At 48.6% G+C, this 72,089-nt stretch overlaps 1 long non-coding RNA gene across 1 annotated transcript; it reads left to right on the top strand.

Moving 5' to 3' along the window:
• The first annotated feature begins 38,784 nt into the window (after positions 1-38,784).
• LOC123333446 lies at positions 38,785-50,675 on the top strand. The gene is made up of 3 exons (XR_006550863.2): positions 38,785-38,923; positions 39,276-39,374; positions 49,995-50,675. It is a non-coding gene; the product is annotated as an uncharacterized LOC123333446 (long non-coding RNA).
• Positions 50,676-72,089: the final 21,414 nt, after the last annotated feature.

Raw genomic sequence — 72,089 nt, 5'->3', positions numbered from 1 at the left:
CTATACTAGAAAGCCACAATAATCAAAATAGTATGATACTGGCACAGAAACAGATACTAAATCAATGGAACCAGACAGGTAGCCCAGAGGTACAGTCACAAGCTTATGGTCAATTAATCTATAACAAAGGAGGCAAGAATACACAATGGAGGAAAGACAATCTCTTCAGTAAGTGGTTTTGGAAAAACTGAACAGCTATATATAAAAGAACGAAACTAGAATACTCTCTAACACCATATACAAAAATAAACCTAGAATGGATTAAAACCCTAAAATATAAGACCAGATACTATAAAATCCCTAGAGGAAAACATAGGCAGAACAGTCTTTGAAATAAATCTCAGCAAGATCATTTTGGATCCATCTCTTAGAGTAATGAAAACAAAAGGAAAAATAAACAACTGTGACCTAATTAAACTTAAAAGCTTTTGCACAGCAAAGGAAACCATAAACAAAATGAAAAGACAACCTATGGAATGGGAGAAAATATTTGCAAATGATGTGACTGACAATGGCTCAATTTTCCAAATATTTAGGCAGCTTATATAGCTCAATATCAAAACAAACAAACAATTCAATCAAGAAATGGAAAGATCTAAATACACATTTTTCTAAAGAAGACATTCAGATGGCCAACAGGCACATAAAAAGATGCTCAACATCACTAATTATTAGAGAAATGCAAAGCAAAACTAATGAGGTACTACCTCGCATTGGTCAGAATGACCATCATCAAAAAGTCTACAATACTAAACGCTGGACAGGGTGTGGAGACAAGGAAACCCTCCGACACTGTTGGTAGGAATGTAAATGGATGAAACCACACTATGGAGAACAGTGTGGAGGCTCCTTATAAAACTAAAAGTGGAAGTACCATACGATCCAGCAGTCCCACTCCTGTGCATATATCCAGAAAAGACGAAAACTGTAATTGGAAAAGACACACATACCCCAGTGTTTATAGCAGCAATATTTACAACAGCCAGGACACGGAAGTCACCTACGCCCCTCAGCACATGAGTAGATAAAGAATATGTGAGGTATATATTGATACAGATAATGGAAAATTTCTCAGCCATACAAAGAATGGAATAATGCCATTTGCAACAACCTGGATGGATCTAGAGATAATCATACCAAATGAGGTAACTCAGAGAAAGACAAATATTCCATGGTATCACATATGTGGGTCTAAAAAAATGATACCAATAAGCTTATTTACAAAACAAAAACAGACTCCCAAACATACAAAACAAACTTATCGTTACCGAAGAGGAACGAGGGGAGGGATAAATTAGGAGTTTGGGATTAACAGACGCACACTGCTATACATAAGACAGATAACCAATGAGGTTCTATTGTATAGCACAGGGAATGATATTCAATGCCTTGTGATAACCTATAATGGAAATGAGTCTGAAAAAGAATAGCTAGTGATAAAGAACCTGCCTGCCAATGCAGGAGACACAAGAGACATAGGTTCTATCCCTGGGTTAGGAAGATACCCTGGAGGAGGAAATGGTAACCCACTCCAGTATTCTTACCTGGAAAATTCCATGAGCAGAGGAGCCTGACGGGCTACAGTCCATGGGATGGCAAGGAGTCAGACACGACTTAGTGACTGAACGTGTGTGTGTGTGTGTGTGTGTATTTGAATCACTTTTCTGTGCACCAAAAACTACATAACATGTAAATCAACTATACTTCAGTTTAAAAAAAATGGCAATAGTTAAATGATATTCCATCAAATCTTTTAATAACTAAAAATAAAAATGCAAAGCACTATAGCTAGAAGGTCAAATGATCGTATTAAAATGGAATTTTGAAACAATCACTCTGCCTCCTGGGTGGACTGCAGGGGAGAAGGGTGAGGTCAGGAAGACTAGTTAGGATGTGATTGATATAATCCAAGAGAGAGCTAATGTTGGCTTGGACTAGGATGGATGCACTGGAGATGGTGGGAAATGTCAAGATTGTGTTCTGACTGTGTTCTGAAGGCAGAGCCAAAATTTGTTAATGGATTGGTTTTGTAGTGTGGGAGAAAGAGCCAAGGGTGACCCTAAGGCCTGCCATCCAAGCTATAGGGATGGAGTTGCCATTTACTGCAGTTACAACAAAGCTTCTTCTTCTGCCCCCTTTTCCACTCCTCTGCAGTATCTGAGAGCTCAGAATGTTCTCAGAAGCTGAGCTGGGCTGGAGGCCACGTGTGAAAGGAGAAGAGAAGAGTCATATACTATCCACTGTAACCCTCAGGTTGGAGTGGGGATGACAGGGCATGTGTGCCTTTCAAGGTTCATGTCAGATCAAAAAAAAAATCACCCTTATGGCTTCTTCCAGCTTCCAGAGCCCCATCTCCAAGAGTTGTTTTCCAGTTAGGAAGTAATTGAGAAATAATTGCTAATATTTCACAGAGATGGCAGAAGCCTCAGTCCCAGCCTCTGGTGAAACAAATTAGAGATGAACACGAGGTTCAGCAGTGGAGAACAGCCCTGCTTCTCATTAGCAATTACAAGTAAGATTATGGGGAAAGTGTTTCTGTCATGAGGGTGGTGTTTGCCTGGAAAAAATTAAACTCACTATAGGGGCCAAGTGGAGCCCCTGGACCAGAATTCAGGAATCTGGGCCTAGATAAGGCTCTAGCGTCGACTCGCCCCATGTCACAGGGCAGATTTGCGACAACATGTCTGAGCCTCAGTTTCTCAGTCAATTAAGTGGAAAGAAGTGCAGAACTCAACTCTGGAGCTGGATGAGTCACTTCTCCTCCCAGTGAGATGCTGGGCCCAGTTCAGTCTCACAGAGCTGGATGGTGAAGAGGTGCAGAGAGAGCTGAGAGCACCAGCTTAGAGATCTACACATCACTGGGCCTTCCCCAGCCTGGCCTGACTCCTGCATCCTGTCTCCATCCCAAGTAACAGAGGCCAACTCTTATTAAGCGATGGGCACTGTTCTGAATTTTCTATCTGTGTCCATTCATTTAATCCCATAACAACCCTGAGAGGTAGGTACTATTATTATCCCCATTTTACAGAGGAAAGGCATGAAGAGACCAACTGATTGCAAGGCACTGATTGTAAGACCAACTTTGGCCAAGGCCAAAGAGCAAGCAAGCTGCAGAGCCAGGACAGTGGGCCCAGTCTGATTTAAAACCAGGTGAGAAATGGGGTATTTATTCCCTGCTGTATCAGTAAACAAGGGTTTCACAGTCATCAGCAATTCTGGCCCTTCAAAAGTGAACTCCTGAGCCATAAGGGCACTCAGGAAGGAGAAGATCTAGCAGCCATCAGGACTGCAGCCACTCCCCACTGTGAGCACTGAGGAACCCAGCTCGTGAAAAATGCAGGATCCTGTCCCCGGATAGCTGAAATACTATGAAAGGACTGATTTGTGGGCCCAGACACTTGCATCTTCCCATACATAGACAAGTGCTAAATTCTTTAATTTAAGATATCTGGTTTTCTATAATCTTTTGATATTTAGACTACCTGCCCTTTGTTGCAAAACTTCTATATAACCTGGCTCCTCCCCTCTTCATCTCCTTAGAGCATTTCTGTCAGGGTTAGTTGAGGTGCTGTCTCCCACGCTTAAGTCCTAAAAATTTCCACCAAATAAAACATAACTCTTAACTTTCACGTTTTGACTTTATGTTTTGACTGTTTTTTTAAGTTGACACTAGGCCCCTAATCACCCTGGCATCCTGTCATTCAAGCCTTGCAAGTCTCTTTGACTCTGCCCCAGACTTCCAAAACTTCCATTTTTGCAATTAGCCCATAAAAGGATCCCAGACCCTGAAGTCCCACAGACTTGGGGTGTGAATTCTAAATACCACTGGTGGCTGCATGACTCTGAGCCTGTTTTGCTTGTGTGTGTTTTTAAATTGATTATAGATTTGGCACAGATTTGCTCTAAGGAAGAAGCAGGCTTGAGTATAAGATACCAGGCACTGTCTGAAGGTCAGTTCCTCTCCCCATCTCTGCACCCCATCTCTGGCCGGGAGCTAAGGGAAATACTCTCTCCCTCCAGGCTTCTCTGACCTTTTCCTGACCCAGCACAAAGGCCCCATCTGCTAAGAAGCCCTCCTATTCCCATCCCTTTCACCTATGTATAGGTCTCCATCCTGGGCCTCTGCAGCTCCAAGTGTTGCCACCTGCATGGCCCTCCTTTCCACCTGGAAACACGGACCATGGTTACTTGGTCCTTGGGGGTTCTCCCTTCACTGTTGCCATTAAAAGTGGTGTTTGAGGAAGACCAGATTCTTCAGGCTGGCATTCAAGGCCCTCTCTACTCCTGCACTCTGCAAATGCTGACCTCATTTTGGTAATCTCCCCGGGCTCCATTTTCCCTGCACACACAAGAGCCTTTGTCCAAACTGTGCTCCCCCCAGCCCCCACCCAGGGACCAGGAGAATGGGGTGGATTCTGAAATACAGGATATTCTGGCCAGAGCTGCTCTGGGGACAGGCCATGAAAGAGAGTCCTGAGGCCAAGGCAGAGGGGTCAGGTTACTGGAGAGATAATCTGATTATATCTAGTCAAGGGAGGAGGGGGATGGGGGTGGGGGGAGAGCCTTGAGCCTAGAAAAGTGGAGAAAGAGACAACCAGGATGCTGAAGTCAGAAGTAGGAGCAGATAAACAAGAGGATAGAACAAAACGCAGAGGGAATAAACAGTCCCAGGTTCCAGCCCCAGCTCCACCACTTACCTCCACCTGCCAACTGGGTGACCGCATCCAGTTCACCTAACCTCGCTAAGGCCTAGTGTCTTATTCTAAAGTCAGGCCAACCTGTCTGATGACCCAGGTTTGCTGGGGTGATTCCTGGAGAAACCATAGGGAAAGGAGACCAGGGGCTCTCCTAAGTTTCCTTGTCCCCCTCTCCATGCACAGAGCCCTTCAAAGCAGCCCCACTCCACCCTGGGGGCTAGCAAGTACCCCCACAGCAGCGCTGGCAGCTGGCCTGTCAACCTGAGCGAGAATCTGCCCCCAGGGAGGCTCCTAATTTAATCAGCTTCACAAATCAGCTCGATGGGCTTAATTGATCTTTTTCACTCCTAATATTGTCGCTGTCACTTTCTGAGCTGTGCCTCCTCCAGCCACCCCATGCATCGTGCTCAGCCAGCTGGAGAGGCAGAGGAAACACGGAGAAAACAGCCAGGAGGCCCATGGAAGGGAGCTGGCGCATGGGAAGGTGAGAAGGTTGGGGTAGTGGGGAGGGTCAGGACAGACACCCCGAGCCAGACCTCATGGACCGCACAGCACCCACAGTGGCCACGGTGGGAGTGCAGAGTGGAAGGGCTCCTAGTGAGTCATCAACCAAAGCCTCAGGAAAGCCACTCTGAACCTCAGTTTCCTCATCTGTACAGACCACAGCAAAGCTCTGCCCTTCACAATTTGTTCATTCGGTAGGTTCTTGTGGAAACCTCCATATCCCAGGCACGTGCTGGGTGTAAGGAAGGAGGACAAGCCAAAATGAACCTGTTCCGGCCCTTGTGGGGTGCTCCAGGCAGGCAGACTTCCTCTGGGTGACTCCCGCCGTGGAGCACATAGACTAGTGGGGGCAACTGATGTCGATCAAATAGCACGTGAACCAATGTCAACTTGCCACAGTAGGATAAATGCTGGAAGAGGAGGTCTGTGGTGCCTTGGAGGCGGATAAGCGTGGGGAGGGGGTGCGGCGCAGGGGGGTGCAGGGGGCACTCGCTGAGGAAGCAGCACTTGAGATCTAAAGGATGAAGTAGGGTGATCTCAATGGAGACGTAGGAGGAACATTCCAGGAAAAAGCCCTGTGTCTTTGACTGAAAGCTGAACGCACTTACAGCTGAGCGCTGTGGCTAGAGGAAGAGAGCGAGTGTTGTGGGCAAGATGAGGGTAGACCAGGAGCTCCTAAGCAGGGGCTTCCCTAGAGGTTGACAACGCCATTAGGAAAACATTTTGCGTTGTGAGGGGACCACAGAACACACACGTGTGCACACATGTATGTTACCTGCATACATCAATTTTTTTTAATTGGTGAAACAAAGTTTCTTTTACCACAATAAATGTGATCCATTCTGAGAGTTTCTGTTCTATTTCTGTCCTCCTATTCTACTTCTTTGACTTAAGAAAACACAGGTCACCAATCACTGCATGGATTTCCCAGCTCCCTAATGGGCCATGGCTAAGAGACACTGCTTTGCAGAGGGCCTTGGGGGCTGTGTTAGGGGCTGTATCTTTACCCCACAAGCAATGGGAAGCCCCAGTTCTCTTTTTCAGGGGAATCTAATGAGACTTGCATTTTGGAAAGTTCTCCCTGGGTGCTCCATGGGAGTCAATTGGAAGGGGCAGGAGTGGAGGCAGGGGAACCAGAGAGGAGGCTGCTAATAGCCAAGTGAGAGATGGTGTGGCTTGCATTTGACAGTTTTCCAAAGCAGATAGGTTAAGTATGAAAAATTTTGAGCCATTTAAAGACATGTTCTATGGGGCTTCCCTGGTGGTGTAGTGGTTAAGAATCCACCTTGCAATGCAGGGAACGCCGGTTCAGTCCCTGTTCCGGGAAGATTCCACCTGCGTCAGGGCAACTAAGCCCGTGCACAACTGCTGAGCCTGCACCCTGAAGCCCATGCTCCAGGATAAGAGAAGCCACCACAGTGAGAAATCCTTCCACCGCAACTAGAGAGTAGCCCCTGCTTGCTGCAGCTAAAGAAAAGCCCACCCAGCAATGAAGCCCCAGCACAACCAAAAATGCATATTTGTTTAATGTTCTATGAAAATTTGCACAATGAAACAGCAAGACCTCCAAATCTAGATCCAGGCAGCCTGGGTACAGATGCCTGTTGCATCACTTTCTAGTTATACCATCTTGGGGGAATACTTTGCCCAGTAGGTCTCAGTTTACTAACTGTAAAATGGATCTTAAGAGTCCCTGCCAGCTAGAGCCACTGCCAAGTGTGGATATAACGGTGAGTGTGTGTGTTATGTTAATCACTTCGGTCATGTCTGTGCGACCCCATAGACTACAGCCCGCCAGGCTCCTCTGTCCTTGAGATTTTCCAGGCAAGGATACTGGAGTGGGTTGCCACTGCCTTCTCCATAATGGTGTATAGCCTCAAATGCCTGACCTGTAGCAAGAACTAAGTCAGTTATAAATATGAAAAGAAAAGCTTGAACTTATTCATCCGTATGTATTCAGTCCCCACTCAGTGTCAGGCAGAGGGGACATGGTAGGGGATAAAATCATACAGCCTGTGCCCTGTGGGAACTCCTGGTCCAAGAGGAATTTCTAGAACCATGACGTTTATCAGAGTTGAAACCGATTTTGAACCTGTGACTGAGGGGCCAAGTTTACCTGGTCACACTCTCTCACTCACAGGTGAGCAAACCAAGGCCCAGGTCTGTGAAGGCTCATTTATAAACAGGCTAGACCTTCGGACAAACATTTATCTGGCACCTGGTAGCTGAGCCCAGTTCACTCTGCAGGACTTTTGCCCATCCTGGTCTATCTGGCACACCTATGGTGGCATCTCTTAAATATACCACTCCCCCCTCATCCCCTCTCCCTCAGAGGGGCAGATTTATGGACAGGCCAGAGCAACTGCAGGCTACACAGCCAGGAGCTCGTGCAACCAGCCAGGCTGTCTATTTCCTGCAAGCCAAACTCAAGCAAGCAGATGGGGAGGTGGCCGGGAACTCCTTGCTCGTGAGCATCACCATCTCCCCTTATACCTCCACTAAATAGGTCTAGGCAGGTGGGTACAGGTCTGTACTTCCCACCGTGGGCTGGGCTCTGAGCACCTGCCAGGCATGCAGAGAGAAGGAACGTCTTCACCACAGCACCCTCTCTGTAGCCAAGACTCACTGGCCCTGATTTCTGAGCCATGTGGCCGCTGCCCATCAGGGGTCTCTGTCTGAGAGCCTGCCAGGTCTGCATCCAACTTCCTCCACTCTTTGGCCCACTGCCTGGGACCGAGGGAGAGACTTTCAAGTGTGTGTAGCTGGTTCTCTTTCCCAACACCACTGTCTTCACTCTTCCACATCCATGAATTAATGTCCCTTCTGGTCTGTGCTTCCCTGGCCTCTGGCCTGTCTCTCTAAGTCTGGGCAGATCTCTGAGACTCTGGCTGTCTCAGGATGTTTGTCACTGCCTCTGGCTTGCATCTCTGTGGATGTTGCAGAACATTGCTCTCGGCTGTCCATACTGCCTCTCATTGCATCTTGGATTGACCGCATCTTTCTTTTTCGTGCTTTCTTGTCTCTGTGTTTATCTCTTTCTTTGTGTGGCTGAGTGAGTCTCTCTGTCACCCACCTGGGGCAGGGGAGTGGGAGGTGCCTCTCTCCAGGTCTCAAAGCACCTGCCTTGAAGTCAAGGGCTGTCTTTGGAATGAGCCAATCAGACTGTAAAAGTCACTTCCTTACCCGCCCACCTGGCCCTCCAACCCCTACTGACACCCACCTAGACAGACTTGTTTCCCTAAGATTTGTACCAGCAAAATGCCTGGGAGACCCTGGCTCTGCTAGGCAAGTCTCCCCACTCCACACTTCTCATAGTCAACATGCTAATTCTACTGCTCGCAACCAGCCCTCAGATGCTACTCCTGTACAACTCAGCCGCGTGACCTCGGGTGAGTTACTTAACCTCTCTGTGTCATACCCCCCAGAGGTTCCCTACAGCATCATGCTGGCCTCCCAACTGACCTCTCCTGTAGAGGATAATTAAGAATTACCCTTGGAAGACTTCCTCATGAAAGGAAGAAAACCTAAATTTGCCAGTGTGCGATCTCCTCCCCGCCTCCAAGAGGAATCTCTGCACTGGGACAGCAGCCACACCCTCTGTATCAGGAGCGGGATCAACCACTTTACCTGGAGAAGAGCCGGGCTGTCTTTAGCTCTTTGCTAAACAAGAGAGAAAGAGCCTTGTTCTTTAAGAGGCTGCTGCTCCATGAAAAATAAGACTAAAGGCAGCCACAGATAGCACACTGGCAGTGGGGAAATCTTATTTGATCACCCCGATGCCATGCCTTTCCGAGGGCAGGAGCAAAATGGGAGTGGCCATATCTGATGGTTTGTGTCTGCAGAAGGAGGAACAAGCCAGTTGGTAATAGACCTCTGCTTGTTTACAGGCATCCCCACTGAAGAGGCTGTGGGCAGTGATGCACGTGGTCTGCATGGGCAGGCTTTCTGCATGAGGGAGCCTGGGCTACTCAGTCAGCAGAGATGCAGCGAGCCTTTGCAGACTCCATGCTCTGGACCGGGGGCTACACTGAAGCCATAGACAGACGCCCTGCCCCCACCTATGGCGGGAAAAGCTTTAGAACACCCAATCTTTTTGGTACCAGGGAGGGACTAGTTTTGTGAAGGACAATTTCTCCATGGACTGGGAAGGGAGGGATGGTCTGGGGATAATTCAAGCATGTTACACTTATTGTGCACTTTATTTCTGCTGTGATTACATCAGCTCCACCTCAGATTATCAGGCCTTAGATTCTGGAGGTTGGGGACCCCTACTTTAGAGCACAGCCTGATACCAGACACTGGACATGATACTTAATTAGTGCTCACACCTCTGACGAATGAGTGCTTGTATTAGCCCCTATTTTACAGATGGGGAAAGGGAGGCACAGCAAGGGTAAGAAACTGGCCCAGAGCCACCCAGTCAACCAGCTGGACTTGAATCCAGGCAGCCTAGGTTCAAGTCTGTGCTCTCGCCTACTGCGTAGCGTATTTAGCCTGGAAGGTATGACGGAAAAGTGAGCCAGGAAACTCACTGTGTGGGGTGCATGCACCTGTCAGGGGATAAAGGAAGGACCCGGCTATCCTCACATTTTGGTTCTCTTAATACAATTTCTTGATTATTAATCTACAATTAATAGATTTAAGGGACTAGATCTGATAGACAGGGTGCCTGATGAACTATGGACAGAGGTTCATGACATTGTACAGGAGACAGGGATCAAGACCATCCCCATGGAAAAGAAATGCAAAAAAACAAAATGGCTGTCTGCAGAGGCCTTACAAATAGCTGTGAAAAGAAGAGAAGTGAAAAGCAAAGGAGAAAAGGAAAAATATAAACATCTGAATGCAGAGTTCCAAAGAATAGCAAGGAAAGATAAGAAAGCCTTCCTCAGCAATCAATGCAAAGAAATAGAAGAAAACAACAGACTGGGAAAGACTAGAGATCTCTTCAAGAAAATTAGAGATACCAAGGGAACATTTCATGCAAAGATGGGCTAGATAAAGGACAGAAATGGTATGGACCTAACAGAAGCAGAAGATATTAAGAAGAGGTGGCAAGAATACACAGGAGAATTGTACAAAAAAGATCTTCACAACCCAGATAATCACGATGGTGTGATCACTCACCTAGAGCCAGACATCCTAGAATGTGAAGTCAAGTGGGCCTTAGAAAGCATCACTACGAACAAAGCTAGTGGAGGTGATGGAATTCCAGTTGAGCTATTTCAAATCCTGAAAGATGATGCTGTGAAAGTGATGCACTCAATATGACAGCAAATTTGGAAAACTCAGCAGTGGCCACAGGACTGGAAAACGTCAGTTTTCATTCTAATCCCAAAGAAAGGCAATGCCAAAGAATGCCCAAACTACCGCACAATTGCACTCATCTCACACGCTAGTAAAGTAATGCTCAAAATTCTCCAAGCCAGGCTTCAACAATACATGAACCGTGAACTTCCAGATGTTCAAGCTGGTTTTAGAAAAGGCAGAGGAATCAGAGATCAAATTGCCAACATCTGCTGGATCATTGAAAAAGCAAGAGAGGTCCAGAAAAACATCTATTTCTGCTTTATTGACTATGCCAAAGCCTTTGACTGTGTGGATCACAATAAACTGTGGAAAATTCTGAAAGAGATGGGAATACCAGACCACCTGACCTGCCTCTTGAGAAACCTATATGCAGGTCAGGAAGCAACATTAGAACTGGACATGGAACAACAGACTGGTTCCAAATAGGAAAAGGAGTACGTCAAGGCTGTATATTGTCACCCTGCTTATTTAACTTATATGCAGAGTATATCATGAGAAACGCTGGGCTGGAAGAAGCACAAGCTGAAATCAAGATTGCTGGGAGAAATATCAATAACCTCAGATATGCAGATGACACCACCCTTATGGCAGAAAGTGAAGAGGAACTAAAATGCCTCTTGATGAAAGTGAAAGAGGAGAGTGAAAAAGTTGGCTTAAAGCTCAACATTCAGAAAACGAAGATCATGGCATCTGGTCCCATCACTTCATGGGAAATAGATGGGGAAACAGTGGAAACAGTGTCAGACTTTATTTTGGGGGGCTCCAAAATCACTGCAGATGGTGACTGCAGCCATGAAATTAAAAGACGCTTACTCCTTGGAAGGAAAGTTATGACCAACCTAAATAGCATATTCAAAAGCAGAAACATTACTTTGCCAACAAAGGTCCATCTAGTCAAGGCTATGGTTTTTCCAGTGGTCCTGTATGGATGTGAGAGTTGGACTGTGAAGAAAGCTGAGCGCCGAAGAATTGATGCTTTTGAACTGTGGTGTTGGAGAAGACTCTTGAGAGTCCCTTGGACTGCAAGGAGATCCAACCAGTCCATCCAAAAGGAGATCAGTCCTGGGTGTTCATTGGAAGGACTGATGCTAAAGCTGAAACTGAATACAATTTCTTAAAATGTCAAAGCAGGGTGACCAAAACTGTGGATAGTTTTAAATGTTTACATTTCACAAATTAACACTTTTAGCCCGCAAAGTACAATCTGATAAAAATTAGACTCTTTTCAAAATAGTCACGTTATTTACAAAATAATGTGATTTTATAGTGTAGTACAAGCAATGTGGGCTGGTCATGGGGCAGAAGATGTAAGTTTTGTATGACCACTTTCCTTTGAGTATTGCTTTGAGGCTACTAGTCTGATGACTTTAAGGAAAAACATTATAAGTCTAATCTGAGAAGAATCAGCCCAATTTTGCTAGCTTTGAAGATGGAGGAAAGAAGCCATGAGTGAAGGAATGGATTTCTGCTCTACAAAACTGTCAGACAATGAATGTGTTATTTTAAAGGGTGGGGGAAGAGGCTAATCAGTAGACACTTCATGAACCTGAGATCCTCCTACCCTTTCTCTCCCATTCCCTTGGAAGGTATGATGAAGTAACTACAAGGAATAGAAGCCATGTAGGGAAAAGGTGTAATCAATTCTCTTAAGAAGAGGGATTGGGAACCAATCAAGGATGGCTTCTCAGAGGAGATGACCACTGAGCAGGGGTTCTGCAGGATGAATAGGAGTTTGTCAAGCATCTAAAGGGGTGAAGAGCATTTCAGTCAGAGGAAATGACTCTGAAAAGGCTCAGAATTAGTGAACAGTCTGTACATGGACACCATACATGGTTCAGGGTTACCTATATTAAAGTACAGAGAAAATTGTGGGTGGTGGGGAAGATTGAGCAGGACCTGAGGAAAAAAGTCCTTCTCTGCAGGAAATGGAAAGAAAGTGAAGAGTCCAGAGTTCACTTCCTTGGAAGAAGTTTCAAGTACCTTGAAGATGTTTAGCCTAAAGAGGGAAGACTTGGGGGTAGGCAAGAATATAATAACATCTGCCAGACAATCTTCCCGTGTTTGTGAAGTCTTCAATTTCCACCCCAGAGTGCAGGACTTAGGACACATGTGGAAATTAGAAAGTGATCAATACAGTTTAGAAATAAAGATGACAAGCAAAGATGTCCAAGAATGGAATGGGACAGTAAAGTGGTAATAAGTTTCCCAGCACTGGAGGTATTTAAGCAGAAGCCAAAGGGCCATCTGGCAGAAATGCTGACTGGAGATTCAAAATCAGGTAAGAGCCGGACTATTTAATTTCTGAATTTTCTTCCAGCCCTGACAATCTCAGATACTATTTTGTCTTGTATTAGAATAGATTCAAGATGTTGCCTTTGGGAGGAAAATAGTAATCAAAATGTAAATACCATGGGAATAATAGATTTGGCCTAATTATCAGCGATTACTCAGAATTTGTCATTATTTCCCTACAATATATCCCAAAGTTCCAGAAAACAAATCAAAGAAAGTACCAGGGCCGATGCCATTAATAGAAGCAAAACACTTCAAGACCGAGAATTTAATTTACTGGGTGAGTTCTTGAGGCACGTTTTTGTTGATGAATATTTATAAAAGTGGGTTAGGCTGGACCTGGTAATGATTGCAAAAATTTTTAATGCTGTCCCCCTCATTAATTTACTTTTAATGAATGACTTGGTAAAGCGTAACCATTTGTACGTAATGATTTCATTAACAGCTATGGCATATGCAACCGTTTTTTCACACGTTTGAATGTCACTTGAATAAAATGATACCTTAAATTATACAGTATAATAAAGTATGTTTGTTGAAACCTGACAGGCTTCTGCCTCTTTGTACTCAGGGTCCAAGAATCCGTTGCATTTGGAATAGCAACAGTTTTACAGAACTGGAGTGATGGGTCTCTTCTTCCATATCTGAGGCTTTTCTCAATACTAGACTCTGGGCTTCCGCCCTAAAAAAAAAAAAAAGAAAAACAACTTGTACATGAAAAGTTGGAGCCAGAGAAGGCAGTGAGCCCTTCAGAGCCCCCAACAGTCCCACTGTCCTCACCTCAGCCTGTAGAATTTGCTTAATACCCCCCTCCCTTGGAACAGATACCCAGCCAGATTATCCCATAAAAACAGCATCTGTGGGCAGAACCCAGCTAGGGGTAGCGCCAGGCCAGGGGCGGGGCAATGAGAGGGGCGTGGTCAGGAGAGGGGCGTGGTCTTGTGGAGTGGAGTCTGGGCTATTGCCTGTTGGGGCAAAGGCCTCAGAACAGAGCTGACTGGCTCTCATATACTTCCTCTAGAACTTTGCAGCGTTGGTCATAAGGGTATGCCTGCATACCTCCTTAAGCTTTGTTGAAGCCAGTTTAGGAGACCAGAGAGGCCCCGTCCTATTTTAAATGGGTACCCTTGATAATTCCTTAGCTTAGTCTCATGTCTGTTTCCACAGAGTGCTTATCCAATTTGTAAGTATATTATTTATCTGTTTATTTATTTAGAACAGGGACCATGCCGCTGAGTTCACCATTGACTCCCCACCCCTAGAACGTTAACAAGTTATCAGAAAATATTTCTTGGTGGGGGGCAGGGAGCCGGGGGGGGGGCGGTGGGGGCAGAAAAGAAGAGAGTAGAAGAGGAAGGAAGGAAGGAGGGAGGAAGGGAGAAAGACTAATTGAATTAGATTAGAAGCATAAAGCAAAGTAAGCCACTGGCCAAAAAAAAGACATGTTGAGATCAATGCCATGGGCTGTGTGAGCCGCTGTTTCTCTTCCTGCCACCCACCACCCCTCCCTGGCAGGCCTCAGGCACCTTGCTCCAGGTCTCATCAGCCTTGCTCCCCACGATTATTTATTCCCTCCTCTCATGAAAGTAGTCCCGGAAATGAATAAGGTGTTTGGACAGCAATGAAAACAATACTCTTCTGCAGGTGTACCATGGTATGTGGTTTTCAAAGTGTCTTCCTATCTTTGATCTCAAATTCTTGCCAGTCCAGTCTATCTCACAAGGCAGTTTCATTATTACCGCCCCCCACCCTTTTTTTTTCCAGAGAGAATGGTTTCCGTGGAATTCAATGCTGGCTCAAGGTCACAGAGCCAGGAAATGGCTGAGCTAAGAAGACTTCACCTCAGGTCCTGGGTTATGTGGTTGAGCAGCTTTTAATGTTTCTCAGAAGCTTAATAGGTTACCTTTCCCAAGGGTGTTTGTATTTTAAAAGGGAATTAAAAAGAGAAGAAAATGTATAATCCAAATGAATGAATTGCGAATAGCAAAACGTCCCATACATAAGCATGTGTACAGGAAAGACTGGCACTGGGGCCAGAGGGAAGAGGTGGTCCTAGAAGATTCTTGACACACCAGCTATCAGGATCAAACAGATCTGGGTTCAAATCTCTTCCATTCCATCCACTAACCCAGTGGTCTGGTGCCAGTGGTTTCCATTTTCAGAGTCTCTTTCCTAATCTGTGAAGTGGGGATGATAATCCACCTCAAAAGGGTGACATGAGACTGGCATGCAGAGAAGTTGGCACATAGTGGGAGATATGCAAAGATTAGCAGCCTTACATGCAGCATCAGAGGAGTGGGGCCCAACACAGTTGGCCTCCACAGGAATCAGGGTGCTGGATGGAGCTGGCCCTCACCCCCCAGCTCCACAGGGAAGAGATGGGGAAGATAGGAGATGGGGAGCCCAGAGCGTCTGCTCCAGACCCATCTCGGTGCCTAGTGCTGGGCTGGGCTCACCAGACCCGATGCTAATTGCTCAGCCATTAGGAACAAGCTGGGGCTTTCTGCTTTATAGGAAGGGCCAGGGTCCCTACAGCTACGCTGCAGCCCTCATCTTTTCCGTGTCTTCCCCCACCTCCTCCGAGAAGATTTATGGAAAGATTAAGGGGCCTTTTTTTTCAATATCTATTAATATTCATGGCAGTCTTCACAGCCATCTGCTTTTAACGATTTTGTTTGCAAAGACCTGAGATTAAAATATGGCCTGCTAGTGCTCTGAAGCATCTGAACTGAAGGCGATAAAACAAAGGCCTTTTCAGGAGCTCCAAGCTGGCCTGTCAGTCTACCTGCAGCGGGGGAGACTAATGACTAGAGGGAGGGAGGGGCGGCCGACGGGCACTCAGACCTGGCTGAGATTGGATCCAGGGCCAGTGCTCCCCCTCAGGCCTGGCAGGGTTCACTACAGGGCGGGGCAGGGGGTGAGGGATGAAGAGCCCCATCTCCCTTCTGCACAGGGCCCTGAGAAGGAGGGGGCTTAGCTAAGGCAGGAGAAAGATGATGGCTAGAGCATCCAGGAGACTCAGGGCTTTGAGGACTCTTAAACCCTAGGATCAGCACCCTGTGCGGGGGGCGGGGTGGGGGTCAGCGCTGTCCACACTAGGAATGTCCACGGGTCCAGAGAGGGCTAAGGGAGCCCCTCGCTGTGATGCTTTGTCCCAGACCCATCGGAGCCACACTGTACCTCCTCTATATATGGGCAAGCAAAGCCCATGTCTCTGTCTGGACTTCAGAGTCAGGCACTTCAGTCTAACTCAGTCTTGCGTGGAAACTCTATTTGCCTACTAATATGGGGTGCCCATGGCCAAGCTGGTGTCCTTCTCTTGGCTTCCTCCTGGAGAGGAGTTTCCATGAGGTGACTGCCGGGAGGTGGCCTGGTGACAAGGTGGGGGACCAGCAGTGGGACCCAGGCCAGAATGCGTGGCAATGAAAACTGTGCCCTGCACAACTCCTGGGAGCGGTTTTCCCAGCCTCTGCAGGGGCCCTGAGCAGGCCTCCAGGACCCCATCCTGAGCAGCCCTAGGGCTTTCTGCTCTGTATGTCAAAGCTCCACTCACAGCTCACTGGATTGAAGGTGCCTGCTGCTTAGGGATGTTTGAGAACCAGAAGAATTCAAGTCACCTCTGTCATTAGACAGGCACTTCTCCTCTCTGGCTCGTACAGTTCTGAGCTCCATGCTTCCAAAACACCCCCAGCGAGGCCAAGTCCTGGTTCCTGGGCATGCAGGAAGACAGAGATGATGGGTTTCCATATGCCTGCTCAGCCCCCTCCCCATGCCAACAGGTCACCTCCTAATCTAACCCCCAACCTTCCAGTCCCAGGCTCCCACCCTCTGGGCATGGAAAGTCACCATCTTTGGCCACCACCTGTCTCTGTGAGCCAAGACCTGCCCCACAAGTGCCAGGAAGCACCCCTGCTGCTCCTCAGAGGTGAGGAGCTCTTCACAACAGGACTTCCCCAGGGACCACATCAGGCCCCAGGGAACAGGGTCTGTTCTCCTTCTCACAGGTCTGGGAAATCCTCCTTGCATTCCCACTCCTGGCCAGCCTGCTTATGGTTCTAAAGGAGACCAGCCTTCCTAAAACACCACGGATTCCACCTGCCCTGGCCCCGGTGGCCTCCCGATGGGAGTGCTGCCTTCTGCCAGCCCTCAAGGCCAGAGTGAGGGAGAGGTGGCTGCTGGAGAGAAACAAGGGTACCCCCTCCTCTGAGCCCCACTCAGTCTAGGACGTAGCAAGTTGAGGTGGGCACCACTTCCAGCATTGGGAAAGAAGGAGAGCAAAGAGTTGTGAAGAGAAAACCAGAGGTGACAGATGGGACTCCTCTAGAACCATCCAGAGGTGAGCCTTGGCTTGAGAGTGGCCAGTGCTGGTCTAGCTGCTCCTGATGGCCCACTGCCTGTACCTCCCTGGGCCCTGGAGACAACCGTGAGACTTTCTGGACCTCCCTACTTCCACTGAGGCCACTTGGGATGGGTCTCTGTTTCTAGAAGCTCAAGAAAACCAAGATGCTGCTGCTGCTGCTGCTGCTGCTAAGTCGCTTCAGTCGTGTCCGACTCTCTGCGACCCCATAGACGGCAGCCCACCAGGCTCCCCCGTCCCTGGGATTCTCCTGGCAAGAACACTGGAGTGGGTTGCCATTTCCTTCTCCAATGCATGAAAGTGAAAAGTGAAAGTGAAGTCGCTCAGTCCTGTCCTACTCTTATCGACCCCGTGGACTGCAGCCTACCAGGCTCCTCCATCCATGGGATTTTCCAGGCAAGAGTACTGGAGTGGGAAGAAAACCAAGATAGAGGCTTCCAAATATCCACTCCAAGGCCCTTGTTTCTCTGTGACTGTGAGACCCACCCTCTGCCCACCCTAAGCCTCCCTTTGGGCTCGGGCTATGCCCCTTCCCCACCAAAAGACTAGCCAGTCCTCACTGCCACCTCCCCAAACAGAAGGCCGCCCTCCTCCCTGCCTGGTGCCTGGAGATGCCAGCATCTCTTCTGAGACAATGTCTGTCCTTCAGGGCCCCCTACTCTCCCAGGGGAGCCGGGGTCAGGAGCAAGCAGGATGCCAGCTTCCTGGTCTGTCTTTCTGTGTGTGCGTGCTAAGTGGCTTCAGCCGTGTCTGATTCTGTGTGACCCTATGGACTGTAGCCTGCCAGGCTCCTCTGTCCATGGGATTCTCCAGGCAAGAATACCAGAGTGGGTTACCATTACCTTCTCCAGAGGGTCTTCCCAACCCAGGAATCAAACCCATGTCTATTAAGTCTCCAGCACTGGCGGCAGGTTCTTCACCACTAGGGCCACCTGGGAAGCCCTTGTTTCTCTCTGACTCAGGTTTAAATCCCCCGAGGCTCCTGGCATTGGGCTTAACACTCACTAGGCTTTCCTTCAGAAATGTTTCCTCTTTTTGCCTTGAAATGAGTCTGCTGCTCCTAGTGTGCAGCTCTCTAGTGCTCCGAAGTGTTGGTTTACCCTCGAGAAGATGCTAGGATAGTATCACCAGATGGGTCCTTGGAGAAGATGTTCAACTCTCCCATTTTATAGATGCAGAGACTAAGGCCAAACCAGAGGCCAGGTCACCCGACCCCACCCCTCAGGGCCATGACCAGTCCATCCCTCTGCCCCCAAGGTGCCCCCTCCAGACCACACAGGAGCACACATCACAGAGCAGGGCCCTTGGAGGTCTATTTGGCAGTTTCTGCTATAGTCACTGGAGAAGGCAATGGCACCCCACTCCAGTACTCTTGCCTGGAAAATCCCATGGACGGAGGAGCCTGGTAGGCTGCAGACCATGGGGTCGTGACGAGTCGGACATGACTGAGCGACTTCACTTTCACTTTTCCCTTTCATGCATTGGAGAAGGAAATGGCAACCCACTCCAGTGTTCTTGCCTGGAGAATCCCAGGGACGGGGGAGCCTGGTGGGCTGCGTCTATGGGGTCGCACAGCGTCGGACACGACTGAAGCGACTTAGCAGCAGCAGCAGCAGCAGCAGCCGTAGTCACATCTCTGCCAGCCCACTGCCAGGTAATTAAGGAGTCAAGAGCCACTGCAGAGATTTGGAATTGGACCTAACATCATTTGATTTGATTTGAGAGACAAATAAAAGATTGTGTTTGTGTGTGTGTGTGTGTGTGTGTGTGTGTGTAACTAAGCATGTGAGCAGGTGTGTTCACGTGTGACTGTATATGAGTGAGGGTTTGCATGTGAGCGTGTGGAAGTGCATGTGTGTGTGGTGGGAGGCTGAATTGTTAGCCCTGTCACAGCCTCCTCTCGGTGCCCCTACCCTCAAGCCCACCCTGGCAGGCCCACCTGCATCCTGCTTGTCCCCGGCCTTCACCTGTTCTGACGACATGACTCAGCTGCAGCCTCAGCTTCTACAGGGAAACCCACCCCTTGAGAATGAAACACAGAGTCTGTCACCATCAGGACCTGACTACCTTTCCAGAATATTCTCCCACCCAAGCCTAACACTACCCTCCAGTCACACCAAACGTGCAGCATTCAAGGGACATACATGCCCCACCATACCTCCAAATCTCTTTCCGTGTTGTCTTCTGTGCCCGGGCTGTGTTCTCCCTCTTTTCTTCCAAGCTGCAAGGCCCCACACTCAAATATCACCTCCTCCATGAAGCCTCCCCTAAATGCCAGGCCACTCCCCCACAGGCGGAGTCAGCCACTCTTCATGACCCTAAAAGACCCTTAACCGCACTTGGGGGACACTTTACCTGTGTTACTGCATAGAGTTCTCACCGGGCCCTGAACAGGATGTCCTATTCTTATCCCTAGCTTATAGGTGAGGACGCTGCAGCACAGAGAGGTTGCATGACTTGCCTGGGGTCACCCAGCTCTAACACGAGAGTACCAGGATTCTAACCAGCTGGTCCAGCCCCAGAGCCTGAGCTCTTACACCCTCCACCACACTGTCCCCACTCACCCACCTCACTCAGGACGTCAGCAGCGTGGCGTGAGCACAAAGAGAGGACGGACTATGGTCCGCCGGCCTGTCTTCCCTGCTGCCCAGAACAGAGCTCTTGCACACCTGCTTCCCAGCGCCTGGTGCAGAGCCCACCTGGCACAGTGTGGGGTGTGGGAGGGCTCCGAACAATCAGATGAAGGAAGGAACACTTGCCTGTGTGTGTGTGTGAGACATGTGTACAGGAGGGTGTGCGTGGACAGGCGGCTGTGAAAGAGTGTGGATGTGAGGCTGCGAATGGGGGTGAGTTTGAGGGCTGTGTCATGGGGATTGAGTATGAATATTTGGGATGGTGCTATGGGGGATGTGTGGAGTGTGCTCTGCGTTAGTGTGTATGAGGGTGGAGGGGATGGGGTGCTTGTGTGTGCATGTGAAAGAGAGAGAGGGAGGGCTGTGTGAGCGGCCATGAGAGCAGCGTGGACAGCGCGGGCGGCCTGTGAAGAAGCCTGGGCCCCGGCCATCCTCAGACAACCTCCAGACCCCGCACGGGTGGGTGGAGGCCCGCCGCGCCTGCATGAATAGTTAAAGCCCTTAAACTGTGCCGCTTCATCATTGATATTTTTACAAAGTTGTCACAGAGAAATATCATTTTTCTTCCTCCTTTATTTCATTTTCTTTGGGATATAGTAATTAACAAAAGCCGTTAGATGCCAGCATAACTGTTTCTTTTGAAGTTTCTACATGGCTGTCACCCAGAAGATAAAGGCAGATTATTCAATCTTGACATTATAATTGTGGATGCCAGATAAAAGTCTGGATTAGACACTTCACAGCCCCACTCAGAAGGGAGAGTGAGATCACGGGCGGCAGGAGGGGCACCCCAGCAGAGGCGGCGGGGCGGCTTGCCACGTGGCTGGCTTCTTTTCATCTTAAGTTGGACGGTACCCAAATCACACTGTGTCAGGTGGGACGGGAGCATATTCAACACAGAGGTGCAACAATCCAGAAGTTGGGGGCAGAGCCTGGGGTAGCCTTGCCTGGCAGGATGCTTCTCGCCTGCCAGCCTGGACACCCAGCTCCTGGAAGGCGGGGCTGGGGTCATCTCAGGGAGGGTGTCTCCAGCCCTGGCACTCGGTGTGGAACATGGCAGGCACGGGACATGCAGCTCCTGATGGAAGGACTCCCAGGTTCTAGTCCTGACTCGCATAGCCTCCCCGTGGCTCTGGAGAAGGCAGGAGAAGCAAGGGTGTGGGAAAGTCATCTGCCTGCTGAGAGCCCACCCGAGGCCCTCACAGGTCACCCAAGAGCAGTGCCACCTCATTGCCTGGAGGGGGCGTCAACTAGGGAGAAAGGCTGGGCAGGGCAGAGCCCAGAGGCCCCAGAATGGAGAGGGAGGCTCTTCAGTGGAGGCACAAGGGCCAGTATCCAGATGCCCATACTTAAGACTGAACGCTTCTGAAGTACAGGGACCAATGTTGTGTGATTTTCTCCATCAATCCCAAACCAAGTCACAACCTTGGAATTCAGCTTCTCCAAACTGGGGTTCTCCATACTTGGTCCAGTTCACAGACAAGTCATCACTGTGTTAAGTAACGATAATGATACGGAAAGACCCTGATGCTGGGAAAGATAGAAGGCAGGAGGAGAAGGGGACGACAGAGGATGAGATGGTTGGATGGCATCGCCTTCTCAACAGACATGAGTTTGAGCAAGTTCCGGGAGATAGTGAAGGACAAGGAAGCCTCACGTGCTGTAGTCCTTGGGGTTGCAAAGAATCAGACATGACTGAGTGACTGAACAACCAAAACAACAAACAATAATAATAATATATTTTTTTAATGTATCAGTCAGGGTCCAGCCAAGAACCTATCAACCACTCTAGGTATTTAAAGCCGAGGGAATTTAACTCAAGACTGGTTACAGGAGATGAAGAATCAACAGGAGAGCAGGCCTGGAGGAAAGAAGGTGGGAGCTGGGTGATCAGAGCCCAGCAGCTGCGATGACCTGGCCAACCTGAAACCCTGATGGGTCAGAGACAGGAGCACTGCCAGAGATGATGCCCAAGGCAGAGATGGGCAGGGAGACACCCTGGCTGCTCCCTCTCTCCTGCCCTCTCCCCTTCCCATCACCAACCAGAGCTTCTCATTGACTCAACACAACCCACCCAGGAGCCTGGAAGGGCCAGACCCCCAGGATACAGAGCAAAACAGAAGAAAGGCAAGGAGGGGATCTGAGGGCAAGCGAACCAAGGGCCAGTACCCGGGCCAACATTCTTAAATCTTGAGCTGGATTTCCAGCTTCTCATGAAAAAGAACAATTTTAGGTATGCACTCCCAGATGCAGCAAACATCCAGGGGCATTAGAGGCTGTCCCCTTCAGAAGGAGCATCCTTCTGTCCCCTTCAGAGGAGCATCTTCTTCTCCAGTTTTTCACCATTCCCACCAGGCCTGCCTTATTTGTTCATAGTACCTGGAGGTTCTTCCCTTCGCAACTCCCATACTAAATCAGTGTTCCCATTTCTCAGAGAGAGAAACTGAGGCCCAACCAAAGGGAAGCAACTTACCCAAGGTTACATAGTGGATCCAGAGCAGAGGCAAAACCAGAACTTAGATGCCCTGGATAACATTTCCTAAGCGCTGGATTGATGAGCAAGGAGCGGAAAGCACTTGTGAAGCGACCATGTATGTCAGTGGGGAAACAAGTGGTCCTTTACTGGACCAATGAAACAGTGGCACAGGTGTCCATGGTCCCCTGGTCAGTGAACTTTGTCAGGAGGACTGCAGGAGAGATGCCAGTGAGGATGACCAAGACAGGACCTGGGCAGCCGAGGCTGCTCTGAACCCAGCTCTGCCACCCAACTGGTATATGACCTCAGTGAAGTCGTTCTTGGAGCACTAACAGTGAGGAGGAAGGACCACACGCCCTCCTGGAGCCTTCCCCACTCCATCAGGCTGGGACGCGATTTCCTGGACACAGGTGGGAGGAAAGCATCCTGCTAGAGAAGCCAGCAGAGTGCAGGAGGGCCCTTAAAAAGGAAGGTCGAGGGAGACACTGGGAAACATAAATCTGCCGGCACAGCTCTCTCAGAAAGGGCTTTAATTAATTGCTTTTATACGACATAAGAGCAACTCATTACCGAACAGCTTTGATTTGTAACACCTGCATTATAGATGATTTTTAAATTAACATTTCCCCAATAAAAGTTGTCAGTAGAGAGCTGAGGGTGCCCAGAGAAGTATAAAAGGATAATAATATGAAAATACAAATAAACACCAGCCCAGCCTAACAAAGAGGGCGGCTTAATCAATTTTACAATTAATTAAGGCTGCCTGGGGTAGCTGGAGCCCGGGAGGAGCTTGGAGGTACTGGGTTGAAGTGCAGACATCAAATACTAGGAAGAGGGGAAAGGTTTGAGGCTTAAGAGAGAGACACATGGAGAATGAAAGATGCTGCCAGGTCTCCCCTTAAGGGGAGAGAAACACTCCTCCTGAGCATTCTTTCTCCCTTTGTTCTCCTAGATTTATCATCTATTCCTTCAGTAAGTATTTATAGAGCCCCTATTACCTGTTCCAGGCTGAGTGATGAGTCCAGGCAAAGACACCAAGGTGAGAGAGTGCTCGTGTCTCCTTGGAGAAGCTCAGAGCCCATAGGTCTGATCCAGAGTCCAGGGCACAGCAGTTGAGCAAACTGGAAAGGTAGGCAAAGGCAAGACTATAGAGGCCTCTGGAAAATATCAATTACATTTGGATTTGTTTTCAGATGCCCTTTGAAGAGTTTCAGGTATAAGAGACAGGCTAAGATTTCCATCTTAGGTAGATGCCAGTGAATACTGCGTTAGAAGGGTGGAGGGAGTAAAAACAAGTCACCCAAAATAAGTCACACAGAAAAAGACAAGCACTGTGTGATGCCACTTACATGTGGAACCTACAACATACGGCAAACCAGTGAACGTAACAAAAAGGCAGCAGACTCACAGATAGAGAGGAAGATGAGTAGTTATCAGTGGGGAGAGGGAAGCATGGAGGGGCAAAATAGGCGTGGGGGAATGAGGAGTACAGACTATTAGGTATAAAATAAGCTACAAGGATCTTTTGTACTTCAGCCACCTGATGCTAAGAGCCAACTCATTAGAAAAGACCCTGATGCTGGGCAAGATTGAGGGCAGGAGGAGAAGGGGACAACAGAGGACGAGATGGTTGGATGGCATCACCGACTCAATGGACGTGAGTTTGAGTAAGCTCTGGGAGATGGTAAAGGACAGGGAAGCCTGGCGTGCTGCAGTCCACGGGATCGCAAAGAGTCAGACACAACTGAGCGACTGAGCAACAACAACAATCTATTGTACACAACAAGGAATATAGTCAATATTTTATAATAACTGTAGATGGAGTATAACCTTTAAAAACTATGAATCACTATATTGTACACCTGTAACTCTTGAGAGTTCCTTGGACTGCAAGGAGATTAAACCAGTTAATCCTAGAGGAAATCAGTCCTGAATATTCACTGGAAGGACTGATGCTGAAGCTGAAGCTCCAATACTTGGCCACCTGATGCAAAGAGCCAACTCGTTGGAAAAGACCCTGAGACTGGGAAAGATTGAGGACAGAAGATCCTGCACCTGAAAGCCAGAGGAATCCTTCTAAAATGAAAGCCCATCACATATACTACTGTCCAAAAAGTTCCCAGGTCTTCCCATGCCCTCGGACCAAAGTCCAAACACTGTTACAATGCTCTTCAAGGACTTTCAGAATCTAGTCCCTGCCTACCCACTGTAGCACCATGCTAACCCCTCTCCCTCCTTGCTTTTTGGCCCAAACACAGAGGTCTCCCTTCAGGCTCTAGACTAACGTTGCTCCTCTCATCTGTGTTCTTTCATACCCATGGTTCCTCCGCCTGGAACATTCCAGGTGTTCTGTCTTGCATCACCTCACCTTTCCATGGTCTGGCCACCTTCAGCTCCATATCCCAGGCTGCAGGCTAATCAGATGCTTTTGCAATTGTTTGGCGAATTGAGTAGATTCCCCCCAATTTGTAAACTCCACAAGACCAGGAACTATTTCTGCTTTGTTGGCCCCTGTTTCCCCAGCACCCGGTAGGCAGACCACATTGCCGAAAGAATTAACAGATGAACCAAATGATGTCACAGAATACAGTGTGCCTTATCCATACTAGAAGTTTAGATGTACATTTAGACCAAGAACCAGTATCTTCAGCTTATCAGCATACCTCTCATTGGTCAGCTTGCATCCTCACATACGCCCAGGAGAGGCATTGGTAGTGTGATGAGAGCAGAGGGTGGACCTCCACTTGAGATGTTGCATCGCCTGCTTCCTTGAGGCCAGTGGGTGTCATGAAGCCAACAGTATGTCCACATGGTCTATGAACCACCTGGTTTCTGCCATCTCCATATTGTCCCAGGCCCCAAGAGGACATGGCTATCAACATGGGCTCCTGGCTGAAGGGTTTGGGTGTTTAGCTCCCCTCTGTCTGGTAGGAATAGATGAGTCCTCCAGACTTGCCCCAGAATTGAGCACCTCCAGCTCACAATTCCATGCTGGACCCATTTACAGAGTTCAGGGGTAGTGTTAGGGTTTCAGGGTTAGGGTCAGGGTTACAGAAGTGGTTATAGGGAGTCTGCCACCATCAAATCAGCAAGTAGGGGGAAAGACTGGGGTGGAGGTCAAGGTCAAACACTTGGGTCCTTCAGAAAGGGTGAGATGGTCTGTGCCTGGAGGAATCCAGGAGGGTTTCTTGGAGGAGGTAGACTGGAGATGCTCCAGGAAGGACAGGGAGGGTCTGAAATCAGGACGTTCCTGATCAAGTTACTGCTTCCTTCATCTTCAAAACCTCTCACCAGGAGGAAGCACCTCTGAAGGCTAGCTGTCTCCTCCTCATAAGTCCACTAGCAGCACAATTACTGATTGTCAGGATGGGAATGGACCACAGTCCAACCCATCCATTTTATAAATAGGGAACCTGAGGCCCAGAGAGAAAAGCAAAAATCATCCTTTGCATTTGAATAAATGCATCCTTTGTGGTGGAAATGGACTTCTTGCAACACACCTGACAACAGGCATTATTCTCTTCATTTAACAGATGAGGGGGCTGCGGCCCTGGGGGTCACAAGGCGAGTAGATGTCACTTGGGATCTGATAGAACCAGGATTCAAACCCAGGCTGGTCCAAGTCCACACCTAACACCCCTGGGTGAATGCTTCTGTCTTTGGTTCTAATTTTTCCAAGGCACAGAAAGGATAATTGACAGTTGATATCAAAAATATATGTAGCTATTTTGATTGACGGTATAAGCTCAGTGATGGACAAACACAGAATGATTCTATTTTTCTCAGTAACTGCTGTCAGCTTTGCCCTGCAAGCCCCAACCCCACAAGCTGGTGGCTGAGGGAGGCAAGGGAGGGATGGGAGAAAACAAACTTGCCAAATAATAGTATCTTCATCCTTCTGATGATTTTCCTGGTCCCATTTAATATTTGCAGCAGTCACTTTCTAATGATTAAGGAGCTTCGTCCTGTTCAAAGCTACCTCCTGCGTAGCTTCCATCAGCCCCACCAGTGGGGATGGGACTGTCCTGGTTGTGAGTGACTGGCTGCCCCTTGGCAGGGGACTGCATCCTGCCCTGCAGCATCCTGTCTAACTCTGGCCACTGGTGTCCTCACTCCAGCTGGCCTCTAGCGTGAGGGGAGGCCAGCTGCCAGGGTCTTACAGTTACAGTAACACTGGAACCCTATCCACAGCCTCTGACATCAGGGACCTCCCAGGGCGTGGCTGCCCCTGCTCCTTGTTCCTGGCAAGCCTGGGGAGAGGAGCATGGCTGTTTCCACTCAGCAAATTCTACTCTGCTCTTTATACAGAGAAGGGGGTAGAGGACACCTTGCTTCTGCTAAAAGGCCCTTCTCTCAGCAAAGCCTGGAGTGGATATTGTGGTGGGGACTGCTCACTTTCCACCAAAATTCAATCTCCCCTGACAAAAAAAAACGTGGTCAGGCCAAGGTCACCATCCAGACCAGGAGTCTGCACACTCTACTCCACCTGGCCAGACCAGACCACTGCCTATGTGTGAATGACCCATGGACTAAGAATGGTTTTTACATTTCTAAATGGTTGAAAAAAAAGAAGAAAATATTCATGCCATGCAATTTATATGAAATTCGAATTTCAGTATCCATGAATAAAGTTTTATTGGGATATAGCCATGCCCATCATTTACATATTGACTATGGCTGTTTTCAAGATACAAGGGCAGAGTCAGATACGTGCAGTGCAGAGCAAACAGCCCACAAAGCTGAAAATATTTCCTGTCTGGCCCTTACAGAAAACATTTGTTTGATGACTCCAGATCAAGATTTCCTTTCCCAGCCTCCCTTGCGGGGGGCGGAGGGGGTGGGGCACATGTTAAGTTCTCACCAGTAGAACTGGACTGAACATACTGGAAGATATCGGGGTGCCCCTCCATGCTCACTTCCACCTCTGCTGGACCCAGGCATGGCAGCCCCCATCATGGAGACCACCCGCAGGCTCACAAGGATGGAGGGACTAATGGCTCAGAGGATCCCAGTCCCTGAATGACTGAAAGTCAGAACTGCCCTGCTAACCCGGCTATTTACCTTAAATCATAAGATGAGAAAGACAGGAACTTCAGTCCTCTCTATGCCATTGCATTATTATGACAGAGCAGCACATCCTCACCCTGGCTAGTATGGATGTTTATCTGCAGCTGGGCACTGTCTCCAGAGACCTTCGCTTACAAGTCCCAGTCATGTCATTTTAGAATATTGTTCTTGTACAGGAGGAGATGCACACCATAGATGGGGTTGTGCCCCTCCTTGTATCAGCAGAGCCCTATAAACCTGATAAGAGTATTGTTCCTATTAGAGTTCTCTTGTTTACAAGGGAAAGAGGGGCACTAGCTAAATGAGAGCAACTCAGGGAGAGAAACTAGTTCAATATACAGTTCAATATAAAGCAGATTCTCACCAGGATCCCCAAACAGAAGGCCAAGAGCAGCTAAGCCCCATGGGAACCAGCAATTGCGATGCACGCCTCCAAGACCAGGGGTATCCATGCACCTCTTGGCACGCCTTCTTGGTTGGCCAGCTCCCTCCAGCCACTCACAGCTGGTGACCATGATTGGTACCCAGTTCTAAGTCAAGCTCATCAGCTCTTCCTCCTTCCAGGCTCAGCCTCTTCCCAATGCCTTCCCCAGTTAGGAGTCAGATTGGCCCATCTTAGGCTTTTGAGTCAGAATACCCAAAGTATACAGTGTGGAGAAGCCTCTGCTTCCAGTGCCCACCTTGGATCGATCAGCTGAAGTCTGGAGGATGCAGACACATGATATAAACACAGCTGCCACCCACTCAGCAGGCACTGCGAGACAGGGCTTCCTCTTAGCCAGGAAATCAGCCCCTTGAGGGAGCTGAGAAGGGCCACAGCTAAGAACGTGGGATCAGGGCTAGAGTGGTGGTCCAGCCCCACTCCTTCCTGTGTGATCAGAGGCAAGTTTAGTGCATTTATTTTCACCCCTAGGAGATTGGAACCATAATTAAATCACCTGCCTCATAGGGTTTTCAAGATGATAAAAGTAAATTAATCCATGTAAAGCGCTTGGAACAGTACCCCTGACACATAGTAAGCTTAGAGGGAAGGTGAGTGATTGGGATTATCATTATATCTTAAATAAGAAGAAAACAGTAGGTCAAAACTCTACTCCTTGCTGTAAAACTTCTCAATGTGTTCTCAGTGAGTGATTCAAGTCAGCTTGAGCAAAGCCCAACTGGGCGACAGGCGCGCTTTCCTAAGGGGCCCAGGGTACAAGGCTGCCATCTACTAAGGACTCACTCACTCACTCTATGCCCGGCCTGTGCTTGGCCCCGTGCACACATTAGCCCACTTCATCCAGTAAGGAGGACATTCCAAGAGGGTCAAGAAGTTGTCCAAAGGCATGTACTTCAGGCTTAATTCCACTCAGTGTGTATTTCCACCAACATGGATACCCCAAAGGGGCCACTGCAGGCCAGTTGCTGAATCGTGCCCGTTTGGAGATAAGCCTGCCAAAGGCAGAGACAGGGGTTCCAGGAGCAAGGAGATGGAAGGTGAAATGATGCGGACAAAATATGAGGAGGCCCAGAATTGGGAAAGGAAAAGCAGCACCAGCCTGGGGAGAGCGCATCAGGTTTGGGGGTAGGGGTCAACAGGGGACACGATTATGTCCATGGTCCAACCTCCCCCATAAAGCTGTTCAAATGCATGCAGCAGAGTCCCCATTTAGTAAACAGAGAACTGGCCTGGAGCACAGCCGGCAGCCCCGGTTGCCTGTCCCAGCTCTGCCTCCCTGTCTCTGTGTGACCTTGATGGTGGCACCCCTCTCCCAGCCGCGGTAGTCATATATGTGACCAGACGACTCTAAGGCCCTCCTGACTCTGGTCCCACTATGGTGATTCTCTAGTTTCTGTTGTGTTCTTAGAGGCAAGCCCTGAGCATAGGCCACCCCATGGCTTCCATCCCAACGTGGCACTATGGACTTTCACTCCCCAATTTATCCTGTGCTTAGGAATCATGGAAAAAAAGTAAAACTATTATCCTCAAAACCCCAGCAGGTCTCTTAATGACTACTCCACTAATTAGTAGCAGCTGTTAATGAAGTGTGCAGGTACAAGCCTAGCCTCATCAATTAATCCATACATGCTCCTGGGCTGCTGTAATATTTAAAGGGGAAATCAATACTTGGCAGCTGGGCCTGGGGAGGTTGGTCGCATGGGTAGGGAAGGTGTAGCATTGTAAGGAACTTGTAACTAAAATAGCTTATGCCTGGAGCCTAGTGCAGTGGAGCAGAAACCAGGACAGCCCTTAAGGGGCACAGGAATCCAGGCAGCCTGTAGAATGGGGGCAGAGGGGATTGGGTGGGCAGGTCAGCTGGCACCTGCTCCACAGGCAGAGAGCTCCAGCCAGGCCAGCAGGGGTGCACAGCGGTAACATCCCTCTCCAAACTGTTATCTCACAAAATCCTCTTATTCCTGCAGGCTGGGGAGGCTGGGAGATGAGGAGTCCCACTATCACCTCCTTTTGGCAGATGTAGGGATCAAGGCTCCAAAGGAAACATGGTCTTGTCCAGAGTTGCAAAGCAAGTGAGAGTAACAGTCACTTTTCTGACCAACGCTGTGCCAAACACCCTACACACATTTTTTCATTTAAGCCTTATGTGTCTATGAGACAACAAATGCCAGTGCACCACTTTGGAGACAGAAGTACTGAAGGTCTGAGAATGTTAAACACCTGCCTAACGAAGCTGGTCTTTGGCAAGGAGGGTGTTCAATCCCAGGCAATCTGACTTCAGAGCTCATACACTTAGCACACGTGGGCTCCTGAGCAGCAGTAAGCCTTCAGCCCTATAGAGCAAGATCCAACTCCCTTGCATAATTCACAGCATCTTGCACTCTGGCCCTCTACTCTAGTTTCCTATTGCTGCTATAACAAAGTACCGCATACTTACTGGCTTAACGCAACATAAATCTACTATCTGGCAGTTCTAGAGGTCAGAAGTCTAAAATGATTTTCACTGGGTTAAAGACAAGGTGTTGAAGGGGCTACATTCTTTCTGGAGGCTCTAGGGGAGAATCTGTCCTCTTGCCTCGTTCAGCATCTAGAGGCGCCTGCATTGGTTCATGGCTTTTCCTTCCTATTGAAGCCAGCAATCCAATTACTACAACCTCTGCTTCCATCACCACATCTCCCTGTCTGACTCTCTTCTTCTGCCCCTCTCTTATAAAGACCTTTGTGTTTATATGGGACCCATTCATATAAACCAAGATAATTTCCTGAATAATCCTGGATAATAGAGTCACTTTTGCTACATGAAGTAATATAGTCATAGGTTCCAGAGATTAGGATGTGGACACCTTTGAAAGTGAAAGTTGCTCAGTCATGTCCAACTCTTTGCAACCCCATGGGCTATACAATTCATGGAATTATCCTGGCCAGAATACTGAAGTGGGTAGCCGTTCCCTTCTCCAGGGGATCTCCCCAACCCAGGGATCAAACCCAGGCCTCCCACATTGCAGGCAGATTCTTTACCAACTGAGCTATCAGTGAAGCCTGATAGCTCTTTGGGGGATATTTACTCTATATGACATAAGACATCTTTGGGGGATATTTAATCTGTATAATATGGGCTTCCCTGGTGGCTTAGTGGTAAAGAATCCACCTGCAATGCAGGAGACAAGGGTTCGATCCCAGGTCAGGAAGATCCCCTGGAGAAGGAAATAGCAACCCAGTCCAGTATTCTGGCCTGGGAAATCCCATGGACAGAGGAGCCTGTCAGGCTACAGTCCACGCAGTTGTAATAGTCGGACATGACTTAGCAACTAAACCACCACCCCCAATCTCTATAACATACTGTCTCACTGTCTACCTCTTCACCCTCCTCAAACACCTGTATCAGTCAGCATCCAGTTGGAAAGACCCAAGGATTCTTGGTATTTCAAACAGAAGAAATTTAACAGAGAATTAGTTCCACATGTGATGAAAGAGCTGTGAAGCCAAACAGCAGCTGTTAAAGCAACCAAGAAATTAGCAAGAAGCTTTTTGTGACCTTTCCCACTCCACTGATACAGACACACACAGTTAAGGTCAGTGGTCCCCTCCTCCAAATTCCAGTGACCAAAGTGCCAAAGAAATGGCTGAGGTCCCTAAGCCTCTGGGTGGTCTGTGGCGCGTTGCATGTACTGAGTCCAGAGGCTTGCACAGAAGAGGCACTCAGAGAAGGTTACCTAAACCAAGGCCTCCTCCTTCCATAACATCGGTGAGGGCACAGCCACAGCCCCAGACCACCAGAGGAGGTCATGGTGTAGGTGAGGCAGGCAGACAGGATGCAATGACTCAACAGCTGACTGTCAGCCGCTGAAACCAGGGACTCAGTGTTGAGTGCACTTTACTCTCAATCACAGGCTCAGCCAACAAGCGTCCTACCTTTTTGGAGAAAATGCTGAGAGCAGACAGATCTGGGGGAAGAGACCTTGGGCTGGTTCTGGAGGGCCTGGCAGGAATCTGCAATCCACAAGCTGCTTGAGGGAAGTACCGGGCTTGCTTTAGCTAAGCCATCGAGTCTGCTGTCTTCCCCTGTAAGAGACACAGGAGGCACCATGATTATAATCCTGGGCAAATAACCTTTCCCTCATTGGATGTTATTCCATGGCTCCTCTTCCCATGCTAACCTAAGATATCTGAGATAAGAGAAGGGAGGAGATTAAAAGAATATAGCAGGGAGGAAGGAAAAAAGGGAGGAGCAGGAGTCAGGAACCAGCCTTTCCCAGGTGAGCCTGGGTCAGGGTCAGAGGGGGACAGGTACTCTACAAAGCATAAATTCACCTCAGATCTATCCAGGGGTACAAGCATCCCGCCCCCTGGCCAGAGGATGATGGTTTACTCCGGGGTCCTCTGTCCTGGTGAGTATCAGCACTCAGCAGCACCCCTACCACCTAGCAGACCACACCCCTGGTGGGGGGAGGTGGTGGGGCTCTGAGACTCACTGCTCTCCCTAGGGCTCCTCCTGGCACACTAGTCAGTATCCAGGCTCCGGCCAGCCCACCTGTCCCCTGTCCAGTCCTCAGTGCCACGGCCTTGATTAGGCTCCTGCCATTCCCTCTCCTGGGTCCCCCCAACAGCCTCCTAACAGTGTTCCTGCCACCCACCTCACCCCCTAATCTAGTCTTCATGTGCCACCCAGACTGGTTTTTCTGAAATAGAGTCGGTCATGTCACTCCCTTACCTTTCCCGCCACGTCCAGGGGATTCAAGGACTTCACAGTCTGTTCCTCACCTCCCCCCTCCCAGTCCCCTCCCCGCTGCCACCCGCTTCCCTTCTGTCTCCAATCACCCTCCAGGAAACTAGCTGTAGGATCTCTCTCTCTCTGTCACACACACACACACACACACACACACACACACACACACACGCACGTCTTTACACTTGCTCTCTCTGTGCCTAAAATTCTCTCCCTCCCCCACTCTGGGGATAATCTCACAACTTAGGGACCTTTTCAATGCTGTTCTAAACTGAGTCTTTGGAATCCCATTCGGGAGTGAGCTCACACCTGAAGACTGTCCACCCCGACCCCAGCCCCTCCTGCTGACCCCTTCCTGTTCCCCCGTGTGGCCTCTACCCGGTCCCATCCATATCAGCTGCATCACCATGGGTGCCTTCCTAACTAGCACCCACTCCAGGCCTGGCGTTTGGAGGAAGGTGGGCAGGGCAGTCCCTTGAGAGTGCCCACAGGCATGGCAGGGCAGGAATTGGACTCAAATAGTGGATGTCCATTCATAACCACTGATGTTCTGCTACATGTTCGATCAGGACCCTCCTTCCTTTACTATCCGTGGGCCAATGGGGAGCTGAGTAACAGAGAGAAGACAGAAGCCAGCCTGCTGCTCACTGAACATCAGGAAATGCTGTCGACATCGTGACATCTGCCAGCACCTTGGGGAAAGGATAAAACCCCTTCTCAGTGCTATTTCAAAGGACTTCATTTGAACAAGGCTATGGATTAGTCAAAAACCCCTTCTCCCTTGGTGGCATTTTATCGCTGCCATTCACTTCAGTCATTCCATCAATATAGCAATCAGCACCCCACAACGAGCCAGGGCCACTGGGAGAGATGAGAGAAGCCACCCAGTGTAGCCCTCAGCATAACTTCAGGATCGTTCCTTCATCTTCCCGGAAGTTTTAAGCATCCTATAATATTCACCACTCACCCAAGAGCATCATGAGGTCTCAAATGAATTTGGGCTTGGCTGATTCAATCAACATCTTACCACATCAACCTGCCCCATGTCGAGGGACCCCAGAATCATCAACCCAACTGCCATTCATTTACTGATTCTTCAAATACGTACTGAAAGCCTAACGGTTACACCAGTTCTCACAAGGCTGGGGGTACAGGAGCAGACCAAACAGTGGGTCCTTGCCCTCATAGAGCTAGGAATCTAGAGCAGGGAGCCAAACACAAAGTGCTCATCAGTGTGGGCAAGGCAGAGGGTTTGCTCCGGAGAACAAGAGGGCAGAGAAGCCAAATGGAAGAATTTCTTCTTATTTTGCAAGAAGAAAGACAGGGCAAATTATTCCAAGACCAAGCAAATGGCAGCTTTCCCCCTATTGAAGAGTTTAGAAAAAGTAAAATTATTATGTTAAACAGAAAACTGTGTTAACAGTAGCCAGTCCTGGAGAGCAAAGGAGAAGGAAATATCACCCCCAGACTGCTGTTCTGTACCTGGAGACCCCAGAATAGGGCACCCCCAGCTCTTACAAGAGAGCGGTCCGAACAGCCCTCCCCCAGAGCCTGCACAGAGGCACCATCCTGCCCAGCATGCTTGCCCTCACACGCCCCACACAGGCTTCCTTCTCCTCCTCGGTCCTCCCAAGCTCTGCGCATCCGTGCATTCACTCAAGCTGTTCCCTGCCCCTGCAATGACCTTCATCCCTCTCTTCCAAATGCCGGCTCACTCCAGGCTCAACTCAGCACCATCCCGTAAAACAGCTTCTGGTCAGGCCTCTCACCCCTCTGGCTGTGGTGCCCCGGTCCCTCCTCTGTAGCAGAGCTATTTGTGGACACATGCCTGGCTGCCCCGCCCAGGGGCCAAGGGCACCCAGGACAGGGCATGCAGAGGACAGAGAAGGGGGTGGTGTGTGGGAGGCCCACTCCCTGCCAGGAGCATCATCTCCACCCATAATCGCGTGGGCAGCCCAGGACAGACAGGTGCATGGCCACAGCCCAGTGGCCAGCAGCCGGGTGTCCGCGTGACACTCAAGAAAGAGGCTGAGCTGAGGGTAACAGAGCTCTGACTGACGGCAGACCTCCTTCTACTCTCCCATGCTGCCGGATCTCAGGTGACGCTCAACAAATATCTGGTGGATGAGCGAGTGTCTGAACAAAGGAATGAACACCGTGTCCTCTCACCGGTGTGCTGGCTCCCACTGAACACACAGGCCATGCTGGGCTTTGAGTTGCCAGAGAGAGAAGCTCTGCTGGTGCCTTGAGCAATGTCATTACCCAAGGGAGAGCCTTTATCCAAACCCTGAGCTGGCTTCTTAACTTGGTCTCCTAGAGAACTTTCTAGACCCTTCCTCCAACACTGCAAATGGGAGCCCAGTTTTTATGAGGTTCTACAGCTGTACTCAGTGATAGCCTGGAATCAGCAAGTATCAGACTCAAAAGCCCTTCCAGGTCTAATGGGCCAGCCCTCTGCTCTCAGAGAAGAGAGGAGTTAGTTGCTCAGTCATCTCCAACTCTTTGCAACCCCATGAACTGGAGCCCGCCAGGCTCCTCTGTCCATGGGATTCTCCAGGCAAGAATACTGGAGTGGGCTGCCATTTCCTTCTCCAGGGAATCTTCCCAACCCAGGGATCGAACCCGGGTATCCTGCATTGCAGGTGGATGCTTTACTGTCTGAGCCACCAGGAACTCAATCCCAAACACAGCCAGCAAGCAGACTGGACCAGGCCACACTGCTCCCAGCCTCATGCTCCTCCAGCCAAGCCTGTGAGCAGCTCCCTCTCTCACTTCCAGTACTGCTGGGCACACGAAGAGGGAAACCAGACCGTCTTCCTGATCCCATCCTATGACTGAGACGAAGTGGGCATTGTCTGCAGATCACACGGAAGGTCTGGATGCACGACGTTCATTTGTCAGTTAGGACGAGGGAGTTTTTGTCACGCAGCCTGGGGCAGGCGGGTGGGGATGCCTCCTGAGCATAATCAGACCAGGTTTGTCATTTCAGAAGAAATGGGGTCACGCTCATGTTAATAGGAGGCACACACATTTCTCACCTATCTGAAGGGGAGCTTGAGAAGGGAATTAATTCTCACAGTGGTGAGACATGTTTGATTGCTGTTGGTTTAGAGGAAACCAGCCCCAGCCTGGGGTGAGAGCCTCCGTTCCTCCACACCCTTCTCTCCCTGCTCCTCTCCCCCTCACCCCTCCTCAGAGCAGGGCTCAGCCCTCCCTCCACAGAGAAAAGCAGAAAGTGGGCAGGGAGGAAGCCACCGCAGTTGGGAGACGGAAGAGACAGCAGAATCTGTGAAATACAGGAATAGGAGGAGAGGAGGGAGGCATGATAGGGAAGCTCCTACAAAGACTTGGGAGAATCCACATGTCAAGGTCAGGTCAAGGGAATAAAGTGCCACTCTATCCTGCACCCTCGTTGCCCACACCCTTTAGTCCAGAGCCGATCAAGGGGCCTGGTGGGCTACGGTCCGTTAGCATTGCAAAGAGGTGGACACAACTGAAGCGACTTAGCACACACACATGTACACAGGGGTGACTTTTTGCTGCCCCTCCTCCCCGTGAAGCCACCCAGAGGGAGTTCCCAGATGTTGCTGAGTGCTTCCTGCAGACCATTGGGAATGACATCCCCACTCCCAGACCAAACTGTCGCCCCCAAGAGGCCCTTAGAGATGAGCCACATGAAACAGGAGGAAAATGGACTGGCCTTATGGGTTCCAGCTCTAGTCTTCTGCAGGATTAGCAGATCAATGGCAAAGCAATGTTGAAGGGAAGAAACCTTAGGAAAATGTACCTACTCTTCGGCATCCCCATAGGGAGAGCCCATGCTGTGCCCCAACCCTGCAGAGGAGGGGGCAGGGAGGCTAGGTCGGCTTCCAAGTCCTGACCTCCAGTGGCCAGGTCTCCAGCGACCAACTGCCAAACTCACCTGGGCCTTCCTGGTCCATTAATACAAATACAAAACTCTAACACAATTCAACCTCTCTTAATATCACCCATCTCAGTTCAGTTCAGTTCAGTTCAGTCACTCAGTCGTGTCTGACTCTTTGCGACCCCATGAATTGCAGCACGCCAGGCCTCCCTGTCCGTCACCAACTCATGAGTTCAACCAAACTCATGTGCACCGAGTCGGTGATGCCATCCAGCCATCTCATCCTCTGTCATCCCCTTCTCCTCCTGCCCCCAATCCCTCCCAGCATCAGGGTCTTTTCCAATGAGTCAAATCTTTGCATGAGGTGGCCAAAGTATTGGAGTTTCAGCCTCAGCATCAGTCCTTCCAATGAACACCCAGGACTGATCTCCTTTTGGATGGACTGGTTGGATCTCCTTGCAGTCCAAGGGACTCTCAAGAGTCTTCTCCAACACTGCAGTTCAAAAGCATCAATTCTTCGGCGCTCAGCTTTCTTCACAGTCCAACTCTCACATCCATACATGACCACTGGAAAAACCATAGCCTTGACTAGATGGACCTTTGTTGGCAAAGTAATATCTCTGCTTTTTAATATGCTATCTAGGTTGGTCATAACTTTCCTTCCAAGGAGTAAGCATCTTTTAATTTCATGGCTGCAATCACCATCTGCAGTGATTTTGGAGCCCCAAAAATAAAGTCTGACACTGTTTCCACTGTTTCCCCATCTATTTCCCATGAAGTGATGGGACCAGATGCCATGATCTTATCTCAACTCCATGTAAACCAGAAACCCCTGACTCAGGGGCTCCTCCCTCCTTCTCACCCCTCACCCACCTTCTCACCCTCCAATTTAACAACTGCTTTCATTTAGTATCCGAAACCTACCCTGCTGAGCGATGTTCTCAGTGCTGGAGACATTACGTGAACCAGCTACACTCCCTGCCCTCCTGATGCTCACTGACCTACAAGAGGTCCCAATATGGGACCTGGCAGTGACCATGCAGCTGGAAAGTGCTGTGATGGGGGAAAGACAAAGTGCTGCATGTGTGCAGGAGATGGTCAGAGGGTCCTCAGGCGGAGATGGAGAAGGGAGAAGTCTTCCAGGCAGAGGGAGGCATTGGCCAAATCCTGAAGGTCAGAGAAATTGAAAATTTCGTGTGTCCAGTGGTTAGCACTGGAGGAGGGGAGCCACAGGGTGGCAGCCACATCTGATCCAGCCTCCTAAGCCACTCCGAGGAGACTAGAATTTATCCCAAGGGGCAGCAGAGAGCCTTCCAAGGCAGTGGCAGGTCAGGTGTGTAACTGGAGGTGGAATAGAGGGGATATTAGAGGGGCCACACAGAGGAGGCCAGATCAGGCCCAAGACTATTACCATAGGTGGAGGCAGAGATGAGGGCACAGAGGAGATGATGGTGAACAGAATGGCGACCCTGAGAAGGCAGCACCTAGAGTGTGTGGTCTTGAGCAGCCTTGGGCAATGGCGGGGAAGAGGAGTCAGAGGCGCTTGCTGCCAGTCTCTGAGCACCTGCCAGCCGCTGTGATAAGCCCATGTCATCTAATCGTCACCATCTCATTGGATCCTGCAACAGCTTTGTGAAGCAGATGTTGCTATTATGCCCATTTTATATCTGTGGAAACTGAGGCTCGGTGAGGTTATCCTCTCTGACTTAACTTAAGTCAAAGGGCCAGAAAGTAGGAGGCCCAGGATGACTCAAGGTTTGGGGGACAACCAGGTGAAGTGGGTGTTATTGCCCTGAGAGGGTCCAGTGGGAGAGGAATGGGCTTGGAGAGGCAGCGAGGGGTCAGCAAGGGGCATGTAGTTTGGGGCCATGCAGGACACCAAGGTGTTGGGGTCTGGCGGGCAGTGGAATGTGTGGGTCTGAGGGTCAAGGGTGCAAGGTATGTATGGGTTGGGGAGCCTATGTTTAGAGAAAGGAAGCCACAGGCATGGAGGAGGCTGTCCATGGCCCGTGGTCACAGAAGGAGGTCAAGGACAGAGCTCTGGTAACACAGACGTGGGAGCGGTAGGCAGAGCAGGCCTGGGGAGGAAAGGGTTAGCTGCAGGCCACTCTCTACCTCGACTGGGGAAGAAAGAAAGATGACCGGGTCAAATCGCCTCATAATCGCTAATGTCAGAGCCCCTGGCAAACACACTAATAATATTGGCTAGCAGAAGTGTTCTTATCTATGGAATGCTTTTAGCAAGATGTACCATATCTGTCCAGCACTGCTTATGGTAAACAAACCTGGACCCTATGGATTTATGGGGTAGGGCTCCCTGGGAAATGTGCAAACTGTGTAACTATCAGAGAATAAAATGGAGATACTGCATGACCAAGATAGCTCCCTTTATAGTAAGGGATGGCTCGCATGGGTCACTGAGACCTCTTCTGATAACCTGAATAAGGCAAAAAAAAAAGAAAAAAACGGTCTTAGAGAGCAGTACAGGTGGTCTTGGGCCTCATGCTTTACCTGTGCCTCACAATTATTTTGATCCTTGCAATTAATGGCGTGTGTGGTAAGTCCCTTCAGTCATGTCAGACTCTTTGCGACCCTATAGACTATAGCCCAACAGGCTTCTCTATCCATGGTATTCTCCAGGCAAGAATACTGGAGAGGGTTGCCATGTCGTCCTCCAGGGGATCTTCCCAGCCCAGGGACTGGACCTGTGTCTCTTACCTCTCCTGATTTGGCAGGCTGTCTTTACCCCTAGCACAACCTGGGAAGCCCTTGTAATTATTAGTAAAGCTTAATTCTGGATAAGGGCTCTGATTCTTAGGAAGCTGACTTTTCAGTCTGAGCCACTGTATTTTGTCTCAAGGACAGAAACTTGCTAAACTTGGCCATAATCTTTTGAATTTTCTGCCCAGCCCCAGGACTGTGCCAGACTTGAGAAGTGACTCCTTGATCTTGCTGATGAATGAGCATCTTGGGACGGGAGAGGAGCCATGAAAGGCTTTCTATGCCAGGTAAGGTGATATTTTGTCCAAACAGAGGCAGCAAGATGCTACTGAAGGCCTGAATGTAGGGAAGTGACAAGGTCGGACTCAAACTCCAGAGAGGACCCTAGGTCAGTGTAGAACCCGCCTGGGAGAAGGTAAGCTTGAGAGCAGAGACCCAGGTGGGGGCTCATCCAGGAGAAAAAGCATGGGGCCCTGGATAGGTCATGGCAGTGGGAATGAAGAACAACTGGTGAATTTAAGACTTGTTTAAGAGTTAGCGTGGATGGGACATGGGAACTGAAAATTTGGCAAGGGGCAGTGAGAAAGAGGGAGCTGAGGTTTCTCACTTGGGTAAGTAGATGGTTAATGGTGCTAGAGATAGGGCTGGGGAGCATGGGGACAAGGAGACTTGGAGAAGATGAGAGGTCCTGCTCTGAACATTTCAGTGTCTTTGGAAAATCCTCACAGAGTTAGTTGGATAATGCAGTTCTGAAACTCAAGAGCCATGACTGGGCTGGAGATAGAAAGTGGATTCCAGGTGGTGGATGATGCCTTGAGCCAGATGAGATTTCAAAAGAAATGTGGATGGTGAAGAATGAAAAGGCTCAAGCCAAGGAACACCAACGATTGAGGCAAGAATTTGCAAAATGGAGTACAAAGACCTCATGCATCAGATGACCAGGGGGGTGTGTAAAATGCAGATTCCTGAGCCTGCATGAAAACCACACGATGTATGGAGGGTAGACTATTCTCTCAATAAATGTGTCTGTGAATGAAGACCAGAAGAAGAAGACCTGAAAGGAGAGGAGAGAGGAAAGAACTCCACTGTGTATAGGGACGAGACACAAACATGCCTGAATGCTGATGGAATAGTTCCGTAAAGGGAGAGCATGAAGATAGCGCAACAAGCGGCCCCTGAGACAGCAGCAAGTGGTGGCATTAGCCTCGGTTAAAAAGACGTCTGGAGAATAAAGACAGGATGGTGGACAATGTCTTAAAATTTAATTGGCATTGCCACTTGACATCTTCTATTTTCTCTGCAGAGCAAGACCTGGGGTTAACTGCAAAGAGAGAGCGAGATGGAGGTGATAGCAGAGGTTTGTGGAGGGAAACAAGCAATAGAAGTGAAGCAATACTAACAATGCCCATGGTTCTATAGTGAGTATGCTGCTGCTGCTAAGTCACTTCAGTCGCGTCTGACTCTGTGCGACCCCAGAGATGGCAGCCCACCAGGCTCCCCTGTCCCTGGGATTCTCCAGGCAAGAACACTGGAGTGGGTTGCCATTTCCTTCTCCAATGCATGAAAGTGAAAAGTGAAAGTGAAGTCGCTCAGTCGTGTCCGACTCTTTGCGACCCCATGGACTGCAGCCTACCAGGCTCCTCCATCCATGGGATTTTCCAGGCTAGAGTACTGGAATGGGGTGCCATTGCCTTCTCTGCTATAGTGAGTATATGTTGGCTCAAAATGTGAGCCAGTTGAGATGATTTTGTCCAGGTCAACAGAGCCTAGCCTGAGAAAGTTCTTTCTACAGTCTCCATACTTGTGAGCTTTTAAGTCACATAAAAAATCAGAGCCTATACTGAACAGACCTTTGCTTCTCCACTTAGCTGCTAGGAGGGATGGAATGAACGACACCACCCTGACCCCCCAGTCTCAGGAGAGGGACCTGTGGAGGACTCACTGCTCTGGAGCACAGGAGGAGGGGTTCTGCTTCTGTGCCCAGCCCGTGTCATTCAGAAATGCTTCTGAGAGACAACTCCCAACCTCTGCAGTTCCAGAAAACCACATGACTGCAAACAAGAGTCATCCCAGCCAAATCCTGATGCACAGAGGATCACAGAAATCACCTCTACCCTAAGTCATACCTCTGTGGGTTGAAAAACTCAGATGGTACAACACCCAACTGCGGGTCCAGAGGTAGACAATTCAGAGGAGGGGCAACTGCTGGCACGTCCTTTCCCTCTCTGTTCACAGCTTCCAGATAGAGAGCCCATTTTTCCTTCTTGAATGTCTGGTACTGCATGGTTAATTTCATCAAAGCCCGCAAGGGATCTCGTGTGTGTGCTAAGTCACTTCGGTCATGTCCACTCTTTGTGACCCCATGGACTGTAGCCCGCCAGGCTCCCCTGTCCATGTGTTTCTCCAGGAAGGAATACTGGAGTGGGCTGCCATGCCGGCGTCCAGGGGATCTTCCTGACACAGGGTTGAACCCGTGCCTCTAATGTCTCCTGCATTGGCAGGCTGGTTCTTTACCACTGTGCCACCTGGGAAGCCCGCAGGGGATCTTGAGGGAATTAAAATCACTCAAGTGAACATAGAAGCCAATCAGCAGAATCCATGTAGGGGTTCCATGAAGGTCAGAGGTTCCAGTGGGTTCCATATGAGCTTCACTCTGTGTAGCCGTTGTTCTCTCCAAGCTTGTGCTCAGAGCGTCCTGAGGGGCTGTTTAATGGAAAGGTCTGGCTCCACTCCAACCTCATTCATCAGAAACTCTGGGGTACAAGCCATTGTTTACACCGATAACCTCCTAACCTTAGGAGCCCTGGGCCAGGGCCTGACACAGGCATGCAAACCAGAAACACAGAGTCATCAGTGTCCAGGCTTGACAGGCTCTAGGATGCTGACTCACAGCTCTCACAGACAATGACCAAAGCTCAAGTGCCAATATCTTCATTTGCAGCTGGTTCTGCTGTCTGACCAGCACGTCCTCTCCCCGAGGACCAGCGATACAGGAATCCACGGCACTAGAGTGTCGCTAGGGGAGCCGGTGGCACCAGGCTGTGACAATCTTTCTTCACGACAGAGGCCAGGTGCAGCCATTCAGGGCCCTCCGACACGTGCCCCTGGGCCACCCTAACTCCTCTGCGCCACTGGCCGGTGAGACTCCTCCATGGTGAGCACCGCCTCCACGTGCATTCGGCCAGCTGGCCAGTGATTTCCAGGCTTTCCTGACCCACTGCCTCTTGAAGGGACTTTGTGTGTCCTTGCTTTGCTCCATTTTATGACTTAACGTCTGGGTTGAGTGGTCAGAGGGCCACTGCATCCCCCTCACATTCAGATTCTAGGGTACACTTCACATTTTTAGGGTACTGCCTCATCCCCATTCACAGACAGAGGAACTGAGGCCACCCAGGGTAGGTGTCAGACCCAAGGCCACCTGCCTTCCTCCTGGGAAAGGCTGAGGTCAGTGATAGCAGAGACGGCCAAGAGGGGAGAGGCTGGCTTGGGGGCAGCAAGGCCTTCCTCCACCATCACCCAGTAACCTGAACACCCTCCCACCCTCCAACTCCTTAGCATCTCACCATCCACCAGGTCTCCAAGCCAGATGCCTGACCTCCTCACTCTGCTCAGTATGGCTGCAGCCTCTCCCCACTGGCCATCTCCACTCCCACCAAACTCAGCCTTTCCCAGGAGGAAGCCATGTGCCCTTGGACCTAACACCCAGCCTGGGTGGCCTCACAGCTGACGAGATAGTCGGCCTGCAGCTCAGACATCCCAGTTGAGTGACCCTCCTTGCCACTGTCAAGTAAACTATCAGTCAAGACCCTGAGTTTCAACATAAATCAGCTAAATCCAAAAGGCAACTGTGAGGCTTAGATGGCAGAAGAGGCTACAAGCGGTATTCTGGCTTCAGGTCTAGCTGGATCCAGAAGCTTGACCCATGCCCTCTGGACCTGTGTTTGAGCTCCTGCTCTTGGTTCTCCATCTGGTCTGTCTCTGGGCTTTGTTTTCCTCTGTGCGATTTTCACTCTCGGGCATACTCTCTCCACATGTGGGAGTCTCAAAGCTCTGGGTCGACAGTATCACAATCCCAAATCCTGAAGGAGAGAGCTCTCCTCTCCAAAACCCCTCAAGAGTACCAGCATTGAACAAACGTTGCCCTGGACCACTGAGAGTACCTGGGGAAGTCAGATGCACTGATGTACCGGGCCTGAGTCACATGCACTCTCTGGAGTTATCACACCCCATCCACATGGACTCGGAGTGAAGATGGAGTGGATTCCCAAAGAAAAGGGTGCTCTATTGCCAGAAGAAGGAGATGACTATTGAGCCAGCAATCAGTATTTTCTACTGTAATGAGCAGAGTTCTCTGTCTGGATCCAAGGGGAGGAGGTGAGGATCAGAGGCCATCTAGGTCCAGGCCATATCCAAGGAGCAATAACCCATTCTCCTCCTTATGACTGAAGCAGCTTTGCTAGCACCTACAGAGGGCACTCTCCCCCTCAACAGAAGAGACCCCAAAGGTTTTAGGGGATGGTATTTGGTGGGGAAGAAAACATGGAAAGAGGAGCAAGATGGGAGAGAACGACTCACCAGGCTCCTAATCCTATTAACAATTATGGCAAGAAGGAACTGAATTTGACAGAACATGGTCATGCTCAGAAAGAGCCATGGGTGGCTGTTTTCTGGGGCAAAGGAGAAGTGGTGTTGTGAGAAACCAGGTCTTTGGGGAGCAGAGCACAAATGAAAGGGAAGAGGAGACTTGGAAGAAGGCAGAGAAGTGAGGCTGGGCTACAGGTGTGGCCCCTTCAGAAGGATGAGGACACAAAGCTGTTCAGAGACCTGACCGCTGCAGAGCAGAGCACCACATGTCTCAGGTTTAGCACCCGGCTTTTAATAAACTTCCTTCCTAATTAATAGTGGAGTACAGGATGGGGAAAGAGACTGCCAGCTAGAAAAAGCCAGGTTAGGGCTCTGACAGTTCAGACTTCCTTCAGGGCCAGTTTGAGCCCACCCTGCACACACGTGCTCCCCCCCAGCCCTCAGGAGCCTCCCTCCTCTCAGCTCCTAAGCCCACCCCATCTCATCTGTCACTCCTGTGGTTCATGAAGGATGATCTTGTCTCCCTGACTACATCTTAGACCAGTTCATGACAATACATACGTAAGTCAGAATCACCTAGGGCATGGGTTAAACATGCAGGCCCTGGGACCATCCTTGAAGATTCTGACCTGGAAGTCTGAACAGGTCCTGGGCGTCTGTGCTCATGAGCTCACGACAGGCTCCCTGGAGTGTCCTGAAGCAGAGCTGAGTTGAAGAACCGCAGTCAGAAATACAAGTGTTACTAAAGCAGAGAGGGAGATTCTCCATGACATGAAGGTGACCTACTAGAACAACTTTGACCTGAATGTCCAGGACATGCTACTTGGGGTTTTTTTCAATAAAACTTTATTGAAACAGGGCCAAAACCACCTAATTTACATATTGCCTACGGCTGCTTTCAGGTCTTGGCAGAGTTGAGTCCTTGTGGCAGAAACCATATGGCCCAGAAAGCCAAAATAGTTACTATCTAGCCCTTTCCGGGGAAAGTTTGCCAGCCCCCGAATTCCGAATTAGAAGGCAATCTCTGAGTTCCAAAAATATATCTCTTGGTCACAGATTTAGAGCCAGAAAGACCTGCTTCTTCCTCTATTCGCACAGCGGTCATACCACCTCCACTGTTGGGATTGTGTCATGGTGTCTGCTGTTCTACATACTCAGAATCCACTGCCTCCTTCTGGAAACAACCTCTTACTTTGGGGGAACCCCTTGCCCTGATTAGATGGAATCTTAATGCAACTGTCAGTCAAAACACACTTCCTTCTTATCTTGGTAGCTGAGCCAATCCCATACTCTCTCCCTGCATTGGGACCTTGAGCTGAGAAGGGAGGAACTGACAGCCTTTAGATCTCCTTTCATCCTCATCATGGAGCCTAAAGAGGCAGCAGGGGACCCAGTTCCCAGGTTCCCAGGGCTTCCCTGCTCTGCCCATCAGAGTTGATTTTTCAACCTTTTCTGTGGTTCTATGGATGGCCCTGACTCCTCCCAATATCCCTTTTACCATAAGTTAAACAGTGCTTACACCCCAAAAAGCCCATTTGACGCCAGATGTGGGGATTGGACTAGGCGATGGGATCTGCCTGTTTCACAGATGGACACCTGGCCTCTAGGGAGGAAGGGGACAGGGGACAAGGCTCTAGAATTTTGGTCCTCTGTCCTCACATCTCCTCTAATTACAATGCTACCTACCCCTACAATCAAAGTCAGGAGCATCAGACAATGTCAATCCCAAAATCTTTTTTTTTTTTTTAATTTTATTTTATTTTTAAACTTTACATAATTGTATTAGTTTTGCCAAATATCAAAATGAATCTGCCACAGGTATACATGTGTTCCCCATCCTGAACCCTCCTCCCTCCTCCCTCCCCATTCCATCCCTCTGGGTCGTCCCAGTGCACCAGCCCCAATCTTTTTCAGAAATGAATAAATACAACAAGGCGCACTCCTCAGACAGCAAGCAATGATGACAACTCTGTAGAAAGAATGAACCCCAACAAGAACTGTGTGTGTGTGTGTGTGTCGTGTAATATCAGGAATTAAAAAGTGTCAAGAGATCAAGTGGGAGGAACTTGAAATGTGAATGAGATGAAAGACATATTTCTGTGCATGTAATAATGACTCTAATGAGTCTTCTCTCCAAAGTCCCGCATCATAAAGTACAAACGCAGGGAAGAGATCGGGGAGGGGAGTGGAGATTGCGGGGGGAGGCTTTCATGTGCAAGTGAGATTAGCAGGTGGGTGGAGGAGGAAAAGACAAGAGCAGAAAGAACTGCCCATGCAGGGCTGTGGGCCCCATTCCCATCACTGGCCTCCCAGGAGGTGCCTGGTGGTCATGGAGGCAGCCGGCAGACTCCAGAGCACTGGAATCCCACCACCCTGTAGTTGATGACCCGGGCCCACCCCAGCCCACTTGGACAGAGGCAATGTAGGTGCCTTCCAGCTGGCCAAGTCCCTCTGCCGACTGTGGCCACCTAAGTAGGAGCTCGTGTTGGCATTTCTTGGCCATTGCTAAGGTTCCCCAACTGGCCGGGAGCAATTATGCATGGGGAGACATGGCTGGGCTTTAAAGGCAGATGGAGCATGGCTACCAGCTCAGGCACAGTCATCCCCTGGTGTGGGGACTCTGAGCAGGTGACAATATGCTCCAGCTTCTTCAGCATTACTGGGAGGTTCAACGGGACAGCACACATAAGCCTCTCAGTTCAGCCACAGAGAGGATGTTCCCCAGCCATCAGTCCCCTTCCCCACAACCCACTCTGCTGTCGGACAGGGAGCCACCCAGTCAACAGCCGCCACCAGCGTCATTTGGCGCCCACCACCTCATGTGATGTTCACAAAAGCTGGGAGACAGGAGAAGCCTGAGCTGCTCATCACATCGGACAGAAAAAGATGCAGCAGCAGACTAGTGGGGAAGAAAGGCATCTATCTCTGTCCATTGCCTCCCTGAACAAATGGTAAGGCAAGACCCAGTGTAAGGCGCATCCAGGTGGAGCCAGCCCAGAGGCCAGGTTGCAACAACCTGGACGAGGTGCATTTCCATGACAACCTCTCCTTCCACAGTCACTGTCATCTTCCTCCCACTTGTGGAAACCCTCAAAATGCCCAGGCCAAGCATTCATTGCCCTCCAGCAGCCAGCTCTCCCAGGTGACGCAAAAGAAAGATCTGTGGCTCTTCAGGCATGGCTGAGCTCCATGGGGACAAGGAAATGGCCACAAGAGGCAGAGCCAGAAGCTTCTGCTGTGTTTGCATCATCAGGCCAACATCCTGGGGAAATAGCAAAGCATAAATGGCACTTACTGTGAATCAGGGACTTTAGTACACTAACTCATTTAACTGCCGGAAAATTTTATAAGATAGACATTACTATTATCTTCATTTTACATAAAAATAATCTAAGGCACAGAGAGGCTAAGCAACTTGTCCATGGTCACACAGCTAGTAAGTGGTGAAGGTGGGATTCAAACCCAGGTCGTCTAGTTCTGAAGTCCATGCTCCTAACCCCAAAGGACTTCATGGTATTAGGTAAGCCCATCAGAGAAGGGGGCTGGTGAGAGGAGGGCTGGGAGGTAGGGATCAGTAAGTCCCACCTGAAAGGAAGCAGAGGGTGAAGCTGGAGGATTATTCTGTTTGCTGTCCTAGATGTCACTCAGAAGAGGCAAGTCAGGGACTGGGGCTTCAGAAGATGACAGAGTCCTGGGCCTTCTGTGACATCTCAGGGTTGTTCTTTTCATGGTCTGCTAACTGTCCGCCTGTTGTGATCAGCAACCATGCAGTTAAACTACAAAAGCCTATGTCTTGTCAAGGAAGCAAGCTGTGTGGCCAGGCATGGTGGAGCAACTGTGGGGGATGAAATGGACGTCCATACCGCACAGGAGCCAGGGTAGGATGGGCTGGAGCACCAGGCAGGCCTCAGAAAAGGGGCATGAGAACCAAGCCTGTTCTCGTATCAGGATCCCAAATGTACTTAAATAATGTTTTTTGTATAATTACTGGTTTAATGTCATCCAGTTGGCTCTAAGTGAGAAAGTGAGCAAATGGATGTCCATCTTGTTAAACTCATGTCCCAAGGTGCTTGGTTCACAGCCTGGTGCATAGTAGGTACTCAATAAATATTTATTAAATGAATGAGCAAAGAGAATAAGTATAAGCCAGTGTTTCTCAGCCTCAACAGTACTGACATTTGGGGCTGGATATGGTAGCTGTCCAGACTTCCCTGGTGGCTCAGACAGTAAAAAATCCACCTGCAATGCAGGAGATGGGCCTTGATCCCTGGGTCAAGAACCTCTGGAGAAGGGACTGGTTACCCACTCCAGTATTCTTGCCTGGAGAATTCCTTAGACAGAGGAGCCTGGCAGGCTGCAGTCCATGGGATCGAAAAGAGTCGGACATGACTGAGCAACTAACACACCAAGGGGCTGTCCTGTGCATTTCAGAATGTTAGCAACATCCATGGCCTCAAACCACTGCATGCCGGTATACCTGCTCCCAGACGTAACAACTAAAAATGCCTTCAGACACTGCCAGTGTCTCCTGAGGGAACAGGCTGCCCCCACTTGAGAACCACTAATATAAGCCAATATCCTTGGCAAGTGCCATTAATTGAACAAAGGAAGTCAAATTGAATCTACTCATTCAATGGGCAGGAGGGGAGCTGAGTACCAGGAGCCAGAAAGGGGCTGAGAAAAGCAGGCATGAAATCAGGGCCACACACAGAACACCCACATGATTATCAAGGCTGGAGCCCAGTTTGCCTGTTGAGTTGTGAGACGTCGGGGGTGAGTTGCACCTATTTGAACACACAGAATCAGGGCAGGTGGGGATAAGAAGGGTGATCAGGAAGACAGAGACAGACTGAGACCAGACACTGGAGTGAGGACAGAAACAGTCCCTGGCTTGGGCCCGAGTACAGATCGGACGCAAGAAGGCCCTGTGTGGTTCCTGACACGGGGACTTTTGACAGGTGGCCTTGCTACAGAGACCCTCTCTTGTCTGCACTTTGAAGCTTGCCCTGTGAGACATGGCCTCATGCCCAGGAGGCCTGTGGATCGAGGTGGTCTCAGCAGACCTCCTCGGAGGGATTAGCCAGTGACATTACAGCTACATGATGGCCTCGTTATTATTACACACACACTCTCCCTGTCTAAGCTTCTGCACCCTGATTTGTTTATTTCTGAAAACTGTTTCCAGCAAGACAGCAAGCTGGGCTATGAGAGATAGCACTGATTCAGCCATTTCCCCATCCTCAGCATAAAAGGGTCTAAAAAGAATAATTTAAGCTCCTCTGGAGTGAGATCATTTAATGAATCTTCTCGATGCTAAGAGGTTTTATATGCCTTTTTAAAAATCCTTCCCCAAGCACAGGGCTATGATATTACCTTGGAGAGTGGAGAGATGAAGTGATACACGTATGCACAGCACACGGGGAGGAAGGAGGTGGTTTCCTTGGCAACAGCATCCATGTTCTGGCTTCCCTTGGCTAAATTGGAATATATTGAAATATCTGCTTTGGGCGCCTCTCCTGCGAAGGGAAATGAGTGGTTTTCTATTTAGGCAATCTCAAAACCATGGGCCTGCAGCTGGGGAGCCATGTTCTGTGAGTCTGACACATTTGATGGGGGCAAGGCAGTTAGCAAGCTGGCAGATGTCCTCGGCCTTCGTTCGTAAAACCAAACCATCCTTTCCAGAGCCAAAGGAAAATGAACGCGGCAAACGCAGGAGGCTCAACTGCCCCAACACACAGGACTCCATGATGCATAGTCTTTGTGCATCCACTATTTTACTGCTTTCCGAACACACCCAGCTCAAGAGATCAGGCTCTGACAGTCTGCACACAATGTACTTAAAATGAGAGTGGCTCTAAGAAAAATAGAGACCTACCCAAAAATGTGCTCAACTGATCTGCTCCAATCTTTGGCAATAGAGAGGCAACTATGGATCAAAAGCATGGTGCCTGGCACACAGTAGGATGCCAACATCCGCATTTGTGGACTTGGGGTCAGGTAGAGCTGGTTTTTTCTCCTGGTTTCACCATTAATATTCCACATGACTTAGTACAAATTCCATAAGCCCTGTGGCCTCAGTCTCCTCATCTGTAAAGTGGGGATAGAATTTCTGGGAAGATTATATGTGGTGACCCATCAAATGCCTGGCACAGAAGGGGCATTCAGTCATGTTTCTTCTCATCACCAAGAAACAAGCAGCCTCTTGTTTCTTTAGGATAGAGAAACTTATCAAAACAGAAAGAGAGAGAACAGTGTCTTAGAGGCTATGAATAACTGCACCAAAGGAAACCACTTCTTTTCTATTTGTATATCTTTGTTCCTAGGGTGCTTTTGCAGAGCTGAAATGGCCCAAGCTTGGAAAGATCTGGATAAGCAGGACAGAAGGACCAACTCGAGGCTAACTGGAGAATCAGCTATAAGCCTGAGAGGAAGAGAATGGGCCAAAGACACAACAAGATGCTGAGGTCCAGGCAGGCCAATGGTGGGGAATGCTGCAGAGGCCAGTGGTGGCTGCCAACCAAAGCATCAGCCAACAGCAGGGCCCAAGGTGGGGGGTGGGGGGAAGGGGGGCTAAAAGAACAAAGGAGGACTGGCTGTGTGTCAGGGACACAATCCTTAGAACAAGGCTCTCTATTTCAAGACCCTCACAGAAGATTATTTTCTGCTCTTAATATCTCATACCCCTTATTGCTAGGAAGGTCCTTCTGGAGCCTCAGTTAAAATCATGCTTCCATTTAAACATACACATCAGGACCAAAGATTTCCCATTAGAAGATTCCTATATTGATGCTCTTTCTAGAGACCTCTCTGAATAAAAAACTGCATTCTGATACTTACTGTGTGACCTTGGGCAAAACCTTTATAAGCCGTACTTGAAGTGTATGGAATGACCACCTCTTCCTAAAGTCACAGGACTGCTGCGAAGTTACAGTTACCAGGTAGGCAGTGTTGTGAGTGCAAATATACCATTTGTGTCTTTATACCTCCTGCCTGCATGTCTTCTGGCCATCTGTGAAACAAGGGTTTGTTACTTAGCTGAAGAATGTACAAGGAGGGGATTTTCTCCCCTCCCCCTGCCCCCCAGGGAAAGGTGAAAGGGAATTGAAAATGCAATAATTTAGAAGTTCCTCTAAGAAAAATTAACTACTACAAGTCATTTATAAATTTCTGAAAAAGAACATCAGTAAAGGGATATTTGCACTGCAGATATTGAATTAAGTTCTAAAGCTATAATAATTAAAACAGTGTAGTTTCAGCAAAGAAACTGGTAGACAGAGCAATGAAATCAACTCAATAGATCTGAAATTTTAATATGCTTTTAAGACAGAATTCCATAGATGGGCAAGGATAGGGTGTCAATAAGTGGGCATAGGGGGCAATAAGGGGTCTCAAAGTCTGAACAGGGCAAAAAGGACATAAATGAGAGTGGAATGTGCCCCAGTGGGGGTGTTGGAGCCCAAAAGGAGTGAGGAGGGCATCTGAGGAGTCGGGGATAGCTCAGAAGGGGATATCACAGCCTGAGTAGAGTAAGGAAACAGCCACGTATAGAGGTGGGCCAGTACATAGTGTTGGAGCTTCAACAAGATAAGAAAGGGATCTGCACTGAGAGGCAGGGGGAGGGTATGCTAGGCAGTGACCGCGATGGGAAATTAATTACATACACAGCATTGATCACACAGTGAGATATATTATAGATGATGGAATGGGAACCAATTTTCTCATGACGTAGAAGACAGTTACAACAATGGAAAGAGAGAAAGTTAGAATGTACCCATGGGGCATGGTTGGAATTGGAGACATTAAAGTCATGGTTTTGTGAACATGTATGTTTTTAACATATAAAGATTAAATAAATGCAGATGTAAATGTGTGACTGCATGCTTATATTTGCATGTCCATGAAGGAAAACTGGGAGAAGCGACACGGCAGTGCTAATGAGCGCACCCAGGATCCAGACTTTGACTTCTAAATACTATTCTCTACTGAAAGATGCCACACCCCTTAGAGAACTGGCCAATTCCAGGGACATCTTGGTTCACCAAAAGATAAGGAAGCACTCAAAGAATGATGGGGACAAAATAAAAGAGACACGGAAGCTCACTTGAAGGGGCACCTACTGGCAAAACTGAGGACAACTGAAGTACCAGAATAAATAATGACATTAATGGATTATAGTTCACTGCATGATATGGATCTGTAAATTTATATGATAAACATATACAAATGAATAAGTTGAAAGTTTGAAGAGGAATAAGATATTTACATAGTCTCAAAGTATCTCCCTGTGAAATATGTATTAATTTCCAAGGAGAAAGGTGATTTTCCAGTGGGGAGAGCTGGCAGACACCACCTTAATCAAGTAATCGAAGCTTCACTCTGTAATGAGACCAGTCCAGATCAGTGAGCTGATGGGATGCTCAGGATTTTCCCGGCAAGAATACTGGAGTGGGTTGCCATTTTCTCCTCCAGGGGACCTTTCTAATTCAGGGACGGAACCCCAATCTACTGCATCTCCTGCACTGCAGGCAAATTCTTTAATGCTGAGCCACCAGGGTAGCCCGCCCAACATGGATAAGATGAAGCAAACAAGAGGAAACATGAAAAACACACTTTGACGGGCATTCAACAAAACAACTGGTCTATGTTCTTTCTTCGACAGTGTCAAGGTCATGAAAGCCTGAGGAGCCATTTCAGACTGGGGACAGTAAAGAAACACAGCTAAGTGCCATGCATGATTCTGAACGAGATCCTTCTGCTGCAAATGACATGACTGGAACAATTAGCAAAAGTTGAATGATGTCTGAAGAAAAGCTGGTACCCATATTTCAGTACAAGGTCAGTGTCCTGATTTTGATGGTTGTATTGTGGTCATGTATGAGAAGGTCCTTGTTGGTAGGAAATACACACTAAAGTCCCCAAGGATGATGAGCATTAGGTCAACAACTTACCCTCAAATGAGTCTGGATAAAAAAGTCTTTGTACTGTACTTACATTTTTTTTTTGATAAGCTAGAGATTATTTCAAAATAAAAGTAAAAAGCAAACAACCACATAAAAATGTAAGAGACAAACTGGAAAAATGCAAATCACAGGATAGAAAAATAGTTACATCCTCAACATATAAACAATGCTTCACATTGTATTAGAAAAAAACATGAATGCCCAGATGGGGGAAAAAATGGAAAAAGATGAACAAATAATGCCAAGAAATAAATGTTCAGGAAACAGGAAAAAGTTTACCTTCTCTGGAAAAGAAATGAAAATTAGACACTATAATTTTGGGCCCTTCAATTTGCAAAATATATTTTTAAATAATAATATTTCATCTTGGCAAGAGTGTGAGAAAACAGGTACTTTGATTTACAGCTGGTGGGAGTATAAATTCACACTATTGCAGAGGACAGTTTAGCGATTTGTATCAAATGCCTCAAAATTTTGCAAAGCCATTGCCCCAGTAAATCTATTTCTAGTAAAGTCTCCTTAGGAGATAGTCACAAATGTTCACAAATATTTATTACAGAGTTGCTTGTAAAGAGAAACAACTTAATTAAAGGATCAGATAGATTTACCACAATATATCCAAACAATAGAATACTATGACAACCATTAAAAATTATTCAATCAAATATTATTTAATGACAGCTGTGCATATAAATGTAGCTGTATTAGCATTAATATTTAAATTCTGGTGGCTCTGAGCTCCCACCTGCGTAACTTCAAAGTGTTATCACCTCCCTCCACTAACCTCCCCCAGTTGCTGCTGGGAGATGCTGCAGGTGGCTCATGTGCCCTCGGAAGCGACCCACTCCCCTGGGAGGACCGTGGGCAAATCGAAGAGGCTTCATGCACCCAGGACTCTCTACCTGGCTTGATGGGAACTGCCTGCTTCGGGAACTGCTCCCTGACCCCATGCCACTCTGCCATTCTGTTCTAGCCCCACAATGACACTATGCGGGACCTAACCCCAAAGCCAGCCTCCCTGAGCTCTGAGTCTCACCTCAACTTTTATTAACGCTTCTCAATCAGCTTCTGCCCCATCCCCTCTCCCATCAAGGCCAAAATCCAATTCTTCAGGCCAGACAGGGGTCTCCCTTCTTGTTCCACCCATGTGCCACCCTTCCAAAAAAAAAAAATCTCCTCCGCACAACTGCAGAAAAGTAAATCTCCTTCTGCGTAGATAACTTCTGGGGGTGAGAGAGGCCATGAGATTTTCCAGCTTCTTCTCTGAGGAATAGACTTCAGTAACCATGGGCCAATTTGCTCTCCCACCAGCCCCTGCCCCCAGCAGTGTGTAAGTAACAAGACCGGGATCTGTTTAGAAGGTTCAAAATGAGGACTGTCTCTGCCACAGTGGCCTCCTTGGGCACATCTTCCTTGGCTGCTAGAGTTGTTCTTAGGAACAAAAAGTGATCAAATGGCACCCCTTACTTAAAAACACAAGTGGCAATCACCCCCATCTCGTCTTCGGTTGTTCTTGGTCCTCTCTGGGCAATCTGAGCTGTGTTCTTGGTGGCTCTGGATCAGAGAAGCATCTCTGAAGTGCCCTGGCAGGATCCCTGGGGTGAGCCAGTCCCAGCCCCTCTCACCAGGTGGCCCTGGGCAGGTCACTTCCCCCTGGGGAGTGAGGCAAGAGGATCCGGCTGGACAGTCTCTGAGGCTCCTTCCATCTTCAACCTGCGTAACTAAATCTTTCTTCTGCCTTTGCACCTGGCAGACAACATCAGCCACAAATGAGGCAACTCTTGGGGGCCACATCCTGGCTCCTGACCAGTGCCCTCACCAAGTAAGTCATGTAGGTTGTGCAGTAGAAAGAGACAGTGATTTCCCACAGTCACACCTGTGTCCTGCCTTGGCCCAGGGATGAAAGATGCATGGGACCCCCATAGCCTCATCTCTCTGCCCTGGTTCCCTGAGGTGCCTCCTGCCAGGAGCCCTTCCATAGGAGTTCCAAATGAGAATCTTTGTGCCCTCTTTCTCTCTTGATTTTCTTCCTTACTGTGTTAACGAACAGAGTGATCTGACCTGAGTCCTGGCTGTGTTGGGCCTGTGTTGACCTGATCACTTACACTCTCTGAGCTTCGGTTTCCTCATGTATAAAATGATGGCAACAGCCCCTAGCCCACAGATCATCTGTGAGGTCATGACCTCACAGATGAGATCACACACCTGTGGCACTTAGCATAGAGCCTGGCTGACAGGACACGCCCAGTAAATGAAGATAAATACTATTAAACCAGGGCTCCCTGTGGGCAGCGTGGACCCCACCATGGCAAGGTTAGCCTGAGCTGGGAGAATTTAGCTCCTCCCAATTTGTTCCTGTTTACAGAGAAGGGCTTTTGGGAAAGCCCAGCCTGCTGCTCAGCACTGAAGCAAATGGAAAATGATCTCAGCCTGTCCTTGAGAGGAGGACACATCGGCCTGGAGAGGCAGCAGCAAGGACCAAGGGGCAAGGCCCACCTAGGGAGGCAGAGGCTCAGACAGAAGCATCCAAGCCCACGTGCAGGTCCAAAGAGGCTACACTCTGGCACCTCTCATGAAGGCTTTGGTGTTTTATTTAACTAGATTTGATGGAAGGGTTTTTCCCTCAGAAATCCTCCTTGTACACTGTATGTCCCTCTCCTTGTACACTGACCACAGTCTGCATGCACAGATATGCGCACCCCTGGCGGGCCCTCACCCCACTAATGTAATCACCCTAGTGCAAGGACTGAGCTGAAATCATCCCTGGATTTCCATGAGACTAGTCCAGAGGCTTACACATGAGCACACTCAACAAGCAGGCTTTCCAGGTGGCCCAAGGGGTAAAGAAGCCGTCTCTGATTACAGGAGCCTCTGGAGACAGAGATTTGACCCTTGGGTCAGGAAGATCCTCTGGAGGAGGAAATGGCAACCCCCTCCAGTATTCTTGCCTGGGAAATCCCATAGGCAGAGGAACCTGGAGGGCTACAGTCCATGGAGTCACAAAGAGTCAGACACGACTGAGCATGCATGCAAGCAAACTCAACAAACACATGAGTTTATCAGAAATCTTCAAGTGTTGGGACTTCCCTGGTGGTCCAAGGGTTAATAATCCACCTTGCAATGCAAGGAAGCAGGTTCAATCCCTGATTAGGGAACTTAGAGCCCACGTGTGCAGGAGCAGCTCGGCCTTTGTGCCACAACTACTGAGTCTGCACACTCCAGAGCCTGCACGCCACGACTAGAGAGTTTGTGCGCCAGAACAAAAGACCCCATATGAGGCAGCTAAAACCTGATGTAGTCAAATAAATAAATATCTTAAAAAAAAAAAAAAAGAATCTCCAAATATTGATTGAACACCTACTTACCATCGTCCAGGGGCTTGGTAGGTACTGGGCAAATAGATGTGACCATGCTTTGACTCTGACCTCAGGGACCTCATAATCCAGTAGGGAGGATAGGACATAGTCAACTGTGAGAGCAGCCAAAGCAGGAGGATCCTAGGCAGAAACAGAGCAAAGGCACGGAGCCAAGAGCATGCTTCACGTGTGGAGTGTGATGAGTTGGCTGGAGCAGCTGCAGCTGTGACTACAGGGAGAGGCTTAATGTGATAAGGCTGGAGAAACAGGCTGGGCCTGAAGGTCACCAAAAACAAGGGACTTTTTGAGGCAATAGAAAGCCATGGAAATCTTCAATACAATGAGTCTATGACACAATCACTCAGGGGCAGCATGGAGAATACTTTGAAAGTTAAATGTATGAATAAACAACAAGATCCTACTGTATAGCACAGCGAACTTTATGTAATACCCTATGATAAACTATAATGGAAAATAATATGAACAAAAATATATATGTGTGTAACTGAATCACTTTGCTATACAGCAGAAACTAACACAATATTGTAAATCAATTAGACTTCAATAAATTTGTAAATTAGATGTATAAGGTAAGAAAGTGATAAAGCACAATACAATGATTAGAAGTTAAAGCTGAAGGAAATTTTCCAAAAGGAGATCAAAAATACAAAGGGAAAAGAAGGAAAAAAAGACAAAGCTAGAGAACCAACCCAGGAAGTCGAATATATATAATTATAAAAGTTCCCAGAAAGACAGAACCAAAGAAACAGACGGAAGGAAGTCATCCAAGAAATAATTTGGGAAAATTTCCCAGAAATAGAGGGCATGAGTTTGTAAACTAAAAGTTCCATTAACTGCTCAACACGATGGATTAAAATAGACCTTCAGCACAGTCTGAAGGTCAACTTTTAGACTTCTGGCAACAAGAAGGGCCCACAAGCTTTCTCAAGGTTTTACAAGAGAGGGGAAAAAAAAAAAAAAGAAGGTAACATACTCAGAATTGAGGAGCAGAATGACATTGACTTCTTGACATCACTGGAAACCAAAACATAATGGTGAAATGTTCACATTTAAGAAAAAAAGGAGCTTCAGGCTGCGCTGGTGGCTCAGTGGTAAAGAATCCGTCTGCCAGTATAGGAGACACGCGTTCGGTCCCTGGTCCAGGAAGATCCCACATGCCGCAGGGCAACTAAGCCCGTGAGCCATAACTATCAAGCCTGTGCTCTACAGCCCAGAAACCATAACTACTGAGCCCGTGTGCAGCACCTACTGAAGCCTGCATGCCCCAGAACCCACGCTCTGCAATGAAAGAAGCCACCGCCATGAGAAGTTAGCACACCACAACTAGAGACTAGATCCTGCTCGTCGCCATTAGAGAAAGCCAGCACAGTGACAGAGATCAGCCAGCACAGCCAAAAATAAACAAAAAAAATTTTATAAAAGAAAAAAATGAACCAATGCTGAATATCCAACAAGTGTGATTTTCAGAAAGGCAAAACTTTTGCCTCTTGTGGATTTTTTCTTAAAAGCTATTGAAGGATGTGCCCTGCCAAAACAAAGTTGTAAACTAAAATAGAGGGATACCGAAAATATAGGAAACAGACACAGGAGAAACAGGAAGTGCATCTCCAGGATGATGATAAAGGAAGGCCCCAGGAGGAGGCGGTGGCCAGACACAGGGCACTGCCCGTTCTGAAGGCACCAGTCAGAGAGTCTGAGTGATACTGTTTCAGGACGATGACATTGATAGCGTGTGTGATGCCTGTGAAAGCCTGGGAGAAAGCACAGGGAGCAAAGACTCCGGAGTAGGATTAGTGATCCTCAGATAGATAGGCAAGCAGGCAAAAGAACAAGATGGTTATTAGCTCCAGGTAAAACAAAAAGTTGTGCCTGAAAGGGAAAGTAAAGTGCACTACGTGGAAGCAGTTGTCTTCTTAAACGAGAAACATACATGACCCTGCTGCTGCGTCGCTTCAGTCGTGTCCAACTCTGTGCGACCCCATAGACGGCAGCCCATCAGGATGCCCCGTCCCTGGGATTCTCCAGGCAAGAACACTGGAGTGGGTTGCCATTTCCTTCTCCAATGCATGAAAGTGAAAAGTGAAAGTGAAGTCGCTCAGTCGTGTCCCACCCTCAGTGACCCCATGGACTGCAGCCTTCCAGGCTCCTCCGTCCATGGGATTTTCCAGGCAAGAGTACTGGAGTGCGGTGCCATACATGACCCTGACAGAGTGTAAAAATGGCAACAGTTCACTTGTTCAAATATATATATCTGAGTCCTCCTCCCCTCTGTCCAGCTTCCCCAAAGTGCCTGGAATGGAGCAAGCTAAAGAATCGATGCTTTTGAACTGTGGTGTTGGAGAAGACTCTTGAGAGTCCCTTGGACTGCAAGGAGATCCAACCAGTCCATTCTGAAGGAGATGAGCCCTGGGATTTCTTTGGAAGGAATGATGCTAAAGCTGAAACTCCAGTACTTTGGCCACCTCATGTGAAGAGTTGACTCATTGGAAAAGACTCTGATGCTGGGAGGGATTGGGGGCAGGAGGAGAAGGGGACGACAGAGGATGAGATGGCGGGATGGCATCACTGACCCGATGGACGTGAGTCTGGGTGAACTCCGGGAGTTGGTGATGGACAGGGAGGCCTGGCGTGCTGCGATTCCTGGGGTCGCAAAGAGTCGGACACGACTGAGCGACTGAACTGAACTGAACTGAACTGAAACTCAGATATCACCCTCTGTTCCTTTCCAAGTAGGCAGTTTCCCTTCCAGGAACAGGAGTTATTTGGCCCCAGTGGGGGGAAAGAAAAAACAAGAAGATAAATTTGAAAAGAGACCTGTAAGACTGAAAGAGAGAAACCTGGTAATTAGTGCTTCAGACAGATAATAAATTCTGAATCTCACAAATAAAGCTTTACGAGTTGAGTGTGTATAATTGATACCCCAGTCTGGAGAGTCTATCAGATTGCCTTAATCCCACTTTTTGTCTTATGCATTTTAAATTATGCAGCTCTTTTGAAAACCAGAAATACTGCCTTTGTACAATCAGACAGCTCACTCCACAGGGTGCCAATTTAGGATCTCCACAGTGGGTTTGGCCAGAGACGCTTGCCTTGAAGTCTGGAGATGTGTATCCAGTCAGACCACGGCAATCAGTGTCGGGGTTCAAGTCTGCTCCATTCTGTCTGCATCTGCTGCCTACAGACCTCTCCAACCCGGCGACTCTGCAGGGAGACGGCCATCTGCGGGTCAGCAGGCAGAATGAGAACAGTGCCAGCACTCGGCAGGTGAAAGGCTCAGAATTCTCAGGCTATCTGGCTACCCCACTAGAAGCATGTCCAGCTCCAACAACTCCCTTGTGAAGCAGGGAGCAGGTGCTGGACACTTCTCAGGTCCAGATGTTTCTCACTGCAGAACAGGTACAGGACTCAGCATTCTCCATTTGTAATCCCATTTGATCCTCATTACAGCCCTGTGTAGTAGGTGATACTATTAGACCCATTTCACAGATGAAGAAACTGAGGTTCAAAGAAGCACTGTGCTTTGCCCAAGACTATACAGCTAAGAGACAGAAGAACTGGGATTGGAATGCAAGTCCACCTGACTCCAAGAGCCACTGTATTATGCTACTCTTGAGGACTTGCTCCTGGCCAGACCCAGGGCTGGGCCTTGGAGATTTAAAGAGAATTAAGATGAGGTCATATCTTTTTTGCCTTCTCATACTGTTCATCACTATGACCAAAGCTAGTGGAGGGGATGGAATTCCAGTTGAGCTATTTCAAATTCTGAAAAGATGATGCTGTGAAAGTGCTGCACTCAATATGTTAGCAAATTTGGAAAACTCAGCAGTGGCCAGGGGACTGAAAAAGGTCAGTTTTTATTCCAATCCCAAAGAAGGGCAATGCTGGAGAATATTCAAACTACTATACAGATGCACTCATCTCACACGCTAGTAAAGAAACGCTCAAAATTCTCCAAGCCAGGCTTCAACAGTACGTGAACCGTGAACTTCCAGATGTTCAAGCTGGGTTTAGAAAAGGTAGAGGAGCCAGAGATCAAATTGCCAACATCCTCTGGACCATCGAAAAAGCAAGAGTGTTTCAGAAAAACATCTATTTCTGCTTTATTGACTATGCCAAAACCTTTGACTGCATGGATCACAACAAACTGTGGAAAATTCATCAAGAGATGGGTATTCCAGACAACCTTACCTGCCTCCTGAGAAATCTGTATGCAGGTCAAGAAGCAACAGTTAGAACTTGACTTGGAATAACAGATTGGTTCCAAATCAGGAAAGGAGTAGGTCAAGGTTGTATATTGTCATCCTGCTTCTGTAACTATATGCAGAGTATATCATGCAAAATGCCAGGCTGGATGAATCAGAGCTGGAATCAAGATTGCCAGGAGAAATATCAATAACCTCAGATATGCAGATGACACCACTGTTATGGCAGAAAGTGAAGAAGAACTAAAGAGCCTCTTGATGAAAGTGAAAGAGGAGAGTAAAAAAGTTGGCTTAAAATTCAACATTCAGAAAACTAAGATCATGGCATCTGGTCCCAGCACTTCATGGGAAATAGATGGGGAAACAATGGAAATATAGAGAGACTTTATTTTGGAGAGGGGGAGGCGGTTTCAAAATCACTGCAGATGGTGACTGTAGCCATGAAATTAAAACACACTTGCTCCTTGGAAGAAAAGCTATGACCAACCTAGACAGCATATTAAAAAGCAGAGACATTACTTTGCCAGAAATGTCCATCTAGTCAAAGCTATGGTTTTTCCAGTAGTCATGTATGGATGTGAGAGTTGGACTATAAAGAAAGTTGATATTTGGCAAAACTAATACAATTATGTAAAGTTTAAAAATAAAATAAAATTTTAAAAAAATGTAAAAAAAAAAAAGTTGAGTACTGAAGAATTGATGCTTTTGAACTGTGGTGTTGGAGAAGACTCTTGAGAGTCCCTTGGACTGCAAGAAGATCAAACCAGTCAATTCTAAAGGAAATCAGTCCTAAATATTCATTGGATGCTGAAGCTGAAGCTCCGAAACTTTGGCCACCTGATGTGAAGAACTGACTCATTGGAAAAGACCCTGATGCTGGGAAAGATTGAAGGCAGGAGGAGAAGGGGACGACAGAGGATGAGATAGTTGGATGGCATTATTGACTCAATGGACATGAGTTTGAGCAAGATCCAGGAGTTGGTGATGGACAGGGAAGCCTGCTGTGCTTCAGTCCATGGGGTCGCAAAGAGTCGGACATGACTGAGAGACTAAACTGAACTGAAGATGAGGTCCCTACCATTAAAGACACATCTCATAGAGGAGTCAGGCACATAAACAGTTTCAACACACCACAGTGATCTCGTTAGAGGGCCGGAGAGCACAGGTCCAAAGGAGAATGACGGGGGGTGACAGTGATGTGTAAGGGGCTGTCCTACTCCCTCCTCACTGGACAAACCTGAGAAAGGGTAGATTCGAAGAAGTAGGAAGTTGTCTTCGAATCCCTGTTAGGCATGGTCATTCTAAACAACCCCCAAAATTCAACCTGACCCAGTGTGCAAAGACCATGGAAAAGTCAGTTGGCTGGGTGGGGAAGGAGCTGAGTTGGGAGGGGCCACTTTGCAAGAGAGCAAGTTCCCTGGTGTGGAGAAGTCTTTGAGCTGAAGCCAGGCCTAGTTTGTCAGGAGCATAGCTCAGAAGATTCTCAAGCTGGGAGAAGGGGGACAAAGGAACTGATTCTCTGTTCTGATCTATCTTCCCATTCTCAGAACATCTGTTACCACTTTTAGTCATCTGATAGCCCGTACCTCACCAAGTGGTTGAAAGTGAAAGTGAAAGTTACTCAGTCCTGTCTGACTCTTTGTGACCCCCATGGACTATACAGTCCATGGAATTCTCCAGGCCAGAATACTGGAGTGGGTAGCCTTTCCCCTCTCCAGGGGATCTTCCCAACCCAGGGATCAAACCCAGGCCTCCCACATTGCAGGTGGATTCTTTACCAACTGAGCTATCCAGGAAGCCCCCCGAGGGGTTGGGAGGACTAAATGGGAAACGAGGGCTCAGAGCAGTTAAGTAATTTGCCTAAGGTTATAATGCATATGAGCAGGGGTACAGGGTCCCTTTCACTGCATTTTTTTAATTAATTTATTTATTTTAATTGGGGGCTAATTACTTTAGAATATTGCAGTGGGTTTTGCCCTACATTGACAGTCACTGCATGATTTTTTGAGTCACTAAGTCATATCTGACTCTGTAGTCCACCAGCCTCCTCTGTCCATGGGACTATCCAGGCAAGAACACACGTGGGTTGCCATTTCCTTCTCCAGGGAATCTTCCCAACCCAGGGAGTAAACCGTGTGTCCTGCATCGGCAGGCAGGTTCTTTACCATTGAGCCGCCTGGGAAACCTTTTTTCTGTGTAGTTTTCCTTTTAAACCACAGGCCATCCCTTCCTCCATGGTGGTCCCATTGTGTTGGTGATGCTATTGCTGTTTAAGGTGAAGGTCTGAAAAAGATGGGAGTTAGATCTCTCTACCTGGTCACTGACCTACAGTCACCATTCACAGATGTTGGCCCAGGCTTGAGCCCACACTGAACTCAGAAATTCTGCAGGCTGATACAGCAGGAAGAATTGACTCTTAGAAAATACGGTTCATGTCCCGCATTTTCCACTTAATTTCCATGACTTTAGCCTCTGTTTCTGTCTGTAAAGTGGGGATAATAATTTCCACTCTAGAAAAACTGTCAGGGTTAGCATACACTTCCAGTGAACAACATATGGGAAAGCCCTCTATTAACTAATAATCCTGACAAATGGGGAGGAGTGGGAAGGGAACGGTGCACACTGAAATCCTGCTGTGTGCCATGCAAGTCACAAGCAGACCCTGAGATGATTCCTGTGCAAGTGATGTATCACAAAATTTATCCTGGGAGAAGCCACTGAGGAAGTGCGGAAAGCCAGACAGAGAAGGGCAAGAGGCCATGCCCTGATACAATCACAGATAAAGTCCCAGCATGGCCTGATCCCACAGGGAGCTCTAGAGGGTAAGTTACACCACCAAACTCGCTCAACCTTGAATCAAAGCGTCCATACTCCTGCCTCATTGACCATTGCTTACAGGCCACTCTGAGAATAGTTCTTGAGTAAAGTTACTGCAGTAGCCCAAAGGTGGGCCTCTGCAGAAGCTTGCAACTTTGACATATTAGGAGGGAAGCCTTCAGAAGCCGGGCTGGACACACAGAACTCATGAAGGAGATCCAGGGGGATTGAAGGCAGAGAACCAATAGTGTCCACTCTACAGATCCTCAATATACATGCATTTAATTAACACTCAACTCATCAAAGAGGGTGTTATTTGCCCCACTGTACAGATAAGGAACTAAGACTCAGAAAAGTGACTCATTTATGCGATCAATTCTATCTAGCTCCAAAGTCAGGCTCTCACTGTAATGACTTTACTGCTCCTTTCCCTGTGTTTACAATCTCCAGATCCCCTCACAGTGAAATGGAGCAGGACCCTATGGTCCTTGCCCGCCCCCCATATTCTCAGCCTGCCTTTTGTCGGGGGGGAAATTTAGCCAAAGAATAAATTTAATCAGAGATGTGAAAACATGCAGAAGCAAAGGAAAACAGTCAAAGGAGACCAAATAATATGTTTAGTCAGTAAGCACAGTCAAGGACATTCGGTTCCTTCTCAAGGGCGATAGATAATACTCTGAGCCATATCCTGAGAGCTGTCTTGTAGATGAAATCCCTACCAGGTGGAGAAGTCAACTGCATGATGACTAGACTGTAACCATGACATAAACTGCCACAATTTTGAGAACTGGCCTCAAGAGATGGAAACAAACCGCCCTTGGAACTGAAGATCAACTGTACCTAAAACAATCAAGATGATGCTGGTCAGACCACCAAGGACCAATTTCAAGATGACTGTCAGAACTGACTGTACTGTTTTTCTGAATGTAGCCCACTCCCTCAGCCTATAAAAGCCCTAACTCACTGATTGTCACTAGGGAGGAGGTGGTCTTTGGACAGTCCACCCTTCCCCCGAGGTTGCTGGCATCCAAAATAAAGCCAACTTTCTTTTCCACCAACTTAGCCTATTTTTCAGCTCTTCGAGCAGCAAGAAGCCAGACCCCACTTCAGTTACAATGTCACTGGTCACCTGGGCCCTGCTCTCCTCTAAGGTTGCATTCAATCCATCAGTATCACCAAGGGTCAGGGTAGTCATGGAAGCAGAAGTCATGGAGAGCGCGGTGTTGACAGCGGAAACGACGGCAGCGGTAATGATGAAAATAGAGAGAGTTCTGAGGCTGACAGCACTGGGCGTGGGGATAGGGGCTGGGGCGGTGGAGGCGGGGACTGGCGTGGTGGAGATGGTGCTGGCATGGGATGGGTGCAGTGCTAGTAATGCGGGCGGCACGGTGGTGGAGCTGATGCCGGCGACAGTGACAACCGTGGCTGTGGCCACAGAAGCATCAGCATGGTAGAGGTGGCAGAGGCGATGATGATGGAGGTGATGAGGGTGGTGCTGGTGGAGGTCGAGGTGGTGTTAATGGCACTACTGGTAGGGATGTTATACTGGTGGATATACTGTTCAGACAATGTCATTGTAGTGATTACCGCTGTCCAAAAAGATAGCAGTCAACCCTTGCCTTCCTGTCTGCGTTGGAAAATGGATCCAGTGGGTCCACACACTGTGGCTACAGGAAGGCCAGGAAGCCCTCTGACGGATCAGGGCTACAAGGAGAACAGAGTCTGCTATGACGCGGCTGAGTCTGCTATAGAGCCAGAAGTCTGCTGAGGGGCAGAGGATGGCAGAGCCAGCAAGACAGCAGAGCAAGTCAGTCACATCATATTTCAGTAACAGCGTGTAGCTGCTTGTTAGCAGAGATCTGCTTTCCAACGGCAAATAATAAAATTATGCTTTTTGTGCAGCTAATGAAATGCAAATTGAAGCTGGATGCACATTAATGCAAAGAGTTGAATATCCATTTAATCAGCTCCTCCCTGCAGGGGCCAATGATAAAAATGACAGAGGAATTGCATTGCTAATTCTGGGCCTGTCACATCTTATACGTCCTTACCTTGTAAACCCGCTATTCCTGTGGCCAACACCTGCCTGCAGGGCCCCAGCTTTATACATCAGGGTTCTGGGAGCCTGGGGATCCCTCTGTGGGGAGGATTAGGTGATTGGGTCTGGATGGGAAGTAGGGAGGCCTGAGGGGGGAGTACAATGAAATAGATCAGATTTCTCCTGTATTCCCAAAATAAATGGCCACTGTCCTCTCCTCTGTCCCCCACCAGGTCAGCCTCTCTCGTATGGGAGTGGGTAGGATGATGGTCAGAGTATTTCTTCCTGTGGTAGAAATCATAGAAATCAGACATCCTCAGTATCATACTGATAGCGAACGTGTCAACTGTCCACTCTGCCAGGGGCTGCATGCCATTCACTTGCATCTGTCCAATCACTCAGCACCCAGAAGGTGGGTACATTACTCCTATTTACAGACAAGGACACTGAGGCTCAGAGGGCTGAGGCGCCTTGCCAAAGGACACACAGCTAGTACGTGGTTTAAACCCAGACAGTATGACTCTGAAGTCCATATTCTTTACTATAGTATCCTATTTTCTTTGCAGAAAGTGACACTGGGCAATAGCCCAGGGCAGACCACCCGGTACTCGGTGTCTAGTAGTAGAGAAGGGCTTGGAGAGGAAGAGTGGTCAGGAGCGGACCTGAAGGGGGTGAGACTAGTTCTGGGGAGTTAAGGCCATGAAGCTTCTGCCTAAAGAGTAGAGGGGCTGGCAGTCCTTCCTGCCTGGCTCCAAACGCTGCCTGACCAGCTACTTTGGGGCAGATGAAGCGATGCAGCCTGTCTGGAGCAAACAGAGAGGAACTGGGCCAGACGTGCACTCAAGTAAGCCCAAGAGAAAGGCAGTCAGCGCTGACCTGTGAGTCACTGATTCCAGGGACAACGAGGAAGACAGGTCACAGGGACAGAAGGAGCAGTGAGGCCTGATAGGGTGGTGGAGGCCAGAGGTGGTGGGCTGGGGATGAGCTCCATCTGGGTACATCTTTCTGGGCCTCCACTCTGTCCTGCCAGAGTGACAAGAAGATGCTTGGGCCTTGGGTCCTCCCCTCGCCTCTCCACCAGCACTGAGAACAGCTCCAGTGGGCTCCAAGGGGCTCCGGCGGACACGTGTAAGTACATTGTGACACGGAGGTCCTTAACCCTCCTGGAAGCATTGGAGGCAGGGGTGGGGAGGGCGTGCTTGAACAGCACACGCTGCCTTCACGACGCTGCCTTCACGAGCCTCTGCCGTGACAACCTGTCCCCGGACGCTGATGGGCCCTGACAGGCTCCTTCCAACCATCACTCCACCACTCTGGCAAGATTTCCCCGTTGCCTGGCCTCTGACGGGACACAGATGAAGAGGTGCGAGCTCCGAGCTCTGTTGTTAGCAAGGACAGAGAGTAAGGTCATCCCCAACACTTCCTACCCCACCAGCTAAAGGAGAGACGACCTCGCAGCCCACCTGTGTCATGGCCACGCTGATACCCGTCACTGCTTTCATTTCTGCCACTCAGTGACCACCTACTGTGTGCCATTCGGCACTCTAGTGAATCATGGCAATAACAACCCTTCCAGAAAGAGATTCTTATCGTCCCCATTCTACGATATAGAAACAGAGGTCACACAATTCACTAAGAACGCGGTTCCACTGATAACCAAGGTCGTGCTGTGTCACGCTGAGCTCAGCTCCAGGTCAGGCCCTGAGGGCGGCCACAGAAGAAGAATGCACAGTCCCTGTGCTCGAAGACCTTGTGGATTCATCTGGGTGACACTCTTCCAAAAGAGTGAATAACTCACATGCACACACAGCATCCTGTAGCTTAAAACACAGCTTAAAAGCCAAAGCTCGGAGCCATGAGCTCACTGAGCTGCTGTGGGGGTAACACACAGAGAAATAAATATATGATTGCATTTGCTTTAAGGTAAGCACATTAAAAAGAAACCCTCTGGGACCTGAGAAATGGGTAACGGTGTCCAGCTGGAGGGTAGAAATGGACAGATTGGGGCAGGGGAGCTGGAGATTTTTCCTCTACCATCTTTTCACTTTATTTTTATTTTTGAATACACAAATATACCAGCCATTCAAACTTTATTAAATAGAGTCTTTAACTTAAAAAGTTAAACATCCTTTCACATAATGCCCACAGTAGGATGACGGCGGAGGTGTTCACAGCAAAGGACCTGAAGCTTAGAAATGTTGGTCTGTGGTTCAGGCACAGGGGAGCCAGAGCAGGGCCAGCCCACCCAGCCTTGCACTCCACCAACATTTGGTCTTAGTTCAGCACCCAGTGAGTCCAGACACAGAGAAGCTCTCAGTAAATAAGATGTCATCCCTCCCACTCGGACATCAGATAAGAGGGCCATGGTAAAGTAATCTTGCTCCCCTAAAAACGGAAAGCCAGCTAAACCCCAGAGCCTGCAAAGTTGGGACAGAAGAGCCCCTCGGTAGGAAGGGAGGCTGGGCCAGGGCACGCAGACACGGGCACCTTGAGCCCTAACTTCCTGGGGGTGGGGTCTGACCTCAGTTCCCACCGCCACCACCACAACCACCTTGGTCTTCCTTACCGCCACCAACACCAACATAACTTTCCAAAAAGCTCCACTGAGAAAATCAAGGGCCTCAAGACCAGGAGAGGGAGGTTCTGCTGCTGGGAACTTGTTGCCAGATGTCCCATCCATACACCTGCTGATCTGTCCACCTTGGCCATGTTTTGACTGCCCACCTGGTGTCCTTGTCACCCCATCCCATCTGCCAGGAGCTGCCCGACTCCCTGCTCCCAGATCAGGCTTCTGAGCCTCATCTCCACAGGAAAAAGGCACCAGTCAGGGCCCTGGCGCCCTGGTGTCCTGCCTGGATATGCCTACCCCTTACAGGCCCATACTTACCCACTCCCTATAGCCAGGCAGTGACAAGTGCTAAATAACAAGAGTTATACACGGGCAGTATGGGCAGGCAGGTCACGCCCTCTCAGGACACACTGCCTTCAAGTTTGTTTTTGTTGTGTTTGGTTGCATCACACAGCTTTCGGGATCTTAGCTCCTCAACCAGGGATTGAACCTGGGTCCACAGTAGTGAAAGCACCGATTCTTACCCACTGGACCACCAGGTAACTCCCTTGAGCTTGTCTTTGATGTGCCCAAGAGTGATAAGACAGACACTGAGTTGGGGAACAAGGCAGATGAGGAAGGGAGAAAGGCTTTCACAGCAGTTTTGAGCTAGGACTTCTCCACCAACACTCTAGATCATGGCCTGTGATTAGGGGCCATGAAATGAATGAAACAGGGCTCACCAGGGCTAGGGGAGACTGGAGTGAAAACAACACAGGCTAAAGAGTATCAGAAACACAAGAGAAGAGCAAGGGAATGATGATCACTGGGGACGCCCAAGTGGCCCAAGGACAAATAGAGTTGCATTAACCGGGCAGACCAATGAGGAGGAAACTTCCAAACAAAGGAAACTTCGAACAAAGTTTGATCCCAACCTTCCAAACTTCCAAACAAAAGGAAACCCATTTCCTTTTGCTGTGATGGTCAAGACCAGGTCTGTGCCAGAGAAGCAATGCTTTCCACTGTTTCTGCAGTAAAGATGCTCTGTAGCTGTACAGCCCAGCATGGTAACCACCAGCCGTATGTGTGGTTCTAGAGCACTTGAAATGTGCCTAGTATCCTGAGGAACTGACTGTTTAAAATGTTGTTTTGATTGGTTCCTTGGTCGATGTATTTATTTTCAGGGGGTGCTGTGCCATGCAGCATGGACGATCTCAGTTCCCCAACCAGGAATCAAAGCCATGCCCCCTGCAGTGGAAGCATGGAGCCTAAGCCACGAGATTGCCAGGAAAATCCCTGTTTTCATTCATTCATATTTAAATAGCCACACTACTTAGTGTCTTCCCTGGTGGCTCAGACAGTAAAGAGTCTGCCTGCAATGCAGGAGACTCAGGTTCGATCCCTGGCTGGGGAAGATCCCCTAGAGAAGGCAATGGCAACCCACTCCAATATTCTTGCCTGGAGAATTCCATGGACAGAGGGGCCGGTGGGCTACAGTCCATGGGGTTGCAAAGAGTCAGACACGACTGAGTGACGAACACTTTCACTTTCACTTAGAGGCTAGTGGCTACCATATTGGGCAGCCGGGTTTCGAAGTTTCCGGAAGAATCAAGGCAAGAGAAGCTGCCAGTGCTCACCAGTCACTTGTCAGCTGTGTCACAAGAAGAAGAAATCTCTGAGGATTAAGGCTGTGAAGGAGAGGCTAGTCAAGGAGAGAATTTGACCATGAGTGAACTTCTAGACAAGGTTGGGGTCAAGCTCACCTCACACACCCAAGCCGAACACGGGCCATCTGGTTTTCATGAAGCTGAGGACAGTGACTCTCCCTGAAATCATCAGTCAGCTGAGTTTGGGGTGGCCTGAATTGTCTTTGTTTGGGGCTGTTTATTTTGAGTGGTGTCATTATTTTATTTTTAAATTACCTATAATGTACCCTTTAAAAATTCCCTAATTACAGATAGGATAAATACATAATTGCAGACTTTTTAAAAGCACGTATTATTTACTCAATGCTCCATAATTACGGTCTTTTCCATGAAATGTATTATTTCCTGGAAGGTCCGTAATCGCTCCTTTGAAGCCGGCTGGGGAAGGTCGAATTGTTCCTCGGATTCGGTTCACAGGTCACTGGTCCCATCCCATCGGGTGGTTTATGAGCCCCTGAGGTGGGTGATCAGAGCCCAGCAGGCCTGCAGGAAGCAGCAGGTTCGGCTACTGCGCCAACCGATCACTCCACCGTTGGCGAGGGCCTAGTTGAAGACGGCTGGGGTTTGGGGTTTGAGGTTGCGGTCTCCTGTTTCTCTCTTGATCCTTCTGCTGACAGGAAGATGGTCAGTGGTCATGAGCTCAGGCTTAGGGCTGGCCCGGTATGTCTCCCAGCTCATCACTGACTCACTCTGCAACTTGAGACAAGGCTCTTTGTTCAGGTTACGTATATAAAGCAGTCCCTGAGCTCAAGTTTTGAGAGGTGATCCTGAGGAGTCCAGGTGAGGGAGTGGGAAAACGTGAGGAAGAGACCAAAGGCGTATACATGTGTCTTTGTAAGCAAGCTAACTACTGTCGTACACACCTCAAGAGACTATAGAAGACAGCTCAGAATTGCCCCCTGAGGGCCAAGGAAGCTCGGGTTTTTACCCACCACCTTTTGAGCATTGTCGCTGGGCAACATTAACTTCCTGGCATGCCCAGGATGTAGGTAGCTTGATGCAGGAAGCAACTGACACATAACAACCACTCTCCACCAAGGCTGCAGGCAACCTCCAGGAAGGACAGAGGGTTATGGGTGGGCCTCGGGAGTAACTCGGGAGAAGCATGTCACTTCTCCTCTCTCTGCCTCAGTTTTCTCATCTGCCAGTGAAAATCAAAATAGTACTTGCTACTTAGGTTACGGGGGAGAGAAGGGAAGACTGGATAAATGAAACTTACTATTGAATAAACGGAAGTTGCTATTATTGTGAGTGATCGCAGACAAGGCCTTTGCTTGGCCCTGAGTCTGCTCTTTCTCCACTACTGCCCTTGGCAGCCCCAGTGGCAGCCGACACCAACTCAGACAGGCTTTCAGGACTAGCCAAAAAATTATCTCAGGGCCTGCAAAGCTGACCCCGGCATGATGGCAGGGCCTTTGCCACACTGCTCTGTCCCCATATCTGTTACCCTGAGTCAGACACTGTTGGCTGGTTCATCATTCCATTCCCTCCTTTATCCCTATAGATCCCCAGCTGGTCCAAGAATGAGTGGCTTAGAAGGCAGAATCTGGGTTAGGCCGAGCCAATCATAATAACTCCATCCTCCTCTTCCTGAAGTGGTGCGTTTACACATTTGATCCATTTCCAGCCGAAGAAATGTCAAGAAAGATGTCATTTGGGAAAACTTTCTTCTCTCTTAAAAAAAAAAAGGCAAAAAAGATATTCTCTCTTCTGGTAGCTTTGGACAGTGTTTTATGAGGAGTAATGTTTGATGCAACTGCAGCCGTCTTGCACCATGAGGGCACAAGCCTGAGGACAAAGTCAGAGGCAGAGTGACAATGGAAAAAAAGACAGAGTGACAACCGCAGAGCAGATAATGGAAAAACCCAGTGCCTGCTTGTATCACTGAGTCCCACAGTGAGGAGCCTCAGAATCGTCCTTGCTCGGCCATAAATAATGGTCAATGCTAATGTACCACTTACGTTGTGCCAGGTGCTGTTCTAATCACTTTGCATTTGTTAACCCATTTAATCCTCACAAAAGCCCAGGAAGGAAGGAGTTATTGGTAGTGCCATTTGCAGATATGAAAACCGAGGCGCAGAAAGGTTAAGTAACTGCCTCAAGGTCATAAATCTAGCAATTATTCTTCCGTACGCAGCCTAGCTTTGGGCTCTAAACTCTTTCTGATTATAGTAGAGTCTGCCACCACTCCACTATTTTTGTAATGTGCAAAAATAAATCTATCCTTCAAGCCATCTTACTTGGTTCTTCTGTTAGATGCAGCTGAAAGCATCCCAACTTGGATGAGGATGAAAAAAAAAGAAAGAAACCCCAAATTTTTAATTAAAGGGGCTTGGATCAATCTCTGATATGTGCCTCAAGAAAATGGTACCTGGGGGTTTGTTTCTCACACACGTCTTTGGCAGGACCCTCTCTTTGTGATGGTAACATGCGTGACAAGGTACGACTGTCACTATGAGGCCAGCTTCACTATGAGTCAAAATCTGTGCTCGGCACTTTTGTGGTAATCCTCAAGATGACTCCACAGGGCAGGTGTTACCACCCCTGGCTCACAAATTAGGAGGTCATAATACTACCTAGCATGTATTGAGTTCTTACTCGTTGCCAACTACCAGGCTAAGCACTTTTCAGGACTTTTCTCACTTAATCTTCTCAACAATCCAATAAAGCTATCATTTTACAAAGGAGGAAATCAAAGGCTTAGAGAAACTAAGTATCATGTCCAAGGTCACAAAATGAGAGGAAAGGCGACAAGTCAGACTTGATCTCC

Source organism: Bubalus bubalis, chromosome 4, assembly GCF_019923935.1.
Source record: "Bubalus bubalis isolate 160015118507 breed Murrah chromosome 4, NDDB_SH_1, whole genome shotgun sequence".
Taxonomy (NCBI): Eukaryota; Metazoa; Chordata; class Mammalia; order Artiodactyla; family Bovidae; genus Bubalus; species Bubalus bubalis.
Note: the sequence above shows the minus strand (reverse complement) of the source record. Positions and strands in the feature narration are given on the sequence as shown.